This window comes from Schistocerca serialis, chromosome 2 (genome assembly GCF_023864345.2).
Source record: "Schistocerca serialis cubense isolate TAMUIC-IGC-003099 chromosome 2, iqSchSeri2.2, whole genome shotgun sequence".
In the NCBI taxonomy this organism is placed as follows: domain Eukaryota; kingdom Metazoa; phylum Arthropoda; class Insecta; order Orthoptera; family Acrididae; genus Schistocerca; species Schistocerca serialis.
The window spans coordinates 764723615-764795703 of record NC_064639.1 but is presented as its reverse complement, the minus strand read 5'-3'; the positions used below and the strand labels follow the sequence as shown (position 1 = coordinate 764795703).

The 72089-nt window shown below is 39.5% G+C and overlaps 1 protein-coding gene and 1 non-coding gene across 2 annotated transcripts; both read left to right on the top strand.

The window, feature by feature from the left end:
* The first annotated feature begins 4012 nt into the window (after positions 1-4012).
* On the top strand, positions 4013-4086 carry Trnat-ugu (transfer RNA threonine (anticodon UGU)). The gene has a single exon. It is a non-coding gene; the product is annotated as a tRNA-Thr (tRNA).
* A 13166-nt stretch (positions 4087-17252) lies between these two features.
* Positions 17253-44547, top strand: LOC126457985 (ER lumen protein-retaining receptor). Its single transcript, XM_050094750.1, has 5 exons — positions 17253-17426; positions 17741-17930; positions 21104-21173; positions 21627-21879; positions 41880-44547. Exons 1-5 carry the CDS (start codon positions 17336-17338, stop codon positions 41912-41914), a joined length of 639 nt encoding a protein of 212 aa, XP_049950707.1. The 5' UTR covers positions 17253-17335; the 3' UTR covers positions 41915-44547.
* Positions 44548-72089: the final 27542 nt, after the last annotated feature.

Here is a 72089-nt window from a genome sequence, read left to right as displayed (position 1 = left end):
ACACGCAAGTGCGTAAGTACGTATATTTCTGTCTCATGTTTCTTACCTTGAGGCTGGTGGGCGCAGTTCCATTCCTGTGCCGCTTCCAAGCACGCTCAACAGATCTGAATGCACGCGAGAGAAACACTGACAAGAAGTGCAAGCCCGCCACACAGTCTAGAGTCGCCAGTTCACGGCCACACGATAAACTTTGCATACCACGGTGCAGCTTTCCGTTTAATACGCCGAACAGTGCCCCATTTTCCCAGACTTGAGTGATTCAACAAATAATACTTTGATAATATAATTTAGCTACGAAGATCTGTTTTTAAATTATTCATCTTCGCTTGCATACTTATTAAGATCCAGACCATTCAGTTCAAATATCGACGTTCAACATCTTCGGTGTTATCAAACAAATACACTGTGTGTAAACAAGTTATAAAACTGCAAAACTTTTAACTGGGTCTGATGGAAGAGGCCGTTTGTAGAAGAGAAAGCCTTACAAGCATGAAGGACACGCTGATATTTACTTATTTTACTTTATTGTATTAATTGATGTCTCCTGCGCACACCATACAGACTGTAGCTTCTTACGTAGATTATACATCTGGGTAAAGGCCACTAATAGCTAGTAACGGTTCACACTGAAACATCACGGTAATGACAAATACAACTCTCTTATTATTGAGGAAAAAAATATAGAGACAATGCAAATAGACCAATTTGTTCTGAAGAGAAATATCTAATCCTCTGATTATACAACAAACTACATAAGGTAAACATTAAAGAATATCTAGAATATCGATACAGAGTCCAGAAGCTCCATATACTAATAGGCAATTATATGAATAGTAAGGCTGGGTGCATCCGAGCCCAGGCTGCATTCTCGCTTCCCACGCCCGGGTTCCCGGGTTCGATTCTCGGCGGGGTCAGGGATTTTCTCTGCCTCGTGATGACTGGGTGTTGTGTGATGACCTTAGGTTAGTTATGTTTAAGTAGTTCTAAGTTCTAGCGGACTGATGACCATAGATGTTAAGTCCCATAGTGCTCAGAGCCACTTGAACCAGGCTGCATTACTGCGAATTCTTCCTTTCCCCTATATCATACACTGTTGCCATATTTCCCCTTCCCAATCCTATGGCATAGTCCAATTATCGTAGGCCTACATATAAAATGGTTGGATATTCAGAATAGTCAATGTGCTAGTGTGAAATGGTGAGAGTTTGCTGCGCAAACACTGTCTCCACATACGCGTACACCATCTTTACTCAACCACGCAAACATTTGGGGTTACACTCGTCTAGTATGACACGTTCCTGGGCGAGGTGGGGGTCTCCGCTGGGGGCCGAACCGCACAATAACTCTGGGTTCGGCGTTGGGCGGCGGTGGGGTGGGTGGGCTACGGCGGGACGAAGCCTCTCCATCGTTTCTAGGTCCCGGCTCAATACACAACACACACAATCATCATCATCAGCAGCAGCAGCAGCAGCATAAACTGAAGAGTAGCATACTGGAACTAGCAAAGGCGTGAAAAGCGATGCACGTAAAATTTGTATCCCACACTTTAGTTCACCTGTATACGTCAACTGAAGAATGAGATATTATTACTAGCAGGGAGACGAAAAACAGTAACAAACGCTAAATCTGTAGTTTTTTAGTTGACCTATATAGGATACTAGTACTAGCTAAGGCGAAAAATGTGACAACAATTTTATCCTGTACTTCAATTGATCTACATAGGTCAACTAAAGAATAGGATACAACCTTCGTAGTTCAGCTGAGATATATTCCAGTGCTATGTATGTCTCTCTTTGCTTTCGCTAGCATGCTTGCCAGATTGTGTGTGTTCCAAGCATAGAAACCAAGCTGGCCACTTGCTTTTCCCCTGACGTCACATACCATGTCAAATCCAAGACATCAGTTTAAAATGACGGACAATTCTAATAGTCCAGCTACAATGATATCTAACAAGGTAACAAGGGAACCTCCCCATCGCACCCCCCCCCCCCCCCCCCCCAGATTTAGTTATAAGTTGCCACAGTGGATAGGCCTTGAAAAACTGAACACAGATCAATCGAGAAAACAGAAAGAAGTTGTGTGGGACTATGGAAAAAATAAGCAAAATATACAAACTCAGTAGTCCATGCGCATGATAGGTAACATCAAAGGTTGGAATGAGCTCAGGAGCGCCGTGGTCCCTTGGTTAGGGTGAGCAGCTGCGGAACGTGAGGTTCTTGGTTCAAGTCTCCCCTCGAGTGAAAAGTTTAATTTTTTATTTTCAGATAATTATTATCTGTCCGTCCGATGCGATCACTTTTCTAGGAGTCATTTGATGGTGAAATACTGTTAATGAAGGTGGATTTGATAGTAATTTAATTTAGTTAATTTAACTAGTACTACTACTGGAAATCAGAAATGAAAAGGTGCAGCTCCAATCTTTAATAATAATATAGATCTGATTATTATTGATGGAATGAATTCTGTTTCTCGTCCTATTGGATACTTTATTTGAATCAACAAAATTGAAAATAATAGTATATACGAAGACAGTAACTTGTTCTCGAAAGAACAGTTACTGTTGATGACCGTTCAGCTTTTCCCTGGAGAAAATGATAACTAACTGACAACCTCAGCTGCCGACAGGTGTTGTTGAAATACCTCGATGTGGGCAGCTGAAAATGTGTGTCCCGACCGGGACTCGAACCCTGGATCTCCTGCATTTTCAGCTGTCCACATCGAGGTATTTCAACAACACCTGTCGGCAGCTGAGGTTGTCAGTTAGTCATCATTTACTCCAGGGAAAAGCTGCACGGCCATCAACAGTAACTGTTCTTTCGAGAAGAAGTTACTGTCTTCGTATACAAGGTTATTACAAATGATTGAAGCGATTTCACAGCTCTACAATAACTTTATTATTTGAGATATTTTCACAATGCTTTGCACACACATACAAAAACTCAAAAAGTTTTTTTAGGCATTCACAAATGTTCGATATGTGCCTCTTTAGTGATTCGGCAGACATCAAGCCGATAACCAAGTTCCTCCCACACTCGGCGCAGCATGTCCCCATCAATGAGTTCGAAAGCATCGTTGATGCGAGCTCGAATGCGTGAGGATTCTCTACCGCCCAAATTCGCACATTGTGTCTGTTCACTTCACCATTAAGAAAAAATGTTGCTTCATCACTGAAAACAAGTTCCGCACTGAACGCATCCTCTTCCATGAGCTGTTGCAACCGCGCCGAAAATTCAAAGCGTTTGACTTTGTCATCGGGTGTCAGGGCTTGTAGCAATTGTAAACGGTAAGGCTTCTGCTTTAGGCTTTTCCGTAAGATTTTCCAAACCGTCGGCTGTGGTACGTTTAGCTCCCTGCTTGCTTTATTCGTTGACTTCCGTGGGCTACGCGTGAAACTTGCCCGCACGCGTTCAACCGTTTCTTCGCTCACTGCAGGCCGACCCGTTGATTTCCCCTTACAGAGGCATCCAGAAGCTTTAAACTGCGCATACCATCGCCGAATGGAGTTAGCAGTTGGTGGATATTTGTTGAACTTCGTCCTGAAGTGTCGTTGCACTGTTATGACTGACTGATGTGAGTGCATTTCAAGCACGACATACGCTTTCTCGGCTCCTGTCGCCATTTTGTCTCACTGCGCTCTCGAGAGCTCTGGCGGCAGAAACCTGAAGTGCGGCTTCAGCCGAACAAAACTTCATGAGTTTTTCTACGTATCTATAGTGTGTCGTGACCATATGTCAATGAATGGAGCTACAGTGAATTTGTGAAATCGCTCCAATCATTTGTAATAGCCCTGTATATAGTTAAAAAGGCTAACCAGCCATTGACCTTCGTCTGTGCGAATACGCACAGGTTGCCCAAACTCTTACGGGAATCGCCAAAGCGTGCGCGAGTAATAAGTGGGTGGGCAAATGTCTATAAGGTACATTACATATGTAGAATTGTGGACAGTTGGGAATGTGAGTCTCATGGGAGGCATGCAAGGGATAAGTCCCTGCAGTCGCGCTATTCATCTGTGTCCTCGGTGGCTCAGATGGATAGAGCGTCTGCCATGTAAGCAGGAGATCCCGGGTTCGAGTCCCGGTCGGGGCACACATTTTCAGCTGTCCACATTGAGGTATTTCAACAACACCTGTCGGCAGCTGAGGTTGTCAGTGAAAATAATAGTATTGTCGATGCTATTGCTTGGACAATAAAATATTTAATTGATGACTCATTTATTATTATATTTTTATTTCTTGTTAGGAGCGAAATAAATGAAAGTAAGTTGATCTCAAGTCCTATTCAAACTCCAAATCAGGAATTTGATGAAATGGACAGGATCGTTCCTATCATTAATGTTGATAGGAAGAGAAGTTTTGTAGAGTTGTTGGTCATTAAGAAGGAGAGGATTGATACCTCTATAAATGGGGTATGAAACCATTAGCTTGTTTAGCTTACCTTTTTACATTAAGGTGTATGATGCACGTTAGTTTTTGATACTAAAAGAGGTAGTTTAATTCTATCTTATGTAATTTGTTTAATGAAGGTAATTTTTATTCACTTAATTTACCCTATCAAGGTAACCCTTTAATCAGGCACTTCATTTATTTAATATACAAATTAAAAGTGTTTTTAAAATTTAGTTATGTATTATTTTGGTTATTCCGAATTAATTTATCTCGATTCCATTAATTTTTTTGTTTTTCTTTACAAATATATATAATAAATAATTTATATTAATATATTACATTTAATTTAATTTAAATACTTATACATTTATTTAATTATTATTAAGTGATTATTTTAATACATTTATTTACCGAGGGTTATAGCTACTTATGTTTTAGCTTAAAATAGGTTATTATATTATAATATATATAATAATATGTAAATTAATATTAAATATTATTATAATTGGATATAATAAATAAAATTACTAATTTTAATATAAAGTATTTTATTAATATAAATAATTATTTTAATTATAATAATATAATTATTTAATTATCTATAATTAGATTATTTAACTATTAAATATCTAAGTTAACTTAATATAAAGTTAATTTTATATTTGTAACATATTACATTAATTTACATAATTGTATAAAATATATTTATTATATTATTTAATCTTTCTTTATTATTAGTGAAAAGAAAGATTAAATAAGAAAGAATATAATACATTTATCGGTATACATGTTCCATATTAATCTTTATTTATATACAATAGAAAAGTTGTTGTGGCCATATGGGGATGCATTTCTTTTTTTTTTTTTTTGTTAGTATTTGTGATTTTTTCTTTTTTTTCTTTAAATATTTGAATCTCTTATATTTTCTTCATTTGATTAATTTTTAAATTTCTTAATTTTTGTTCTTAAAAGTTTTATTCTTGCTTGTTTATTCACTTCTTCTTTGTATTACATGTAAGTTTTGTTAAACTAAATGTTCTTTTTGCAGTAATTTGATTTAATTATCAAGTGATTTTGAATTTAGCAATTAATTTACTATCGGCATAATTCGTGCCAGCAGCCGCGGTTATACGATTGATACAAGTACACTACACTACTGACCATTAAATTTGCTACACCACGATGATGACGTGCTACAGACCCGAAATTTAACCGACAGGAAGAAGATTCTGTGATATGCAAATGATTAGATTTTTCAGAGCATTCACACAAGGTTGGCGCCGGTGGTAGCGTGCTGTCATGAGGAAAGTTTCCAACCGATTGCTCGTACACAAACAGCAGTTGACCGGCGTTGCCTGCTGAAACGATGTTGTGATGCCTCGTGTAAGGAGGAGAAATGCGTACCATCACGTTTCCGACTTTGATAAAGGTCGGATTGTAGCCTATCGCGATTGCGGTTTATCGTATCGCGACATTGCTGCTCGCGTTGATCGAGATCCAATGACTGTTAGCAGAATATGGAATTGGTGGGTTCAGGAGGGTAATATGGAACGCCATGCTGGATCCCAACGGCGTCGTATCACTAGCACTCGAGATGACAGGCATCTTATACGCATGGCTGTAACGGATCGTGCAGCCACGTCTCGATCCCTGAGTCAACAGATGGGGACGTTTGCAAGACAACAACCATCTGCACGAACAGTTCGACGTCGTTTGCAGCAGCATGGACTATCAGTTCTGAGGCCATGGCTGCGTTTACCCTTGACACTGCATCACAGACAGGAGCGCCTGCGATGGTGTACTCAACGACGAACCTGGGTGCACGAATGGCAAAACGTCATTTTTTCGGATGAATACAGGTTCTGTTTACAGCATCATCATGATCGCATCCGTGTTTGGCGACATCGCGGTGAACAGTGGACGTTACATTTCAGATGTGTTACGACCCGTGTCTCTACCCTTCATTCGATCCCTGTGAAACCCTACATTTCAGCAGGATAATGCAGGTCCTGTACTGGCCTTTCTGGATACAGAAAATGTTAGACTGCTGCCCTGGCCAGCACATTCTCCAGAACTCTCTCTGGTCAATGGTAGCCGAGCAACTGGCTCGTCACAATACACCAGTCACTACTCTTGATGAACTGTGGTATCGTGCTGAAGCTGCATTTGCAGCTGTGTCTGTACACGCCATCCAAGCTCTGTTTGACTCAATGCCCAGGCATATCAAGGCCGTTATTACGGCCAGAGGTGGCTGTTCTGGGTACTGATTTCTCAGGATCTATGCACCCAAATTGCGTGAAAATGTATCACCTGTCAGTTCTATTACAATATATTTGTCCAATGAATACCCGTTTATCATCTACATTTCTTCTTGGTGTAGCAATTTTAATGGCCAGTAGTGTAGTTTTAGCACATTTTTACCTCACTTTTCGCTTCATTGGCTCCTTCCGTTGTCATGAGGCAGACTTGGGCGGTGTGTATTCACGCTATTTAGCAGTCAAAGTTTGTATCTTTGCACATATGGTTCGTGGTCCAACCCACCGCCTCCGCTCACCACCTTACGTTGTACATCTTTTCATTAATTTTGTTCTACTTTATTAGTCTCAGTTTTTAGTTTCCACTTCTTCGTGTCCCTCTGAATTTTAAAATTATATTTCAGAAATTGGTCTGAAGATAATCATAATCGTGAAACTGGTTAGTAGTTTGACAATATGCTATGTCAACAAGACTGTTTAAAAAATGTATAGATTTACAGTTATTTAATTTTTAAGGATATACTACAAATGATACAAATAAATTTCTGTGGCTGAAGTTTTGGGTTGCCCATCATATCGATTAACTGCAAATGCAGTATGTTCACTTTTGGATTCAACTGTCCATTACTTAACTGTTAAAAGTGAAAGACACCATAAACTCTTTCACAACAGGTATTCCTCGTTTAGTAATCATTCCCAGCCAAGAGAAACGTAGTTCCATTTTGCCTCTTAGCACACGCAGCTATACATTTAGTAAAAATGGTTCAGTATGACACACATCAATGGCGCAGACCTTTGTGCTGTCAGAATAAAAGATAAGAGCTTAACGTCCCATAGAGATGACATTAGTGGCGAAGCGCTTGCTCTGATCTGGACAGGATGACGAAGAAAATAGGCCGTGCCCTTGTCAAAGGAAAAATCCCAGCATTTGCCTTAATCGATTTAGGGAAATCACAGAAAATCTAAATCTGGATGTCTGGATGGGGATTCGAACCTCACTGCAGAATGACTTTGTTCACGGTGCCACAATCTCACCTATGCTTGCACCGCTTCATCACCATCAAAATGAAGTTCTCTAAGGTGTTCTTTAAAGCTCTTTATCACGCACCGACATGGTTACGTTACACATCGCCGTATTATACGCTGCTATTCTGAGCCCTCTAGCAGCAGGGAGCTACAAAAATGTAGACATGAATAAAGATGTAGAACGTTAGTAACGTTTGTTTTATTTTAAAAGCTTTAAGAGTTTTCACATAAAAATTCGGAGGCATTACTTCTAAGCACGCTCGATATGCCAAAAACTGAGGGATGTATGAGAGATTTCTTTTAGCTATGACTTAGAAAAACGTCTAAAGCGTAAATACTCTGTCTCAAGCTTGTTTCAGATATCCATAAAACGTAACAGTGATATTATGCCCGTTCAGTTCAATCCAAAATTATGTAATCAGTAACTCCTATTATGGGAGACAACTAAGTCAAATTCCATCTTATTTACACAAGGGAGTGTTAAATTTCGTCAAAATTGCTAAGCTACATTATTTCAATTCTTTCCAGTGTACTGTAGTTTGAAATAGATGAGGCGTGCACATTATAAATAGGCAGCTATCTGAAGTGGAGGATAAAATAAAGGAAAATGAAATCTTGCTGATTCCAAAAACCTTGATTTGTATGTGTGCACAGCGGAACCGCACTGTATTAAGTCCTATGTGCGAACTACACTACTGGCCATTAAAATTGCTACACCAAGAAGAAACGCAGATGATAAACGGGTATTCATTGGACAAATATATTATACTAGAACTGACATGTGATTATATTTTCACGCAATTTGGGTGCATAGATCCTGAGAAATCAGTACCCAGAACAACCACCTCTGGCCGTAATAACGGTCTTGACACGCCTGGGCATTGAGTCAGACTGAGCTTGGATGGCGTGTACAGGTACAGCTGCCCATGCAGCTTCAACACGATACCACAGTTCATCAAGAGTAGTGACTGGCGTATTGTGACGAGCCAGTTGTTCGACCACCATTAACCAGACGTTTTCAATTGGTGAGAGATCTGGAGAATGTGCTGGCCAGGGCAGCAGTCGAACATTTTCCGTATCCAGAAAGGCTCGTACAGGACCTGCAACATGCGGCCGTGCATTATCCTGCTGGAATGTAGGGTTTCGCAGGGATCGAATGAAGGGTAGAGCCACGGGTCGTAACACATCTGAAATGTAACGTCCAGTGTTCAAAGTGCCGCCAATGCGAACAAGAGGTGACCGAGACGTGTAACCAATGGCACCCCATACCATCACGTCGGATGATACGCCAGTATGGCGATGACGAATACACATTTCCAATGTGCGGTCACCGCGATGTCGCCAAACACGGATGCGACCATGATGAAACTTTTAACAAAACCTGGATTCATCCGAAAAAATGACGTTTTGCCATTCGTGCACCCAGGTTCGTCGTTGAGTACACCATCGCAGGAGCTCCTGTCTGTGATGCAGCGTCCAGGATAAACGCAGCCATGGTCTCCGAGCTGTTAGTCCATGCTGCTGCAAACGTCGTCGAACTGTTCGTGCACATGGTTGTTGTCTTGCAAACGTCCCCATCTGTTGACTCAGGGATCGAGACGTGGCTGCACGATCCGTTACAGCCATGCGGATAAGATGCCTGTCATCTCGACTACTAGTGATACGAGGCCGTTGGGATTCAGCACAGCGTTCCGTATTACCCTCCTGAACCCACCAATTCCATATTCTGCTAACAGTCACTGGATCTCGACCAACGCGATTAGCAATGTCGCGATACGATAAACCGCAATCGCGATAGGCTACAATTCCACCTTTATCAAAGTCGGAAACGTGATGGTACGCAATTCTCCTCCTTACACGAGGCATCACAACGACGTTTCAACTGGCAACGCCGGTCAACTGCTGTTTGTGTATGAGAAATCGGTTGGAAACTTTGCTCATGTCAGCACGTTGTTTAGTGTCGCCACCGGCGCCAACCTTGTGTGAATGCTCTGAAAAGCTAATCATTTGCATATCACAGCATCTTCTTCCTGTCGGTTAAATTTCGCGTCTGTAGCACGTCATCTTCGTGGTGTAGCAATTTTAATGGCCAGTAGTGTACTTCTTACGAAACTTTGATCTTGAGACAAGACACATTTAGAGTGTTGCCCCTCCCGATAAAATTTCTGTGGATGCCCACGCACGTGATTGCAAAACGCGCACGTCGTGCCCGTCTGTAACAAGGGTCGCGAGAGCGCTGCGCTGAACTATAAAGCCTCACACTGACGCAGATTCTACACGATCCAGTCACAATGTGGCCAATGCCTACGTGTGACGTCAACAGACGGCATGTAGCAGCACTAACAGTGGAGGATCAAAGCGTGTCGGGAGAAACGGAAACCAGTGCAGATGTTGTCATATTGTGGAAATGGGGCGATTTATCTGACGTCCAAAACGGCAGGATAATTGGTTTTCTGATCAAGGGTAGTAGCATTTCCGATAAGTCTTTGTAAACTTGCGCATGCCACCGTGGTTAAAGTACACTTCTGGAAATTGAAATAAGAACACCGTGAATTCATTGTCCCAGGAAGGGGAAACTTTATTGACACATTCCTGGGGTCAGATACATCACATGATCACACTGACAGAACCACAGGCACATAGACACAGGCAACAGAGCATGCACAATGTCGGCACTAGTACAGAGTATATCCACCTTTCGCAGCAATGCAGGCTGCTATTCTCCCATGGAGACGATCGTAGAGATGCTGGATGTAGTCCTGTGGAACGGCTTGCCATGCCATTTCCACCTGGCGCCTCAGTTGGACCAGCGTTCGTGCGGGACGTGCAGACCGCGTGAGACGACGCTTCATCCAGTCCCAAACATGCTCAATGGGGGACAGATCCGGAGATCTTGCTGGCCAGGGTAGTTGACTTACACCTTCTAGAGCACGTTGGGTGGCACGGGATACATGCGGACGTGCATTGTCCTGTTGGAACAGCAAGTTCCCTTGCCGGTCTAGGAATGGTAGAACGATGGGTTCGATGACGCTTTGGATGTACCGTGCACTATTCAGTGTCCCCTCGACGATCACCAGTGGTGTACGGCCAGTGTAGGAGATCGCTCCCCACACCATGATGCCGGGTGTTGGCCCTGTGTGCCTCGGTCGTATGCAGTCCTGATTGTGGCGCTCACCTGCACGGCGCCAAACACGCATACGACCATCATTGGCACCAAGGCAGAAGCGACTCTCATCGCTGAAGACGACACGTCTCCATTCGTCCCTCCATTCACGCCTGTCGCGACACCACTGGAGGCGGGCTGCACGATGTTGGGGCGTGAGCGGAAGACGGCCTAACGGTGTGCGGGACCGTAGCCCAGCTTCATGGAGACGGTTGCGAATGGTCCTCGCCGATACCCCAGGAGCAACAGTGTCCCTAATTTGCTGGGAAGTGGCGGTGCGGTCCCCTACGGCACTGCGTAGGATCCGACGGTCTTGGCGTGCATCCGTGCGTCGCTGCGGTCCGGTCCCAGGTCGACGGGCACGTGCACCTTCCGCCGACCACTGGCGACAACATCGATGTACTGTGGAGACCTCACGCCCCACGTGTTGAGCAATTCGGCGGTACGTCCACCCGGCCTCCCGCATGCCCACTATACGCCCTCGCTCAAAGTCCGTCAACTGCACATACGGTTCACGTCCACGCTGTCGCGGCATGCTACCAGTGTTAAAGACTGCGATGGAGCTCCGTATGCCACGGCAAACTGGCTGACACTGACGGCGGCGGTGCACAAATGCTGCGCAGCTAGCGCCATTCGACGGCCAACACCGCGGTTCCTGGTGTGTCCGCTGTGCCGTGCGTGTGATCATTGCTTGTACAGCCCTCTCGCATTGTCCGGAGCAAGTATGGTGGGTCTGACACACCGGTGTCAATGTGTTCTTTTTTCCATTTCCAGGAGTGTATATCGTGCACGGCAAAATGGCGCTATACAAAACAGCCCCGAGGCAACTGTGGTGCACTACAGGCCATAAATGATAGGGATGGACGACGACTGTGTAGATGTGTGCGGGAGAATAGCAGTGCAGTCGTCGTGCAACTGACCGCCCAATTGGAACCACGAGTCTACCAACAGCGTGTCCTCAATGACCGTTCTGCGAACGTTGCTGCTTCATGGCCTCCTCCACAGAAGACGTCTGCTTCATGCACCGACGGTGACTGCTGTTCGTCGACGACGAAGGCTGGAAATTGCACGCCAGTACCGAAACTGGCTGTGGTGACAGATGGCCTATTCACATAAATCACTTTATGCTCCATCCGACAGATAGCTGTTGGCGTCTACAGCGTGAGACATCTCAAAGCAAATGCCCTACAACAACTGTAGGAAGAATCCTGGCCGGAGGGCACTCCCTGGCAGATTTCATCATTCTGGAAGGCAAAATGGATTAACACACGTATGTATCTATCCCTGGAGACCATGACGACACTTACATGCAGTTTGTTTTTATCCTCGGCATTTTGGTATCTACCAGCAGAACAATGCAACGTGTCACACAGCTTTCAGTGAACGTGTATGGCTCGAAGAGCACCAGTATGAGTTTACCGTACTTCACTGGTCACCAAATTCCCAGAATTCAAACCCCACCAAGAATCTGTGGGACCCCCTCGATCGGACTGTTCGCTGCATAGATGATCATCCGAGAAACCTAGCTCACCTGGTCACAGCACTGGAGTCTGCTTAGGTCCACATCCCTGTCGGTACTTTCCAGAATCTCGCTGACGCTTGCTGCTTGTCTTGCAGCAGTCCGCAGATGGTTATTCGTGGTTCTGACAGGTGGCCACAATGTGACTAGACAGTGTAGTAGAAGTAATAAAGATATGTCGCACTAGTGTACTCTGGCTTCTCGTAGCATCGAAGAACTATGTACGAATCCACACGGTTTCCAGAACTACCTATGTTCGATGACGAGATCCAGAAGTCAACAGACTGCTGTGCTCAGCGTGACTGTTTCATAAAACGTTCATTACAGTTTCGCACTGCCAACTAGTAATTGTGTACATTATGAATGGTGTAATGAATATCCCGCTGGATTAAGACTTCTAAAAACATCACTCAATATCCTTAGTGGAGACGCATTTGTGACATATGTAGTTTATCTCTTTAGTCAACGTAGTACAGGGGAACATACTCATTTGTATAATAACTTGTGTAAAAAGTACTGGGATGGCGGGGGATGGCAGCCAGCATTGTTTACCAGCATCGCTTCTATTCGAAACCTCATGTGAAGTCCCAGATACCATTCCCTGCCGGCACGCTTTAGTTTTTAATGTTAGACTCACTCTGTAGCAAGCTCTCTGAACATTCGCAGATTAGTTGTACTGCCATTAAGCAGTTACTTAATGGCACGTGGTATGGAACTGTGTAGCGAAAAGGATTCGGGTGGTTATGATTAAACTACAGCTACTCACTGAGGGCCAGTGAGTGCTGTAATTATCGTGTAGCAGCGAAACTTTAAAAGTGTGCCGATGTGCTAACGCGGAACCGAATTACGATGAAAAAAATAGTTCCAATTTTGGTCACCAGGTGCAAATCTGGCGCTGCGCACTGTATAACGCTATGACATTTGACAATCCACGACGTGAGTAAACAGTATGGCTGTCGAGGAGAGAGGCTGTGCGCTGTTAGTGAAACTGTTTTATGTGAACGGCAGCAATTGCAGCGCTGCACTGAGACAGTATCGCTGGCTGAAAAGTCTGAGGAGAGGCCCGATGTAATTAAGTGGTTTAAATAAGATAATGCAGTTGGAAAACATGGATGAGGTTGATGTGGCACCTGGACGGGGAAGGCGCCCTATTCCAGTGGAAGTTATTGACGAGGTGGTTGTTGCTGAACTGACCGTGCCAGTGCTCGTGCCGTGTCACAAGAATTGTCCATCCCATGGCTAACAGTACAGAAAGCTTTGTCGTGCATTTTAAACTGGTACACATAGTATCCAGACAGTGCAGCAACTGAAACTTGAACTGGCTCTTCTGTTTCTGGCACGGTTTGAAGTTAATTATATCTGACCATACATTCTGTGAAATGACAAGGCACATTCTACACTACAGGGTGCAGTGAATACACAGAACTGCCGAATTGCGGTGCCGCTAAACAGTGTGATGTGTGTGAATAACCGTTGCACTCGCTGTATGTGACTGTGGTGAGGATTCACAAGCACCTGCATTCCCGGCCCCTTCTGCTTGGAAGAGAATACACCCATAGGGGCTGTCAGGATTTCCGTGACGTCTGCACATTACAGATACCTTGTACAGTATGTGATTTCTTATTTGGACGGGCGAAACTCTGTAGAAAGCACTGTCTTCGTGCAAGATGGGGCAACACGTCAGGTCGCCCGCCCAGTTAAAGGTCTACTTAATGCAACCTTCCACGAACGTGTTATCTTCAAAGGTTTTCCAGATGCATAGTCTCCAAGATCAAGTGATCTGAATCCATGTGACTTCTGGCTCTGGGTATACCTAAAAGTGTTTACTGGGGACATCTTCTGTCTCCACCTGATCTTAAGGCCACCAAAGATGAACATGCTCAGGTTCCACAGAAATTGCTGCGAGCAACTGTTGATCACGTCGTTTTTCGGATACAGCATATCGTCGACGTCTCCAGAGCTCATATTGAAGAAACTGTGTAAGTGACAGTTAATAATAAAATCAACATTATGCCTTTCTTACTTGTTTGACCTTTCCTGGCCGTTACTAATCCACTACATATGGAAACATTTCTATACGTCTTTCTTGCATTCGCTGTGCCAGATTTGCACCTGGTAGCCAAAATTGGAACTATTTTTTTCCATCGTAAATCGGTTCCACATTAACGCATCAGAATATCTATAAAGCTTCGTTGCCATAGGATAATTACAGCCCACAGTGGACATCTCTAAGTAGCTGCACTTCAATTACAGCCACCTGGTAGTACACTGCTCAAAAAAAGTTTGGAATACTTTCGTAAAATGAGGTCTACGATACTAGAGGTCTCATTGACCTAGGCGCTTCATGCATTAGCCAGTTAGAGCCCATACTGGCCGGTGTTCACTACTAGCATGTTTTGTGACCGTTTCCCAGTCGTGTAAACATACCGCTGCCGCAGCGGCACATCTCTAGCAGTCCAGTACCAACAACAGCTTCATTCTGTTTGTGTTCAGCACTGCAGTAACATGCCACGTAGAGGCACACAACACTGACAGAGTCAGGATAGTGACTTCACTGTCAGCAGGCTATACACACCAAGATGTTGCCGATTTTAAAAGAAAAATATAAACGGCGCGCCGGAAGGGGTAGGGGTGGGAAAAAGGGGGGGGGGGGGCGAGCAAATGATATGTCGCTTGTGCGAAAAAATGTTCTAGAATCAGCCATATCTGGTGCAAGGAGTGCTAGCTGTCTCAAAACATAAATAAATGTAACGTAATGTACCGGAGTAGACCAAAAGATCCTATATTAAGCATGATGTGCCACAAGATTCAGTTTTGGAACCTTTGTTATTTATTCTAATGATAATTTACATTTTGTACACGTTCTCAATCCACTTTCTACGCTGGTGATACCACTTTTTTCTGCGTCAGTTCAGACTTTGATACTCTTCAAACTATGACTTAAGTCACCCCATCACAAGTATCAATCTGGTTTGGAGGTAATGAATTTTTGCTCAATGATACTTTTTAAATGACGAAGTAATTGTCTGCGTGGCTAAGTATTCTGTAAAGTTTTAATACACATTTTTCTGGCGATGTTAAATATGGATATTCGTTGGACCAAAAGCCTTTTGACAAAGTCAATATACTTGCCAAATTACCCCTTCAACATTACACTATTTACCCAAATGTTTCATTGTTGTTAACAGGTTAGCAAACTTACGTTAAAAAAGTGTAAGCTGCTCTTTTTTTCTTTAGTGGCACCAGGGTAACAGTGCTAACTAAGGGACGGACGTCCACGTCGTAAAATACAGTCGCTGCTATAATGCAAAGAGAATTTACACAAATAAACTGTCCACTATTCGCTTTCAATTCTATTAAAGAAGGACTTCACCCCTGTATCCGTGACTGGAAACAGTCTTTCCCAATAGCGCGCGAAACCTAAGTGAATCTTTGAGGCTGAAGTGACCATAGGCAATAGCGTTCTTCGTTCGAACATTTTCATACACTACGTAACTGATTTTTGTTTTCTATCAATTTAGCAAGTTTTTATGGGAAATATGTCTAACACTCCAAGAGGCGCTAAGCGTCCCAGTTCGGTTCTTATGCAATTCACGGAAAGTTTATTTTCTCCAATCCAGGAGAAATCACAGCCCAATTATGTGGGCTTAATACCCAATAACAGTCTGAGAAAGACTCTACGGCAAGACAGGCGCAATGATGAACCGTAGAGTAGAAAAAAGGCGAAGTCCATTAAGTACCTACACGGACAAAAGCAAGAGAGTTGCAACACAGATTTCGCAGTGTACCAGAGAAGTGATGCGCAGTCAGTTAAGTAGTAATTAACTGAAAGGAAATATTCTTCGTGATTAGTTCCGAGAATCGGAATCAATTTTTCGTACCACTTTCTTATTTTTAGGCAACTCATAAAACAGAAATTAGTAATTACTTAAGTGTCACGCGTAATTCTCAATATATTTATGAGAACCATTTCCTAAACAAAATACGAACCAGTTATAAAGGCACACTAATCTAAAATTCGTGAATAGACTTATTAACCGTTTCATCGGTCAGCTGTCTCGCGAATAATCAAAAATAATGCGGAGCTGTGAATGTCCAGAATATTTAAACAAAATCCTACAACTCATGTCAATTTGATGCGTGAAGGAAACTAATTTTTCTACAGACCTAACATAGTAAAAGGATGTTTCCGTTCCTCCCGCGGAACTGGTGGCAAGACTCTTAAACACGCGCACAGATGAAATTCGACAACAAAATGAACTGACAACAAGCAAAAAAAGCACACTACAAGCAGAAATATGTAAGGGTGTATGTAGAGAACAAAGCGACTAAAAATTCCTACTAAAACACGATACGGCAATTCAGATACAACTACGGCATTACTTTACCGTAAACGTCACTCCCAGACAAAGTTCCCAGCACGGAGGAAACCGCATGAACTGTTGTTGAACGTTTGCTAAAACTATTAAGTCCACGAAATCGTCTGGACGGACGCGCTTATAATGCGACCAACCACCTCAGCCCAAGTATCGCAACTGTGTGCTACTGGTCCCTCGCACGTTCATGTTTTGTTGACGTATGAGTTCCCGCGATCTGTCTGCGCAAGCTTGTTGTCGTAGACATCAAAGCACTTCCACGGAAAGACGTACCACGATTAGATATCCTTTGAATACAGCATGGTCTGTGTGGAGAAACCTAGATAGATATTATTTTTTCACTGTCATTTCACGATAAATTATTTCCTGCTTTATTTCTGTATCGAACAGGTTCTAATATTTGGTTTAAAACATTTTTTTTCTACAATATCAAGAGTTTTAGCTCGTGTCACCCATCATTCGTTTAGCATGTTGCCAACCTAATAACCATGTACACAATGCTATCATATAAACAACGTAGTAAAGAAGGCTACGAGTTTCCACGGTGGTGCCATCTGCGGCTAAGCCACGTCATATTTTGAGTCTCAAACTCTTCAGTTTATTTTACCAAAATGAATATATTTCGACTAGTGGGAGATTTATCGCATCTATTAGCAATAATAATCTTACTGCTGAAAATATGGAAGACTCGTTCTTGTGCAGGTATGTTTTGTAACGTGTATCATACAGACATTGTTAGTTGGCTGGTAGCCGGTTCGTCTACCGATAACCACCATAATAATGCAAATTAGAACGATAAATTTTGAAACTTTCTGCATCGAACTTCTAAATTACTTCTCTATTGTTATAATAAGCCATTGGATGTTACTACACGTGCTTTTGTGTGCATTATGTGTGAGGTCAGAGTAACTGTCACACAATGGGATATTGACTAGTGTACACGTTAGATTTTTCGTTTGCCAATAAAGACTCTTAATGTGCATAACGTTGTAATCGAAAACATGAATATGTTTCAGGGATCTCTGGAAAATCCCAAATACTCTTCGCGTTGGTGTACACAACGCGATACTTGGATCTCCTGACGTCTTATATATCAGCATACAACACTGCCATGAAGATATTTTTCATCGCTGCTTCCTACGCAACAGTGTACTTGATGTATGTCAAATTCAAGGCAACATATGACCACAATCACGACACTTTTCGGTGAGTTTGTTTGTATCCTGCAAGTGGATGCTGTGCCTGTTATTTTCAACAGTGGACCTTTGTTTTGTGATCTGGCTAACTGCATAGCTTTTGCAATTGATATTCATTTATATTGTATTTATGTCCGGAAAATATTTCCTTTTGGATCATGTGAGGTCAAGTTTTTACACTTTCAATCTGGCATTAATCTTGGCAAGTGATCTGTGGCAGTCTATGTCTTTCATACAGCATTAAATATAAATACACTAAAAGTAACCTCCAAGTAAAGCCTGTAATATATGTGGAAATTCAGTTGCAGCTTTGTACAGAAATTCTTTCCCACCCTGAAACAGCATTGTATCTGTTGTACAGATCCCATGTTTGTATAGGAAGCCCTAATTTTCCCACTGGTGAGTGATATCTTGGAGTTTGAACCCAGTACTTTGATTTGTTAAAACACTCATATTTGTGTTATTTCGTAGTCACCTTAGTAGATACTTTGTGCTGGCAAATAATTAATTTTTTTATAGAGATGCTGTTCAACGTTGGTGGCTTGTATCATGTTCTAGACTCTTTCTGGGTCAGTTGAATCAACTGATACCAGAAATCAACTTCATCCCATAATATGATGATATGTGATAGTGCATGATGTCATATATGTGTGAATAGAACACTGATGATATTTCTTTTGTGTCTGTATTAGTTTTTGGAATGTAAATGGGGGTGGCCTATTGATCTTGTAGCATTGCCAGAGATCTATGTTTGATTGGAACATGACAGTTCGGGTGTGAATTGACAAAGCAGTAATGAACGTTACAGTTAATCCCAACTTCTGATACCAACTGCTTGTTTAGTGTCTGATAGTCTCCTCCCACTCCCCTCTCCCTCTCGATATCTTAGTTGCGGCGATAGACTTTAATGTAGCATAGCCAAAGGCCTAGGTCTGATTGTTAGGTGACATTGTGGTTGTGAGATGAATTAAGAAAATTTGTGTTACATATAATACAAATTGTGGTTGTGAGATGAATTAAGAAAATTTGTGTTACATATAATACAAATATCTAACACAAAGAAAAAGGCAAGGGAGAGATTATATAACTCCTACCTAATTCTGTATTGTATATTGTTTCCTCCATGGATATGTAATTTACAGGCATCTAAAGCATGACTTCACTGCAGTAACATGGGCAAATATAAATCAGTCTAAATTTTGGATGCTGAAACATCACAAAACTGTTCTGATATGTCTGTATTAAGTAAGTTTATAAATGGCACTTAAGTAATGTAGACATACTATTTTCCCCAAATCACACTTGCTCACTAAATGGAATAAGATTTTTATTTCCAGCTGTTTAAAGTTAAATACCGTAAATCAACTGTTTAAGCTAATCTGAAATTGGGTGATGTCAGTTGCCACACACCTAAACTGTATATTCTCACTGCTCATATATTTTTCAATCCATTGTACATTGCTGATCGTGTGCTTTCAAACTTGGATAAGCAAGACTGTACTAAATCATGGTTCATATAGTTGTAAAGTTGTTTGTGGTCGGATGTATAGTTAATTGTTTTATTTATTTATTTGTTCAGTCAAGCGAATGGCTGAAAACTTGCCATGACGCAGTGTCTTCTGCAAATCAGTACATATATTCATTTTTCACATTTTGTCACCCGTAAATGTAAAATGGCATTCTTAATAGACCAGTTAACTAGTCACTCAGTAAATGTCAAAACAACTCGTGCTATATGAGGATATTTTTCTCGTTGCCTCTCTTCTATTTTTTTTCTTCTCTCCAAAGTGGTAGATACAAGTAATCCAGAATGAGATTTTCACTCTGCAGCGGAGTGTGCGCTGATATGAAACTTCCTGGCAGATTAAAACTGTGTGCCCGACCGAGACTCGAACTCGGGACCTTTGCCTTTCGCGGGCAAGTGCTCTACCATCTGAGCTACCGCAGCACGACTCACGCCCGGTCCTCACAGCTTTACTTCTGCTTCTATAAGGTTCGGAAGGTAGGAGACGAGATACTGGCAGAAGTAAAGCTGTGAGGACCGGGCGTGAGTCGTGCTTCGGTAGCTCAGATGGTAGAGCACTTGCCCGCAAAAGCAAAGGTCCCGAGTTCGAGTCTCGGTCAGGCACACAGTTTTCATCTGCCAGGAAGTTTCAGATACAAGTAATGTCAATTTTGATGCAGTTTCTGGATATGACCATTGCCGATGCTTGCACAAATATGGGAAGTTGCTGAAAATGCAAAGTGCACATAATCAATACAGTTATAAGATCAGTACTAATGTTCAAAACATGATTAATTTCCTACAGCTGACTTTGTTCTCATTGTTTTATATTTTTAATATTGCACCATGAATAACATGTGGAAAGGAAAAGATTCTTGATAATACATTCTTCCAGAGATGACTGCTTCAGTATCTCCAATGGACTGAGCGTCAATGCTGTCACGACCAGTATCACAGCTATATAATAAGGAAGATGGCAGCAACCAAGAAACAGTCAGTTACTTCGTGACAATGGCCGAGGAGATGTGGCCAAGAGCTCATGATGTATAACTGCTTGAAATGGCTGCAAACCCAAGAAAATTTCCCTTAGTCACGTTGTCGTGAGACCTTGCTTTCATACATTACACCTAGATGATAAATTGATGTGACTGAGGCAGGCACCATACCATTAATACTTTATTTCAACATTGCAGAAATGTTTGTTCTACCCATCCTCATTAACACACGTTCGGAATCCACTCTCAGGTATACATTTGTGGGATGGTTTAGTGCCATGTTGGTCTTTTTTAGCACGAAAATATATTTTTATTATACTGTTTCATTACTTGATTTGAATTTTCCTCATTTTTGAAATATTTTCTTGGAAGTTAACTTCAGTTCACTCATTATTTTGAACAGCTGCAGTGTGGATGACCATTCATCTTCTAGAGGGAACGTTAAACAGTAGAACTGCATATAAATAAGGGTACTTGCACGCATTCTTCCGAAACTCCACCAGGAGAATAGTATACATTCCCACTCCCTCCCCATCCCCTTCCATCTTTCATTTGTGTGTTTTGGGGTGGGGAGGGATCCATTATGAGAAATGGGTGTCTTTGTTCGTACTATTGTTTGTATTCTTCACATGGTATTCCATGACTGCATTGCTGTTGTCACTCATTATCTTTTCATTTTTACAGAATTGAATTTCTGCTAATTCCGGCTGTAGCACTGGCACTCCTGATCAACCATGAATTTACAGTGTTGGAGGTAAGAATTAGCATTCAGCTATTAACCCCATAGTTACAACTATGCAAACAAATATTGCATTTCAGATTAATGAAATTAGAAATCAATAAATCAGTAAGTTGGGATAATGTAGATCTGCGAGAAATAACTCAAAGAGCTCCAGTACGACTTGCAGATAACTACTCAGCTGAAATTTATTTATTCACTAAATTGTGTGTATATAATCCCTACATTTGGAGACTATTGTAATTGTGCTGTCCTACAGACTTATGTCGACACTTTGTTTCGAACAAATAGATGTTATGTTTACAATCAAGTTTGTGGAGAATCCATTAGCAGGCAAAGGAAAATTTTATAGATCATATGCAGCCTGTGAATGTGTCACTCATATTGTTACATTTATTTCATCTTTTATGACAGAGTTCAAATTTTCCCTTACATGCAGCAGTGTGCAATTGTTTTGTGCCATTACAGGTACTGTGGACTTTTAGCATCTACCTTGAATCAGTGGCAATCCTACCTCAACTGTTTCTGGTCTCAAAGACTGGTGAGGCAGAAAGCATAACATCACATTACCTGTTTGCTCTGGGAGCTTACAGGGCACTTTACCTACTGAACTGGATATACCGTTACTACACCGAAGAACATTACGATCTCATTGCCATTGTAGCTGGTATTGTCCAGACAGTACTATATTGTGACTTTTTCTACCTGTATATTACCAAAGGTAAGTGGTAACTAAACAAAATATTATATATAGAGAGTATTTAAGTCTTTCTCAAGTTAAGTTTCCTGTTATATTCCTTTACGGTGACCATTACTCATAATAATTTAGATCATTGAACAACACTCATGTGAGATTGACCGTCTTTGATGGGTCCTTTTTGTAAGTAAATTTCAGATACTTAGGTAAAATGTAGTTTACTTGCTTAAAGAATATGTTGTGTTTTTTACAGAAATAAATTTAAGAAAGAAAACTTTTGAAATTCATACATTATGCACTTTGTGTACAGTCTGGACTGGGAGGAAATCCTTTAAGTGACTTAGATTGCCCTGCAACATTGAGGATATGTAAATTTATATAACTCATGTTGGAGCAATCCTTGATTCAAGCTCTGGAATGTGGAAATACAGAAGCGTCCGATCTTACCCGTCGGCTTTGACCCATGACGTCACAAATATGGCGGAAACGACCATAAACGACAATTCCAATATGGCGGATATAAAAACATCGCATACGTACCATAAACACTGAAATACACAGGTTTCACAAAAAGCCTAATGACTCTAACGGGACAAGCGTGGGAAATTGGGGGTTTTTGGGTGGGGAGAAACTAAATATACACAAATGTAGCCACCGACCGCCATACAAAACCACGCAAAACGACGAAAAAAATCAACATCACGAAACTGACCAAATACCAAAAAACACATTCTTATCCAGAATCAGACACTTCCCTTGACCTACATAGATCTACAGTAACTCCCGATCCCATAAATTAGGATCGAACACTTCCCTTGACCTATATAGCTCAACAGCAACTCCCGATCCCATCTCCAATTACAAAAATCTACATACTCCACCAAACATTGAGATTAACACTTCCCTCCAGCTATATAGTTCAACACCAGTTACCAATCCCATATCGACCACTACCCATGACCTATGATCTCAAACACATCTTCCAATACAAATACCAATACCAACCTTCACAGCCACAAATCTCAATGAAACACTTCCCTATACCCAATACACAACACATACACCAAAAACAAAAACAAAAATGAAACTTACCACAAAAAAGTTCCAGCCCCACAACCTAGATTGGCCACCACAATCACACACAAATGCACACACGCGCGCGCGCGCGCACACACACACACACACACACACACACACACACACACACACACACACACCAACGAAAAAATACTAAACTAAAATAAAAACCCAACCCACCCAAACGTCAACCCCCTCCCCCACAACCCCAAAATAAAAAATAAAAAACCCACAAACATAAACCAAATACAACATAAAAAACATCTCAATCACACACTACAACTCAACAAAAACTTCAACAAAATAGATCCTCCACAACAAAAAGAAAACACACACACACTCCCCCTCCCCCCCACCTTAACAAACACTATACAACAAAATAAACCACCCACCCCACCCTGAACCACAGCCACCCACCCACCTACCCAGCCCACCCTAACTAACCACTTTCGGCCTATACATTTTACCCACAACCCTTAAAAAAACCCGAACAATGCAATAGCCCTCTGGGACACTCTTCCGCCAACAGTACTCATCTAAATGAGACTGAAGGTTGGAAGAGCGCCTCTTCCCCCTCCCAAGAACTGACTTAACCGCCCCCCACATCCCCTCAATTGTGTTAGTGCAAGCCCCTGTATCATAATTCTTAAACTCTAAACTGTGGTTCACTACTAAATGATTAAATCCCCTCTCACCCAACCCCCTATAAGAAGAAAAAGCATCGGAAACTACTGTGGACCCCGGCTCTACATACTCCTCAATTAACCCCACTAATTCAGCCTTCGACCTCCCCTCCACAACCCTAAAAACACATTCGGAACTCCCACCCCCCGGAACAACAGCCCCCCACACCCAAAGACCAGCCACAGACTTCCCCCTCCCATACTTCCTTATCCCAAACTGCGACTCGTCCACCTCCACAACCACCCCATGCCCCCCCAACTTACCCCTGTACTTAATAAATTCCGAACACACTTCACGACAAAAGGAATACCAGTCTAAAACAGTCCTCTCACTCACACCAGTCTCAAACGCGCAAAAACTCTGGGGATCTATAACAAAAATAATACATAACAAGCACAATCTCACGCATGCCCAATCTAGACTTCTCGAACCAGGTACCGCGCCTTATGGAACGCCATACGCCATCTTTCCTGCAGCACCACATGTACCCGTCCCTGGTCCGAGAGGCCGGAACTTTAACCAATTTCATCGCCTCACGGCAAAGAGAGCACTTTACAACTTCGGCAATTAATCCGAATTGCTGTAGAAACTTGATCAGGTCAAACGGTGTCTCGCCCATCATCGCCCTCAACCGAACACTATTCATGCGGTCTTTCATATCCATTCCTGAACAAGAAACCACAACCGAATACACTCAATAACAAACTCACCCAACGTACAGCAATTACCATTACATTAACCATCACACAAAACCGTTAACTCACTAATACAAATTCCGCTTCAAAACCACGAACACAGCACTCACCACTGAGCAACAGCAAACTGACCCCAACAAACCAAACAAACGTAAACCATGAACACACCACCAGAGGGCACGACAAACACCCCCACGACATCTACAAACACGCCACAATCACAAACCAAACTCCGCGCCGTAATGACGTCACACACCACAACACGCTTACGTCACGGGTCAAAGCCGACGAGTAAGATCGGAGGTTTCTGTTGACCCTGGAATGTTTACAGCATCTTCTTTGGTGAAAGAATTTTGGAATACCATGTTCAGTAATTCCGCATCAGAGGAATTACCATCAGGAACTTTACCATTGCATTCCCATAGTATCTAGTTGCTGGTAAACTTTACATAAGACCAGAACCTCTTTGGATTTTCTGCCAGGTTTTGAGACAAAGTTTTGTTGTGGATACTATTAGAGGTATCCCACATTGAAGTATACAACAGATTTCAGGCATCTGTAAACCTCATAATTTTGCATTCCTTTAAATCTGGAATATTTCTTCTGTTGTTTCTTTAGCAATATTCTCACCTGTTTTGTGTACCATTGTACTTCTTTTCAATCTCATATTCATTTACTAGGTAAGGAGAGTTTCCCTCTCAATGGGAGGAAGGTATTACTGTTGTCCTGAAACCAGGGAAGGACCCACATATTTTAACTAACTAATGACCAACATCTCCATGAAATGGGCTGTGTAACCTATTTAAATAAATGGTCAATCACCATCTTTGTTGGTGCCTTGAAGCCGGAGGTCGTATATCGTGATTCCAAAGTTGCTTTCGGGCTTTCTGATCCAGTACAGATCACCTGGTTCATCTGGAATCTGCAGTGTTCAGTGCTTTCTCTCATCACCAACATCTGATTGCTGTGACTGCCTGGTGACATCTCATCCTATCTACATTTCATGAGTGGCATTTCTGGGGCAGTTTAATTTCCTATCTCTGACTTTTTCGGGTCCAGGTAGGTTTTTTTCTCTGCAACCAATATATACAGGAAACTGAAGTACCTCAGGGATTGGTTCCGAGTGTAATGCTGTTTGCTATCACCATCAATGGCACTGCAAATGCAGTAGGCCCCGCAGTCTCTCCATCACTTTATGTGGATGATCTTTGCCTGTACTATGCCTTTGCATCACTGCACTCCACTGAGCACCAGCTTCAGCGGGTTGTGTGGAGAGTGCATGATTGGGCTTCAAGTCACAGCTATCAATTTTCTCCTGCAAAATCATGAGTTGTGCATTTTTTCTGACTCCAGACTATGCATGTGCACCCAGAAATTTATGTTGGTGACCATTTACTTGGGCAGAAGTCGGTGTCTCACTGCTGCGGTTTAGATGACAGCAGCTTCTGGCTAATTACACAGTCATTATCTGTCAGATGCCTACTCTCTCAGGTCACCCAACTGTGTTCGACAATTGACTGCGCACTACCCAAAACTGGGTAGACCAGCTGGGATTTGATTCAGTACTCTAGTGAAGGACCTCCAGCAGCCTCCTTTAGTCTGTGTTCCAAGGGCTTCCTCCCACGGTCTGTACCCTGTCTTGTGATATGGATGGGCCTCTTTTGTGGCCCCAAGAAGGTTGCTTATTCTACCCTTGTCAGACACCTGTTTTGTTTGATCCTCCATGTTTATTCTAATTCAGTATACATCTACACAGACAGACTGGAAGTCAACGACAGGGTTGTTTACCATTTTGCACAGGCCAGGGTACACGCAAAGCACTCCCTGTTAAGTGCCTGCAGTGTATACACTGCAGAGTTCCCTGCCATATATCAGGCTAATCGGGACGTCAAATCCCTTGCCATGACAAACTGTCTGATTTTTGTCTCTCCATAAGTTGCTTATAAGGCATACCCCTGTGCTACCCCAAAAATCTTTTGCTCACCAACAGCCAGAACCTACTGGTTGACCTTTACAGCTCTGGAAAGACAGTGATATTCATCTGAACACTGAATCACAGAGGCATTCCAGAAAATGATCTTGCCAGCCATCTAGCTAAAGACACAACTACACGGGATCAACTTGACGTCGGAATACTGTGCCCAGACTTACAATTACAACTTTGACATAATATTTTGAGGCTCTGGGAATAGGAGTGGCAGGCTACTATTACCCTAAACAAGTCAAAAGTCATTAAGGGATCCACTAAAGTGTGGCATATATACTTCCAGGCCTCTCGGAAAGATGCCAGTGTGTTATGCCGATTACGCATTGTCCACACGAGACTCGCCCATGACTTCCTTCTGCGTCGGGAGGATCCTCCTCACTGCAGCTGTGGTCATCTGCTGATGATAGCACTTATTCTTGTTCAGTGTGCTCTGCTCTCTGATCTGTGGCACACTCTCTGCTTGTGTGCCCCACTACCTGAGATGCTTGTGAATGACGACAGCCACTGCAAAAGTGTTGAAATTCCTGAGGGAAAGTGGATTTTATGCAAATCTAAAATGCTACCCCATTTTCAGTGTGTGTCTTATGCGTCATCAGAATTATTTCATCTCATCTTCAACACAGACATCCAGTACTCTCTAACGAATAAAATCTCCGAACTGGCTTGGAATCGAATTCGGGACCCCACAACTTAGATGCTAACCACTAGACCACGAGCTGCAGATTCGTCAGGTCGTGGCGCACACCTGCAATCGAGGGTGCTCTGAGATCGAGATGTGGGAGAGGTCTGTAGACTAATTGCAGATTCTGTCGTTCGTGAACTCGCGAACATGCGCGCTACCTTCATCATGGTGTGAAGCTACTGAAACGGCAGTGCGAAAAATTTCGGCCGAGTGGCGCTCTCGGAGTTACGACAAGCTGAAATAAAAAAATCCTCAGCAAACCGAAACAACGGATATAAGATTCCGGGAAAACCACAGCAGTTAACAAATCACCTGCAGTGTTCCCATTTCAAACAGTGTGAAACAGGACGCCCTCTAAAACCACTTAAACAGAGAATACATCTATATTGTGTTTGTACCTTCACAATGGTCCACATAACACTTCTTAACGGATGGCCTCCCTCTCAGACATCTCGTCTCCAGCAGAGGCAACTGACGCCCCACTCATTAAAATAGTAACATGTGACTGCAGGTTATCTCAGTTTTCTTTTACCTATTATGTTAAAACTCTGTGACTTCCTTATATAGTTAGAGAACGCCACTCCCCATTTCTTTTTTCACTTTTTTACCTGTTTCTCTTATGAAATGGAAGGACTAATGACCCAGTAATTTAGTCCCTTTAAACACACAATAATCATCATCATCATCATCATCATCATTAATTTACTCTGTATAAAACTTAATGCTGTCAACACTATTTCTTTCAACTTGAGCCATATTTGGTGGACACTAACAAGGTGTGGGTGGACTGGAGACACTTGAAGGTGTCAAGCTAAATTTTTATCTGCTTTTTTAAATAGATGCCGTTTTCATTGCTTTTGGTGTATTTGGATGTTACAGTGTGCAATCGCATGACTGTGACTTTGCATGATACTGTTTGCTCAGGATTTTTTGGCACATAAGAAGTACATATTATCATAACTACTTACACTTAGTGGGCTCCAAACTAATTGCTCAAAGTAATTTTTGTAGAAAGTGTCTTGTAGAGTTTCATATGATGATTTATGCATGCCATGATTTTAAACATGTATTTTTGGCAGTATATCAAAGGCAGATTGAAGTCCCTGTCAACTAAAATAGTATGTACTTATTTGAAATGAATCTCAAATTTTCCAAGAACCTTTCAATAGTTTTAACATCTAAGATGAGGGTCAGTAAAAAGAAAAAGTTATTAATTCATTGTGGTAGCCGAGTATAGCTTCTACCCATATTAACTTACAGCAGCTATCAACTTCAGTTTGTCTATAACATAAACTACTTCCAACAGCTGTGAACACACCACCACCATTTGAGTTTATCCTTTTTGTACACCATTAGGTTCCTGATAAAAACTTGGCTGAATTTCTCTCTAACATCAGCCAACTTACAGTACCTATAATGCTTTCTAGGAGCACGTAGAGCTCTGGTCCTTTCCCGGAACAGCTATGACAATCCACTGGAATAATACTGTTCTGTTTTGTTTTTTCTCCAATACTCTCTCCTTATGTTCGACCGGCTCCGTGTGAGACTGTTTCTGACCATGTAAAGCACATTTTGACAGCATTTGAACCAGTCATAAATAGGATTTCTGCCCATAGCTTTTGTTTCACACTCTATTTTTTTGTATATTGTAGCAGCATTTGAATCAAGTGCATTTGCACCAGTACACTATGAGAAAGTCTTCAGTCCTATTTTATTTGAGTGACCGCAGCTCACAAATCCACTTCACCGTAATGGAGTGATTCCCAACCTGGGGATAATTACCACCAGTAGGGAACGGAGATGGAATTTGTTTGGATAATAAAAATAAAAGGGCTCAATTATGTTTTGGTCAGGTCACAAAACAAAATTAGTTTTCAAATATTGTTAGTGTTATGTCTACTACATAAGATTTACAATACTGATTACGTGAGTTTCCAGTAATTACTTTTTCTTTTCAAATACTAACAGTAATGTGTAAAACAATGTCAGGGATGTTACAGCTTGTGAAAGAAATGTATGAACATCCTCTTCCTCACACATTTCACTCACTACGCACATTCTTTGTACCATGCATCTATGTCAGTAAAATCAAGACATACTTCGTATATATCATAAATATATCCATAAATGCATTCTTAAAGTTATAGGTAGCTCCTACAGTGGACCAAAAATTGCTTCATCGTATATTTCACAACAGATAAATGAACTAATTGATAGCACAGCACACCAGTAACTATGTAAAGGCCACTGTGCTTCTGTTGGGCTTAGCTATTGTTATTATTGTTATTATTATTATTTATTATTGGCAGTGGTCAGTTACAACTTATTGGCAGCATGATGTCTCTTAATTTCTTCCTGTTCTGAAGTAAGTAGTAATAAAGTGTCATACAAACAGTGAGCGTAGTGCACACATAATAACTTGGTTGCTTTTAAGTGGGAGTGTGCAATGTGGATGAGGTTTCACTAGAGAAAGGAATGGTGCAGCGGAAGCATGTTTAGTAACGGGTGTCCGGTCCCAAAGTAGATACATAACTCTCTTTTTCTGAGAAGGAGCTGTAGGTAACACTCTTGATGACTCAGAATTGTTTCATCATTCTATAAGAAAATGTTCCAGTTGTGTCACTGACTCAGTAGTTCATTGTTCAATAAAACACCTACAAAAGCTAAATAACGATTTATCTTTTGTTGTTTTTAAAATGGTGTTCAAAGAGGGAACTTTTTCATTCTAAAGTTTAGTAAGGCACATCTGTTGGTGTGATCACACTTAGGGGTAATTGTCTCAGAAAGATTGGAAACCATTACCCTAATGTGTTGAACAGTATGCAGTGTTCCTTCATTGCTTTTTACACATGCCAAACAATGTGTTTTCACTTGTAATTGCCTTGAAAGTTTTTCTATTGAGTGAACTACTTAGACACATTTGTTTTTGTATATCTGCAGGGTCCTCCAGAATTATTTGGTCAAAATTAAATGAGAGCTGGAGAGAACCAAAGTGTACAGTGATTGCTGTAACAAATGGGTCCACTCAGCATACGCATCGAGAATGTTTCCGAATCAGTTAACAGCTGAATCAGAAAACATCCAAACCTGTGTACCTGACAGTTGTGGTACTTGATCCTTCAGTGATGTTGCGCACAAACCTCCAGTCACAACAAGTTAATATACCTGTGGTTGAGAAACATTTGTCCACAAAATATAATCCCAGTTGGGTGCAGGCATTGACAGTATATGATTGTCAAGTTTGAGTTCTTTTCACGTGTATTGTTCATGTTTGAAAACACATTAATATGGAAGATCCCATTTAACAGTTGGATGTTGATGGGCCACTTGATGAGTACACCAGTTGTCCCTTGTATCTTCCTTTTAGGAGTAATTGGCTACCTAGCTAGTGCACACACCTCTTCAAACCATGAATATTTGTCACATAAATTTTTATGTTTCGCTGCTGTGGATTTATCGTGTCAGATTTATATGTGGCACTCACGCTCTTTTAGCTGTTTCTTGACCGGTCAACCTGTCCCACCAATGTAAACTTACATTCTTAGAAGTGACATAATAAACTCAAGGTGTGTGCAATATATTGGTAGCACATCTGGTGGTCACAACAGGTTTATTATTTGTTTCTCTGATAGATAAATGTAATGCTCATTTGATGAAAAAAATTTCTCCGTATGCTTGGTGACTTCCTGCACATGTGGTAGTTCCACCTCTTCATCTGACTTTCGTGTTCTTAGTAGAGATGATTTTAGTGATCAGTCCAATTAGTGATCAATAAGCTCTGGTGATAGAACACAAGTGTACCATCTGGTGAGCTGTAAAATTGCACATCATGAAATGGCAACACAGACTTCTTTTCTATTTCTGAAGGAATTCATAGAGCACAATTTTCCCACGGAGGCCATATGACAAAGGTATTGTCAAAATAGCAGTGGTGCAGAATTAAAGTGTCAGTTCCTTGAAGGCTGCCATAAAGGGGTCTACTATCAGTGATCAGTGGTGAAACTCATTGCTAGGTAATCCATTTGCACGTTGTGATCGTCAAGTAGCATCGCTTGAGCTTACATTATGTCTGGAGCTATTTGCGTATTTAAACTGTTCACTGTCTCTTCCAGTGGTACATTTGTGAAGAGCAACATTGTCAGAATCAACCATGTGCACTGTGGGCAAGGTGGAGTGTTCGTTTAGAAATGTGCAGAAACCGCCTGACTCCAGTGAATATGATGACATATTTGTCCATGATGCTATTTCCCTGTTTATCTCAACCATCCAAAATAATTTGTGTCCAAAAGTAAAATAAAAGAATGTTTCGAGCAACATGATTGCCTTTCTTGAACTCCGTTCTTTGTGAAGATATGATCAGTAGTACATCTTTTTTGAATAGCACTGTATATTTTGTTATTTGATAATCCAACTCCTCTCCTCAAGACCAGTCCAAAACAAACTTCCTGGCAGATTAAAACTGTGTGCCCGACTGAGACTCGAACTCGGGACCTTTGCCTTTCGCGGGCAAGTGCTCTACCAACTGAGCTACCGAAGCACGACTCACGCCTGGTACTCACAGCTTTACTTCTGCCAGTACCTCGTCTCCTACCTTCCAAACTTTACAGAAGCTCTCCTGCGACGCATGAGTCGTGCGTCGGTAGCTCAGTTGGTAGAGCACTTGCCCGCGAAAGGCAAAGGTCCCCCATTCGAGTCTCGGTCAGGCACACAGTTTTAATCTGCCAGGAAGTTTCATATCAGCGTACACTCTGCTGCAGAGTGAAAATCTCATTCCAGTCCAAAACACATTATAGTGTACTATTCACATAGAAATGACATTAAGAGAAATGTAACACAAAATTTTGCTTGTCATCCTGTTCTAGCACATCATCATATGACCTGGCCAAAAATCTGACCAAAAATGCTTTGTCACTGATGGAAAATATTCCATCATATTCAGTACACTTCATCAGACTTGTAGAACACGAGTCCATCTTGCCAATGGAATCGCCCATTTGACATAAAGTTGCTATTCATAAATGTAGTATTGGAAAAGGCAGCGAAAATACTAAAAGAGCAAATTACCCACAATGTATGTAACCTCATGTGACACTGCTTGATGAGCACTTTTAAAGTTGAAAGGAAAATCTTATGAGCAGATGGATGGTGTAGCAGTGACATTGCCTATTCCATCATTAACAGGTGACATCTTTAGGGAAACATTAACGAATTTGCATTTAATTTGTCATTTCTGCAACAAAAATGTTGGCTTCCTTAAATTGAAAGTAGATTTCTCATTTGATCTCGTAGAGAAATTGGTCCACAAACTCTACCAGTAACTCAATGTACAGCACCAAAACATACGGTTTATGTTGGAAACAGGGTGTGGATGATAACACTTGGGCACACTATCTCTAGCAAGCCCACGAACAGTAATAGCTTTTTGCATTCTATATCCCACTATTAGCACCCACATGAATGAACTCAGTGTCACGCGACGCTGGTTGACAGTGAAATGTTTTACGATAACATAGGGATTTTTGTGGTGTATATTTGGCTGCTGTTTTCAGGTAAAATACTTAAAAGATTTAATCACATGCAGTTTTGACAGAAATTTAGAATTTTTGTAAGGTATGGAAAATATAGGTATTTAATTGTTAAAATACCAACAGTATTTTGTGTTAAGGTTTGCAGTGTAATGTGCTACAGAAAAAATGTTTATTGCAATAGAAGGGTGCATGCATCCAGTGACAACCAGGCAATCCAGGAAAAAATCTGGAATTTTTCATCTGGGGTAAAACCCAGGATTTTTTTATAATTCTGGGGAATTTTTTCATTGGTTCAGTTTTCAGTTAAATTTTTTCAAATTTGACTGGTAAGAAATAACAAAGAACTTTACTTTAGCCCGCTAATGCAAATACTTTTAAAAAATTTTGGGCCCAGAAGACCAGTCATTCATTCTACTATTTAAAATTTTGTTGGCACATTTGTGTTTGATATATCATAAACGTAAACACATGCTAGAACAGACCAAGCTTCATGGTTAGTTTTTTGTATTTATTTTAGTTCTTCCATAGATTATAAATTATGCAATAACTATGGCAAAAAGTATAATTATCCTTCAATAAACAAAGTGTGAAGTGAGTTTCTGAGCAATTTCTCATGGAACTGGCTTTTCTAAGGAAAAGTCAAAGTGCTAGGTGGAAAATGTACTCAGCCAGGTAACCCACAAAATATTCAGCTGCTGCAATTTAAGTTGTGCGCTTAGGGTCCACCTAACCACACCTTCTGGAAAAAAAACCAACCAAGAATTTTTGATGACTAAAATTAATTATATGTGTGAAGGCTTAGCTTTTCATGTAGCTGTGCTGTATCTATATTAATTTAAACCATTACCTTCTCCTATTTGTGTGTTTGTGCTACTTAACAATGATGCTGCTAGTTGCTGGCAAGATCATATGACATGAGCTATGATTGACTGACAGAAGAGCATGGCAATCTCAATTTCCGTGCTTCAGAAGCTGTTGTGCCGTATTTGGTGGAATACTTTCATAATATGAAAATATACAGTGTAAATGTTGCCAGTCATGAAAGATAAACATGTTGTTTTGCACTGGGTTTAATTCACTACAGTAGTACAAGTTTATATGCCAACTAGCTCTGCAGATGCCGAAGAGATCGATGAAATGTATGATGGGATAAAAGAAATTATTCAGATAGTGAAGGGAGATGAAAATTTAATAGTCATGGGTGACTGCAATGCGATAGTAGGAAAAGAAAGGGAAGGAAACGTACTTGGTGAATATGGATTGGGGGTAAGAAAGGAAAAGGGAAGCCGCCTGGTAGAATTTTGCACAGAGCATAACTTAATCATAGCTAACACTTTGTTTAAGAATCATGAAAGAAGGTTGTATACATACAAGAAAGCTGGAAATACTAGAAGGTATCAGATAGATGATATAATGCTAAGACAGAGATTTAGGAACCACGTTTTAAATTGTAAAACATTTCCAGGGGCAGATGTGGTCTCTGACCACAATCTGTTGGTTATGAACTGTAGATTAAAACTGAAGAAACTGCAAAAAGGTGGGGATTTAAGGAATGGGACCTGGATAAACTGACTAAACCAGAGGTTGTACAGAGTTTTAGGGAGAGCATAAGGGAACAATTGGCAGGAATGGGGGGAAAAATACAGTAGAAGAAGAATGGGTAGCTTTGTGGGACGAAGTAGTGAAGGCAGCAGAGGATCAACTAGGTAAAAAGATGAGGGCTAGTGGAAATCCTTGGGTAACAGAAGAAATATTGAATTTAATTGATGAAAGGAGAAAATATAAAAATGCAGTAAATGAAGCAGGCAAACAGGAATACAAACATGTCAAAAATGAGATCGACAGAAAGTGCAGAATGGCTAAGCAAGGATGGCTAGAGGACAAATGTAAGGATGTAGAGGCTTATCTCACTAGGGGTAAGATAGATACTGCCTACAGGAAAATTAGAGAGACCTTTGGAGAAAAGAGAATCACTTGTATGAATATCAAGAGCTCAGATGGAAACCCAGTTGTTTGCAAGAAGGGAAAGCAGAAAGGTGGAAGGGGTATATAGAGGGTCTGTACAAGGGCGATGTACTTGAGGACAATATTATGGAAATGGAAGAGGATGTAGATGAAGATGAACTGGGAGATATGATACTGCGCAAGAGTTTGACAGAGGACCGAAAGACCTAGTCAAAACAAGGCCCCAGGAGTAGACAACATTCCATTAGAACTACTGACTGCCTTGGGAGAGCCAGTCCTGACTAAACTGTACTATCTGTTGAGCAAGATGTATGAGACAGGCCAAATACTCTCAGACTTCAAGAATTATTATGGAAATGGAATAGGATGTAGATGAAGATGAACTGGGAGATACGATACTGCATAAGAGTTTGACAGAGGACCGAAAGACCTAGTCAAAACAAGGCCCCCGGAGTAGACAACATTCCATTAGAACTACTGACTGCCTTGGGAGAGCCAGTCCTGACTAAACTGTACTATCTGTTGAGCAAGATGTATGAGACAGGCCAAATACTCTCAGACTTCAAGAAAAATATAACAATTTCAATCCCAAAGAAAGCAGGTGTTGACAGATGTGAAAATAGCCGAACTATCAGTTTAATAAGCGACAGCTGACTTGATCAGGCGTGATATTGTTCTAGTGAAACAGAGGTCCTTGGGGCAGCTGGGGACCAAGCAGATCCCTTGCAGATGTGTCTGTGGCCTTAATTTTGTCTCAGAGTTCTCTGACTGACGTGACAAAGTAGTCATTCAGTTCTCTTGGATCAAGCAAGAGTTTGACATACTTGGCTGGAAGAATTATCTTGTCTAATAACCCCCCGTTGTATACATGGAAGAATCCTGGAGATACTAAAAGGTATCAGATAGATTATATAATGGTAAGTCAGAGATTTAGGAACCACGTTTTAAATTGTAGGACATTTCCAGGGGAAGATGTGGACTCTGACCACAATCTATTGGTTATGAACTGTAGATTGAAACTGAAGAAGTTGCGAAAAGGTGGGAATTTAAGGAGATGGGACCTAGATAAACTGACTAAACCAGAGGTTGTACAGAGTTTCAGGGACAGCATAAGGGAACAATTGGTAGGAATGGGGGAAAGAAATACAGTAGAAGAAGAGTGGGTAGCTTTGAGGGACGAAGTAGTGAAGGCAGCAGAGGATCAAGTAGGTAAAAAGACGAGGGCTAGTAGAAATCTTTGGGTAACAGAAGAAATATTGAATTTAATTGATGAAAGGAGAAAATACAAAAATGCAGTAAATGAAGCAAGCAAAAAGGAATACAAACGTCTCAAAAATGAGATCGACAGGAAGTGCAAAACGGCTAAGCAGGCATGGCTAGAGGACAAATGTAAGGTTGTAGAGGCTTAACTCACTAGGGGTAAGATAGATACAGCCTACAGGAAAATTAAAGAGACCTTTGGAGAGAAGAGAACCACTTGTATGAATATCAAGAGCTCAGATAGCAACCCAGTTCTAAGCAAAGAAGGGAAGGCAGAAAGGTGGAAGGAGTATATAGAGGGTTGATACAAGGGCGATGTACTTGAGGACAATATTATGGAAATGGAAGAGGATGTAGATGGGAGATAGGATACTGCGTGAAGAGTTTGACAGAGCACTGAAAGACCTGAGTCGTAACAAGGCCACGGGAGTAGACAACATTCCATTAGAACTACTGACTGCCTTGGGAGAGCCAGTCCTGACAAAACTCTACCATCTGGTGAGCAAGATGTACGAGACAGGTGAAATACCCTCAGACTTCAAGAAGAATATAATAATTCCAATCCCAAAGAAAGCAGGTGTTGACAGATGTGAAAATTACCGAACTATCAGTTTAATAAGTCACAGCTGCAAAATACTAATGCAAATTATTTACAGACGAATGGAAAAACTGCTAGAAGCTGACCTCGGGGAAGATCAGTTTGGATTCCGTAGAAATGTTGGAACACGTGAGGCAATACTGACCTTACGACTTATCTTAGAAGAAAGATTAAGGAAAGGCAAACCTACGTTTCTAGCATTTGTGGACTTAGAGAAAGCTTTTAACTGTGTTTACTGGAATACTCTTTCAAATTCTAAAGGTGGCAGGGGTAAAATACGGGGTGCGAAAGCCTATTTACAATTTGTACAGAAACCAGATGGCAGTTACAAGAGTCGAAGGACATGAAAGGGAAGCGTGGTTGGGAAGGGAGTGAGACAGGATTGTAGCCTCTCCCCAATGTTATTCAATCTGTATATTGAGCAAGCAGTAAAGGAAACATAAGAAAAGTTCGGATTAGGCATTAAAATCCATGTAGAAGAAATAAAGACTTTGAGGTTCGCCGATTACATTGTAATTCTGTCAGAGACAGCAAAGGACTTGGAAGAGCAGTTGAACGGAATGGACAGTGTCTTGAAAGGAGGATATAAGATGAACATCAACAAAAGCAAAACGAGGATAATGGAATGTAGTCAAATTAAATTGGGTGATGCTGAGGGAATTAGATTAGGAAATGAGACACTTGAAGTAGTAAAAGAGTTTTGCTATTTGGGGAGCAAAATAACTGACGATGGTTAAAGTAGAGAGGATATAAAATGTAGACTGGCAATGGCAAGGAAAGCGTTTCTGAAAAAGAGAAATTTGTTAACATCGAGTATAGATTTAAGTGTCAGAAAGTCTTTTCTGAAAGTATTTGTTTGGAGTGTAGCCATGTATGGAAGTGAAACATGGACAATAAATAGTTTGGACAAGAAGAGAATAGAAGCTTTCGAAATGTGGTGCTACAGAAGAATGTTGAAGATTAGGTGGGTAGGTCACGTAACTAATGAGGAGGTATTGAATAGGATTGGGGAGAAGAGAAGTTTGTGGCACAACTTGACTAGAAGAAGGGATCTGTTCGTAGGACATGTCTTGAGGCATCAAGGGATCACAAATTTAGCATTGGAGGGCAGCATGGAGGGTAAAAATCGTAGAGGGAGACCAAGAGATGAATACACTAAGCAGATTCAGAAGGATGTAGGTTGCAGTAGGTACTGAGAGATGAAGGAGCTTGCACAGGATAGATTAACATGGAGAGCTGCATCAAACCAGTCTCAGGACTGAAGACCACAACAACAAAGGTAAACATCGTAGACCATATCCCTCTGTTCAGACAATTGATTGTCCTTGCTTTTATATGTTCGATAGAGTATGAGCATATTTTGTGTAATTTCTGCCAGTTCTTTTGTATATCAGTTTATTTTTGTATTTTTATGTTCAACTGAGGACCTAACTTTTATTAATGGGGAACAGGAGCACCTTATATGTCTATATTTTTTAAAGAAAGCTTCAAAACCATTTTCAGCTCCTGGGTGACACTCATAAACAGAGTTCCAGTTTGTGTCCTTTAACTTTTTAATAAATGACATAATGTGCACCTCTCTCTGACCTCTTACCCATTGGTATAAGATGGCTTATTATGATAAAGTGTTAAAAGCAGTGGATCATAATCTGCAAAAGCACAATCAGCCAAGCTAACCACATATTCCTCTCTATGCAAATTAACAATAATATTGTCCAGGCAGGCATCATTATGAGTAGGACACTTGTTTGTGCAGTGCAAATTTAAAGATCTTAATATATTAAAAATGTTCTGGAATCTTGCTGCCTTGAATTTCCCATTTTAATATTAAAATCACCACAAATAACAGTCTTTGTTTTAAACTTAAAAAGTTTCATGACCACTAGTTCAACATTTGTGTCTCCATTTGGAGACCTATACAGGCTAACAATTACCATGTTTTCTTCAGTCAGTCTTACACAGCTAAACTCAGCATTTACATCTGAACAATATGGCGTTATATCTACTTTTGAAAATTGTTGGACATGCTTGATATAAATTCCAGCACACCCATTTTTTCTGTTTTTCCTTCACATTATGTCAGCTAAAACATATCCTTGAGGAACAAAACTGTCAGCTTATTTTCTGTTAGCCGGTGTTCTGACACACACACATCGCACATCTACATCCTTAATGTTACAAAAATGTTTCAATTCCAACACTTTATTTCTTAGACAACAAATATTGACTTGCAGTAACCTTAATATTTTGTCATTGTTTTCATTTTCAAGTGAGCACTGATCTGCATGTGGCAAATCCGAGTTGCACATCTTGTTTCTGAGTTGGAATTGCTGGAATATTTACTTCTGCTAAAAAAGCATTTTCATCAGTGCTCTTGGTACAAGTCACTGTTTCATTATGTTGCATGTTAAATTCTAAAGATACATCAGTTTTGTCTTTCAAATGAATAACATGCTTTATACCTCACTGCATGTTTGATTTTGCATGAACTATATCCAAGATCTTGCAACTAACAAATGCTTTTCCCAGTCTGTTGATGTGCAAACCATTTGATGTGTGAAATCATTTCCCTAGTGTGCTTATATCAATGTGTGTTGTATTTTTGAATTCCCTGCATATATCTTGCACATCTTTATTTGTTTGTTTTGTTTTTACACAGGACCAGTTATGTAAGTCTTCACGATGTGGTACAGAAAAAACAATCACATTCATGTTCCGGAGTCCGTGCAAGGAAGAGCACGAAATCTTTTGCTTTGTTTTTAGCTACATTGTTTGTCCCCGCAAGAAAGACAGAAAAATCGCTACTGTTCAGACCTAAGATTATTTCGTGGCTGATTGCAGTTGCTGCTTTGAAATTTGCATCTGGTTTCAGTATGCTGTTGACTTTGTCTGCGTATACTTTGCAGTTCAGACAGTATTCCTCACCCCTGACTATCAGTGTAAATGTCCATTTTACTTGTGGGCCTATTTGTTGCCGGAAGATCACCATTATTTGGTCTATAATCACAAGTACCTGTTGCGTCTTGATTCACATTTTCTATGTCTTCTTTTTTGTCAATGTGAGATGGTGATAACACACGAGAATTACTACCGGTTGGTAAATGAATATTGTTCACATTCATGTTATACAGGTTGTTTTTCCGCGACGAAATTCTTCCTTCTCTTGTCTTGTTTCTGCCGTCTTCGATGCTGCCATGTGGTTTCACATTGTTCAGTTTTTTCACAGTCCATATTAGAAAGTAATTGATAGCGATTGTCATTCACTAAATTTCCGTTTACTACAGTGTCTTCAATGGTTTTTACTTTACGTGTGCTGTTTTTAAATGACATTTTTGTCTACTTTCGTGCATTGTTATAACTACATTGTGGAAGATTTGATTGCGATTGCGACTCACTTTTTTCTTTTTGAAGTTTAGAGGTATCCGTTTTTAATTCACTAATAACAAGTGGCAAACTCAGTTTCGTAATTTCATCTTTACACTTTGCACACACTTGCTTTTTCACTGCCCAGTTCACAATTTTTCATGGCGATACTTTATGAACTTTACCCTGGCAGCCATCTTAACTCACAAGAGGCAATAGTCAGGTCACCTCTCAATGCAAATTGCAATGAAGGTTACAAGCTTTCATCTCCTTGACTGCCAGTAGTAACCAGCTTACAGTTTGCAGACATAAACACTTCCATGGAAAGCACAAAATATACTGATCTGTCCTAACAGTATATAAGAAGTAAGTTGTGTTGTCCTGTTGGTTTAACATTGTATATTATGATGCAAACCTCAATGCAGGAAAATTTTATTGAATTGCTGCTGCAAGTATTTTATCAGTAAATTGTTGTTATTGATTATACTCTTCATTACAAACATGGGTGACCTCCCTCTGCATATCCATTCAGTTGTCTGAATACCTCATGCTTGTTTCAAAAATGAGTAATAGATAATGTTAATTTAACTTCACTATAGAGAAGTTTGTCAGAAAAATTGGTGTCATAAATACAGGTGCATAATTGGTATGGAAAACACAGATTTACATATTTCGGTAAGTGTGTTGAAATTTGAAATACATTTGTATTGAGAAAGTCTTTAATTTTATGCTTGTTGTAGATTGGTTGACAGTAGTGGGGGGGGGGGGAAGAGAAAGAGAGAGAGAGAGAGAGAGATATTTATTCTATGTTTTTTATGTCTTAGTTGCCATAACTTGCTGGTTTACACCATGATGTTCCAACACATCATCATCATCATAATATGCAGTTCTTCAGTATCCTCCAACAATAACTTTACATACTGCTAGTTAATCAGTGTAATAATACTACTTTCACCACTGGCTACTTGTGAGAGAATACATTCCAACATGTGAAGATTTTTCTTGTGTGAAACTTATTACGGTCTGAACTCAACCTGCACTTATTGTATAATGTGAAGCAAAACTGAAGAAGATGTCGTTTGATGATAGATAAAACATTTTGTTTCAGTAAGGTCTTCTCGATTTACAAACTGTGGCTTTTCAAATAAATCACTCGAGCTTTCAATAGCCATCTGCGTGATCGTCATCGGGAGTTAAAATCGCTGACTGCTCAGGCTGGCACAGAGTCCTGTTTATATAAGTGTGATGGCAAGGACTGAAATCTTCCGTGGGTGGCCAAAGTGATGTATGCATGGAAGACAAGTTGGGCAATTCATAGAAGCTGCAGCCCACCTTGGGACAGAGGGATGTCAGTTGGCGCAAAGGGCAGGTGCCACATTTGAAACTTGTTCATGCCTCTATGCAAGTGTCTTTTCTTTGCTTTCGCTTGCAATTTAAGGCCTGACCCAGTCAAGTTCTCTTTGTTTAATATATTATGAGTACTGTTCACAACACTTATCAACAGTGCAAATAGTTTGTCCTATTTAAATGCTACAACATTTGCTGCATTACATCATACGCACCAGGAACTCAGACCTACTTTGTCATTTATGGGGCGTAACATATCGCACATCTTAAAGACGAGCTGGAACAACAGTCTCAGTCTGCATCTCTGCAACACATGTCCTGTCTCGGTAATCATTTTCCCTCAGTATGGAAGCAATGCAGCCAGCTTGGCCTCTTCCGCTGATTCATGAGATGTCTTTCATCGGTGCTGCCAGAGAGCTTTTGCAGTCTCTCCTTTGCTGTAACCATTTACCCTGGCCATATGTCTCAAATGTTGAAATTCCAACAGTAAATGATTTTAGTCAAATGTAATTTTTGCTGAAGAACGCGTATTGCTGTCTTGAAAATTGAAGTACTGGATTTGCAGTAAATTTTCACAACGAATATTGTCAAAAACGTATACGTGTTTTACAAAATAAAATTGTACTTAGAGCTTAGTGATGTGGTTGTCTTTAGACAAAAGCAGTTTAATGGCAGTGTGGCCCATAGGGGTTAAATTGAGAAATACACACTGTCAGAAAGCAGTGCTAAACTTTCCTTGATATGACAGACAACAATAAATTAGATATTTGTCATAAAAATATTAAATCATACTTAATAACTACATCATATTCTCACAGTGTAAACATTTCTGTTTCAGTTTTAAAGGGAAAGAAACTACAACTTCCAGCTTAAGGTGCAAAGAACGTAAAGACCTCTGTTTAAATTGAGGTTGAGCTTGTTTTATGCCAAATGTTAGTCATCTGTGTGGGATTAGCTGAAAAGAGATGACGACTTATGAAGAATATGATTGTGAAACACTAGTGTTAAGTGCACAGAAACATTTCATTAGTGTCATGCTGTTTGCATGAAACTGAAACTGTAAACTTAAATTCACTTACATATATGCACATCGTTGGACTCAAGGATGAAGTTTCATTAACATGTAGTTTTGTAACAGATGTTTGATAATTTAATATACTTTCATTTTAGTAGTCTTATTATTCTCAAGACTGCATGTGAATATGTGTGAACTTCATGTTACGATTGTGTATGAATATAAAGCAGTTTCAGAAAAAATACTTCATGAAATTATTTGTATCTAAGAAGTTACCATATGGAATTCTATTTCTGTTTGTTAGAAATATTACAGTATAGGAGCCAGTGTGTACAAACATGTTTTGCTAAACTCAGTGGGGTGAAAACATTCCTGGTAAAGGTATCTTAAATGTGAAGTAATTCAGAATAATTGTCACATTGGCTGCTATTTTTTAATTTATTTTCTTGTTTACAAAGAAGCTAATTAAAGAAGCACATTACAGACATAGTTTCTAACTTGGTGCATTTACTGTTCAGTATTTTTAAGTAGTATGTATGCTACTTACTTATGCCATATACCACTTCTAAGAAAAAATGAATTGCATGATTGAGATTTGCTGTATGACTGTGGCTGTTTATTTCAAAGCTGTAAAAAGTTTTAATGTGTGGTTTAAGTTGTGATGACTGTTTTTGTACCTCATGCTGTAAAAATTGCTGTATTTTCTAAAATACAATTTGACATCAAACAAGTCCTGTTCAGTGGTTAAGACAATAGTAAGAGAATATTTACAGAGATAGTAGAATTCCACTATAGTGTTCTACTAATTAATTTCAAACAGCGGTGCATATTCGTATGAGCATTTGTCATCATATGGGAAGAGGAACTAAAACAAGTTTTATGGGTATTCAAGGGGGTTTTCGGGAATAGTTTACTTAATTCAGTGAGAGAATAATGGCACTTGGAGAAAAAACTATAGTACTTATCAGATAAATGGAATGACTGTGTCACTAGTAGCAATTATATTTTGTTACTTTTAATGTTTTTTCATAGATGAATATCAGGCATGAATGGCCAGTTTAAAAAAATACCATAAATGAATAGACAGTATGAAAAAGACATAAAATGTGTATAAGTTGCTCCCACAACAGTGAGCACCTGTTTCACTTGCTTCATAATTCTTCCACTAGAATAATGTGTTATGTGGAGATCTCAGTGATTAACCATCCTCCTTACTGAATATCTGCATTCAGTTTCTTTTGCCTGTATTAAATCTCCAGAAATGTTTTGGTTCTTTAGTTTTATTCCTACTGTCTGTGTCATTACACTAGCATCGGGTATTCTTTTCTCTATTCTTATACTTGAGAAATGTGTTTGATATTGTGCTTCCTATAGTGTAAGATAGTCAGCATATATTGCTATGTTTTTTCCTTGGATATGAACATTATCATACATATCACTGTAATGCAGTTACTGACAAGGGTGTTCCTTCTTGCCATCTTTCCATAATGGTCAGTGTGAACCATCAGGTTCTGCATTATTTCCAGTATCTTTTGTGTGTTGAATGTAAGGTTTTTGTAACCAAATGCCTTTATCACCAGTAGCGTACTTCCAGGTATTCTGCCAAGTTGTTGGCTGCATTTTGTGCACAAAATGCAAATAATAGCTCAGTAGAGCACCAGAAGCACATTATTAATCAGTCATGCGGAGAACACCAGAGAGATCACCGTCTATATTTGCATTTGCTGGTTCTTTCTCCCTCCTTATTTGGAAAATATATTTCACCAATTGAGTATCCTCTGCATATACTTGCAGCCAGAGAAACAAAAAAAAAGCTTTCTTTTTAATTTAATTTTTTTCCTTAATAATCTTACTATTGTGAGAACCGGATTCATCTTCACTTTTAGCAACATAACTTTATCACACACAGTTACTTTAAAAAGTTCGCAAATTTGAGTAGCTGGGACCAGACAAAGGACAATTTTTGTGTTACGTAAGTTACAAAAAATATGCCTTGAACTAAGCACCTGCAAAATAATGGAAATAGTAAGCAAGCACTGGCTACAAACCCCAAAGGAAATGCATATTGTCATTGTGTCTTCACAACTTGGAAATATTGGTGGCATGTGGAGCCACTTTCTTTGGTTATCCAAATACAGATACTTTTGTTATTTGTAAAACTGGTGGTACTGTTTGCATCTATTGCTCTGTAAGCTGTTGTGTGTGAAATTAAGCTCATTTGTATTAATGAGTCATTTTACCAGAAGCTACTCAGAGAAAATGTGTGTACTTAAATGCTTCATGAACTTTGTCATGCGACATATGTTTTGGAATTAAAACTTTATATCAAGATGGAAACAGGTACATGTACCATTTTGAATTATCAGGAAACTACAGTGTGAGAGACACACACAAATAACTGTTTGTACTAATCAAAGATTGTGTTATATAGCATAATTTCATCACATTCAAACCTGACATTTTTAAAAATTATAGACATTCTTGGATCTGAGTGTCATAGTACATTTATTCAGAAACACTTCCCACATTTTATATTGTTTTGTATTAATTCTACCAACTTATTTCACAATCATTCATCAGTTGGAGATTGATGCTGTACATGGCAGTAATGGCTGCACATTAGATACCTGTATTCAAAGCGTATGGGTTTAACAATACAAATATTATCTGCCTCCAAGAATGTTAGTTTTAGGTATAATATAGATTCTTTTAACTATTTATTGGCTAGTACAGCAGTTTTCTACAAAATATTGTCTGGTGCTGCAATCACTTTTTAAGTTTATGAGATGTGTTATTTTAATATAATGTAATGAAAATGATTTTGTTTTGTTATACAACATTATTCAAAACTATTTCCTAATTTGTTATAGTAATTAAATGTTTATTATGTAATAAATGCTGCAGATTGCATTCAAAATTTCTTTTCAGTGGAAGGAAATCATTGTGGTCTGTACAGTTTCAGGCAGTTTTATTTCATAACACATTAGCTGAGTAACAGAACTTAACCTCGTTCAAAATTGGCTACATTATATAGAGGTCCTATAGCAACCAGTGATGGTCATAAGGAACTGTTACATAATTTTTTAGTTTTGTTACTCCAACTTCAGAAGTAAAAAAATATGGACCTACCTATACCAGGCAAGGGCTTTAACCTATGGTGTGATGTGTGATGCCTTACACGCACACACAGAAATAGAATGAAACATTGACTTTTACCATGTTTTGGAATGTAGGTTGTGGTAACAGTCTGCTCTGCACCATAATGAAGGTTTAGGGTAGTTTGAAGGTGACAGTTTGGTTGTAATTTGGCAAAGACATGAATGTGAATATGAAATCTTTAAGTTTATTAACTTCAATGAAGTTTAGTGAAAGTAGTAAGTTACTTAAAACTGAAACGCAGTTGATGTTAATTTAAAAATCAGCCATGAGAAATATCAATTAGCATATCAGATAGTAGCTGAGCATCAAATACTTTGTTGAGCATCTGTGAACACTATACGAGCAAATGGGATACAGAAATTAAAAACTAATACCTGTGATTATTGTAATATTGTATTGAAGCATGGAGCTAAAAATAATAATACATCTTAAAAATAACCATTGACTGCCAGACATTTGAAACAGTGTCTTATTTTTATGGAGCCAAGAGAAAAAAGGAAAACTTCAGATGGTGTGAAGATTTGTCTTGGGAAAACATAGGAAAGTCACTTGCCATAAGAGCCACAAGAAGAGAAACAAAGAAAATGTATCCATATTTTGCAGCTTCAAATGTGACTGTACTCAGTACACTCTGGGTATGAATTAAAAACAGAACTGGAGATATACCTCCACAAAATCAAATACCAGAATCGATGTTAAATGAACAAACAGATTTCGCAAGCCACAGCTATTTCAGTAATTTTAAAGATCTGTTCTAAAGTTAGTTCCTGCATATGCCAATTGTTTAATACTTATATATTTAGCACTATGAGAAATTCATCTTTGACCAACTCATGTACAAAAACATATGTGAAGTTTTAACAAACATGTTTGCGAATGTGCCTTTTGAATGAAGTTATATGTTTGAAAATGATGGAGGAAAATACTTATGCTGTTGCTAAAACTTTAAAACACTCGTCTTGGATTATCTGGTAAGTTTACACTGTTCATCTTTTCCACTATTTCGCACATATTTTCCGCGTCTCATTTACGAAATTCGTAACCTAATATCAAACCTTTTCGTGACAGGAATATGCATTTCATCTCATTCAGGAGAAAAAATAAAACATATACTAAGATGAATTACATCTGAAGACGGACCCACAGGGTCCGAAATGCATCGTGTACTGCATAAAACATGGAAAATTGTGACTGAAGGTGTTTCTTAATTCATACCTTGAGTGTAAAGAAAATGTACTTGGGATATTCTTGGATTGAAAATCTTTGATTACGTAGTCACACTTAAAGCAAGACCACGAAGAATTTATGAGTTTACATAAGAAAAGCAAAAATAAAATGTGAATCTATGCTTTCCCGGCGTATACAGCTGGCGAAGAGTTCTCGGGCTCCCAGCCGGGTGGCGGTGTCTTCAAACTGCGACGTTTCGACGAGTGACATACTCATCATCTTCTGGCGAAGTGCCGAGACTTTGTGGATGCCGGTCCCTTTATACCTGCGGTGTGCCCCCACCACCACCTGGCTGTGGGAGGCTGGGTCCAGAGGAGCCGGCGGGCGGGGTGGAGGGGGGAAGCGGGTGCGCCGTTCGTGTCTCCGTCAGAGCATTCTGATCGCGTCTCGTGAGCTGGACGGTTCTTGTTGCGTTCCTGGCATATTGCGGCTAATGCTGGATTCCAGGCCGCGCTCAGCTGATAGCCTTCGTCCCTGTTCACAAGATTCTCGTGGACCCGTATTTCTATTGATTCTTTAATGACGCTATCCCAATAGCTCCCGGCTCGGCACAGCACCCTGGTGTTTTCGAAATCAAAGGTGTGGTTTTCTTTGATGCTATGTTCAGCTATAGCAGATTTCTCTATCTTTCCAAGTCGAACATGCCTGATGTGTTCCTCGCACCTTTTTAGAGATGCAGCGCTGCATTTGACCGATGTACTGCACACCACATTCGCAGGCAATGTTGTATATACCAGGTGTGTTTAGTTTGAGTGGGTCTTTAGCTGTGCGCACACAGACCTGTACCTCCATGCAACCAGCTGCCACCATCCGGCGCAACACCAGTCAGTACTGACCACCTTGGTACATAGGGCGCATGTCATTTGTGACAAAGAAAGCCTCTCAGACGAATTACACCACCTAAGAGAGGTATTTCGGAAAAACGGGTACAGTGAAACACAGATTGGCAGGGCTTTCAAGAGGAGACAGGCTGACAAATTTCAGGAAGAGGAAGTTAACAAGAGACTCGCCTTTCTTCCATATTTGGGGCCCACATCAGCCAAAATCGGGGGGCTATTAAGAAAAGCAAGCATAAATACCGTCTTCCGACCACCGCCGAAGACGAAAGAGCTGCTGGGCTCAGCTAAAGATCCACTCAAACTAAACACACCTGGTATATACAACATTGCCTGCGAATGTGGTGTGCAGTACATCGGTCAAATGCAGCGCTGCATCTCTAAAAGGTGCGAGGAACACATCAGGCATGTTCGACTTGGACAGATAGAGAAATCTGCTATAGCTGAACATAGCATCAAAGAAAACCACACCTTTGATTTCGAAAACATCAGGGTGCTGTGCCGAGCCGGGAGCTATTGGGACAGCGTCATTAAAGAATCAATAGAAATACGGGTCCACGAGAATCTTGTGAACAGGGACGAAGGCTATCAACTGAGCGCGGCCTGGAATCCAGCATTAGCCGCAATACGCCAGGAACGCAACAAGAACCATCCAGCTCACGAGACGCGATCAGAATGCTCTGACGGAGACACGAACGGCGCACCCGCTTCCCCCTCCATCCCGCCCGCCGGCTCCTCTGGACCCAGCCTCCCGCGGCCAGGTGGTGGGGGGCACACCGCAGGTATAAAGGGACCGGCATCCGCAAAGTCTCGGCACTTCGCCAGAAGATGATGAGTATGTCACTCGTCGAAACGTCGCAGTTTGAAGACACCGCCACCCGGCTGGAAGCCCGAGAACTCTTCGCCAAAAATAAAATGATTAATGCAGTGCGAACACAGCTGTAGCATGCAAAGTATTAGTCATAACAACAACAACTTGAGCTCACCTAATTGTGAAAGATGGATAGAATGTAGAGGAAGGTACTATTTTCTGAGTTGAGTCCAGCTGTGTAGAGGGAGAATGGATAGCCTATTTTGCTCTGTGGCACTGCAGAGTGGTGGATGAGATCATGCAGCATGCTTTGTGTGGTGTTTTTATATCTGAGAAAAGTCGTACACATGACAGTGCTGGTAATTGAGTCTGAACCTTGTATCTTGTAAACTGAAGCTGGACAGAAACCTCCTTGTATTCAGATTTATGAATAAGACTGATAATACTCCAACTGTTGATGGATTTTCAGAGAGCTGCAGCAGTATAACTATGAGGTGGTTTGATCAAGTGAGTGTTTTCTCCCCCATATTATTTTCTATCCGTTTCATGTTTAATCATCTTTGTTATATCACATTAATGTTTCAATGTCCATGGTCTGGCAGAACAATTAATATTTTTGTATCCATCGGTATGCTGGCTCAACTGTCGATGAAAACGTATTTTAATTTGAAGTGAAATGCTGTTCCCAGTGGGAATGTCTTATTGTTTTGCTCAAATAACTTCGGAGAACATCATCTGCTTTAGAAATTAAACTAACTGGAAGAAAATGAATGTGAAAATGTCAGAAACGTTGATGTTTGAAGGTTATTGGTGACTCAATCTCACGGTATTCTGCATGAGACATGCTGCCAAATTAGGCTTTTCTGATCAGAGTAGAAGTACAGTTCTTCATGACGACTTTAATTTCCACTCATATAAATGTTTTTTCTAGGAACTTTGTAGTGAGTGAATAAGCATACCAAAATAGAATGAGAGTTTGTTCCCAACAAGGTGCCATTATGCTTTCAAGTGACAGAACATTTTCATCTTTCAGCAAGTAGAATTATTGATAAAGGGCCACCATTAATTCATGAGAAGTTCGCTAGTGACCACACACAACTTTGATTTGAGTGAAATTTGGTTTCAACAGTACAGCTAGGTTTTTCATGGATGTTTCCTGGAAAACTCTAGTGGACATTAGGTTTTACAACCTTATGATATTCCCCAGACAGCGTATTCACCTGATACAGTGGTTTGAGATGTCCCTCCTTTTAGAGCTATATTGAAGACAGGAAACTTTGTTTGACCATATTCAGTTGCAGAATCAAAGACTGATGTCCACCGACAAATTACAGCAGTTCCACCAGTGATTACTGAGAAAGCCGTTAGTGTGTGAAGAAAAATGGGGAAAACTTTGTGCTCTGTTGGCACTATACACTCTTTATTGTATTGTACTTTGGTACACAAAATTTCAAGGTGCAAACAGTTGAATAGTGCGAGTTAACAACTGATGCTCGGGCTAAATAGTTTGTAATTTAGGCATGGTGCTGCTCCAGTGGATACTTTTGAAGTGACCATGGTGAGCCAACAAGATCACTAGCTGGGACAGATCACCTTGGCATGCTGCCCTTTGGGGAGTGTGGCTGCTTCTTGCAGTAATCGCTGGCAGCCACCAAACCTTAGGTGACATAAATTACATGTGATTTTTTTTTTATTATTGAAATATTGTAAGAAAACTGCAAAAGTTTAATTTGATCCAATAAACTATGGATACATTTTTAATCCACCCTCCAAAATCATCAGATTAGCGTACTGGGCCCTTCATCACAAAACAGGAAAAGATGTATATTTACCAGGCAGCAAAGACCAATTCATGTACAGATGGCTGCGAAAATAACTTTAGACATTTGGTTAACTTGGTGTCTGATCACCTTGAGACATACAAATTGCTGTGTTTTGTCATATGGATCCCTGTGATTCTTAAATTGTTTTAAGACTAAGTGCCTTTGATTACTTTGAGGCTTAAATTTTTGAGATCCTTTGCTCCATAGTAGACCACTTTTGCAAACATTGCATGTGCCCTCAACAGACATTACTTTCAAAACTACAACCTCCAAAGAAATTACAAAATACATCACATCAGTAAAAAGTATTGATTCTACTAGGCATGGTGGTGTTTCTAGCAGGTGGGGGACACTCATCCGTGGGTCTGAGTGACCTGTCCTCCTTTTTAACCTTTCCAACTCTTTTTCCTCTCTCCTCCCTGAGGATCGAACTATTAGTCCCAAAAGCTAGGGTACTGTATGTACTTTAATATGTTTGTCAGAGGTAATGTCATTTCTGCAGGAGGTAAGTACTGCCCAGCAGTTCAGTCACATAATTTTATAGTATTTTCAAGAGAATTTTCCTTTTGATCGATTACTAAAATCTTATGCTGAATCAAACTGGAGGTAAGCAAACCCATAATTACAGACCTTTTTCACTCATTGATAGAACGTTGACTCATTCTTTGGAGTGGAAGTTATTAACTGCATCTTAATTTGGGTTTCCTGAGCGATTATCCAGAAAGAAGACAATACAAAAAATCACAAAAGAAGTCTTGACAGAGCTAAACAAACAAAAAATTATAATGCTGGTACATTCTGTGACTTTGTCAGAGGCTTAGAAAGCATGAACCACAAAATTATACTTGTGCAAGTTAAAATGCTACAGCATTGGTGACATGCCTTTTAGCACAGGTGATGTTTTGCCTCCATAATAGAAAACAGAATGTTACCTTACAAAAGTAAAATCATATGGCATGAGTGGATGGGAGACCCCAAAGGCCTGGTTCAGCCACCTAATTGGGTTGTCCCTCTTCTTCACACCACAGGCACTTTCTTTCCTTGAAGAATGAGAGCAGTGTGCGTGAGTCAATCTGTTACGTGGAGGTGACTGTAATGGGTGTGTGTACATAGCATAGTGTTATGTTTGTATTTGAGAGAAAGGAAAGGATGAAAACTGGTGCTGACACATAATTTACTTCTCTCAGACAGCACCTAGGCATAACATTCCCTTCTGACAGACGGATCACTATAAACTTGTCCTCATTTGGAGAGAGACTGTGGAGAGGTTATTCCAGGACATTGGCGCAGAGACTTTTGATCAGGGGCTTTATGCCATCATCCCTCCCACCCCTTCTGCTGTAAAGACAAAGCGAAAATTGTCAGCAGCGCACCTCAACGGTCGCCCACATAAGAATTAGCCATCTCTGACAGTGCTTAACTTCAGTGGTCTGATGAACACTGATGTACCCACCACAGCATGACTGTTGACGCTGTTGCATTGATAGACTGGGTGACAAGAGAAACTAACGTTAGAATGAGGGCACATGATGATGGGTCCCACAAGTATTAGTACTGGATCCAGTCTTTTTTTAATCTCAATGAAATAATTTAAACATGGTTACAAAACAGCAATGTTCATTAATGGTAAAAGCAAGCTAACAAACTCAACCTAATCAGACAATACCTGAGCATGTGTACAACTGGTTTACAGCAAACATTTCATGTTTTAATCTCACAAAGAGTCATTATGTTGCTTTATATTATTTTAATGTACACAATTCATGCTGACAGCCTCTGGTTGAAACTAGAGATACTCAAAAATTGGCAGGAAAATTAAGTTCATCCAGTTGTAATTCAGCCAGTGCAAAAAATCAGTTATTGTTATTGCATCAGAATATCCGAGGACTAAGGGGGCAAGCTTATTGAGTTGCTTATTTGTGTTGAAGAATTAATTGAGCAAACCAGTTGATATAATCTGCCTCTGTGAACATCACGTGACCACTGGTTTAGGTATGTAAAATGTTACAGGATTCAAGTTGGCTTCTTAGTTCTGTAGAGAAAATATGGAGAAAAGAGGAGTTGCCACGTTTGTCAGAAACTGTTTTGATTCCAAGAATATTGATATTAATAAATTTTGCTCAGAGCAGCACTTAGAAGCTTGTGCAACAGAAGTAGTATTTCATAATAAGTCCTTTATATTAGTAGGCATATACAGATCACCTTCAGGAAATTTTAACCTCTTCATAAAAAATCTGGATGCTCTGCTGTCCCACCTCATGGTAAAAAAAAAAAAAAAAATATATATATATATATATATCTAAAAAGAAAGATGATGAAACTTACCAAACAAAAGCGCTGGCAGGCCGATAGACACACAAACAAACACAAACATACACACAAAATTCTAGCTTTCGCAACCAATGGTTGCCTCGTCAGGAAAGAGGGAAGGAGAAGGAAAGACAAAAGGATATATATATATATATATATATATATATATATATATATATATATATATATATATATATATATATATATATATATAATGGTGGTTGCTGGTATTTTAATGTGGATTTATTGAAAAGCTCTGTCCGTTATTGCAGTCAGTAACACTATCATTCAATTTAGTTAGTACTGTGAACTTTACTACTAGGATATGTAAATGCTCTGAGACTGCTATTGATAATATGTTTGTAGACAAATCTAGGAAAAAACCAATAGTAAATGGGCTGTCTGATCATGACAGGCAGAGCATCTCGTGTTAAATGTTGAAACTTGTTAGGATAAAAGGTCTATTAAATCTGTGAGCAAAGGAGAGTAATAAATAAGTCAAAAATTGAGAAATTCAGGAAATTGCTCAAAGACATGAACTGGATAGATGTTTACAATACTTCAGACTCAAATGGAAAATACAAAGCATTCATTAATAAAGTTACCTCCACTTTTGAAAATTGTTTTCCCCTGAAGGTAACTCAAATCTCACACAAGTCAAAAAATAAACTGTGGATTACACAAGGAATAAAGATATCATACGGGACAAAACGGAGACTGTATCTACTATCTAGGAACAGCTCTGATGATAGAATTGTTACGCATTACAGAGAATACAGCAAAATATTGAAGCAAGTAATCCAGAAATCGAAGCAGCTTTATTATGAGAAATTACATCAGGCAAAAAAATAAAAACTGTATAGGATATAGTGAAGACAGAGACAGGTGGGGTCAAAAAGGAAGATGAACAGATAACTCTAAAAATAAAGGAGACTTTGGTAACAAGTGCATGTAGTATTGCAAACCTATTAAACAAGTGCTTCATTTCTGCTACTAGCAACTTGGGGTTATCACGTTCGATGAACAGTGCAGTGGAGTATCTGAGATCAGTCTTTAAAAATAACTTCAGAAATATGGAAATGACACTCACATCTCCCAAATCATAAAATCTAAGTATTACAGTGGGTTTGATAACATATCAATGAAGTTAATCAAAGAGTGCTCATGCGAGTTGAGCTGTGTCTTTAAGTTATTTGTGTAACCAATCTCTTATCAGTGGAACATTTCCAGACTGGCTAAAATGTGCTGAAGTTAAGCCTCTTTACAAGAAGGGGGATAAAGAGATACCATCAAACTACTGATCAGTTTCACTTTTGCCGGCTTTCTCAAAAATATTTGAAAAGGTTGTGTTCAAGCATCTCGTTAAGCATCTGACTGCAGATAATATATAGTCCAAGTCACAGTTTGGATTTCTTAATGGTTCTGATGTAGAGAAAGTTATTTACACTTGTAGTGAGAATATATTTAATTCGTTACATAATAAATTAGAGCCTACTGGCATTTTCTGTGACCTGTCATAAGCCTTTGATCGCGTGAACCACCACATTCTCTTGAGTACATTAGAATGTTATGGTGTCACCAGCAGTGCTGCAAAATGGTTTGAGTCTTATCTAACTAACAGAAAACAAAAGTGTCATTGTGAAATACCTGTGCAGTAAGCAGTCAGTCTTCATCTGACTGGGAATTAATTACATGTGGTGTTCCTCAAGATTCCATCTTGGGTCCATTGCTTTTACTTGTGTACCTTAATGACCTCTCATCTGTTACATTGCCAGATGCTAAGTTTTTTTTGTTTGCAGATGATACAAGCATTGCAATAAGTAGCAAGTCAGGTTTAGAAATAGTTGTTAATCAAAATTTTTACTGGCATTAATAAGTGCTTTAAAGCTAACTCACTGTCATTAAACTTTGAGAAGACCCACTATATGCAGTTCAGATCCTGTAAGAGATTTCCTTCCAGCATGCGTATAACATATGAAGGCATGCAGATCGAAAAGGTTGACAGTGTTAAATTTCTGGGATTACAACTCGATAATAAATCCAGTTGGGAATGGCATACCACAGAATTGCTTAAGCTCCTAAGCAAGTCTGTATTTGCAGTGAGAATGATGTCAGATGCAGGAGTTATAAATATAAACAAACTTGCATACTTTGCTTACTTTATTCTATTATGTCATAAGGGATCATATTCTGGGGCAACTCATCAAACCAAGCAAAAGTTTTTAGGGTGTAAAAGCGTGTGATAAGAATCATTTGTGATGTAAATTCAAGAACATCATGAAGATACCTGTTCAAGGAATTCTGTATTATAATCACTGCTTCTCAGTAAATTTATTCCTTAATGAAATTTGTTGCAAGTAATACATCTCTATTTATGACCAATAGCTCAGTATGTAATACTATGAATAAGAACAATCTACATAAAGACCTAAAACCACTTACCTTGGTCCAAAAAGGGGTCCAATATTCAGGGACAGACATTTTCAATAAATTGCCAGCAACCATTAAAAACTTGGTTTTGGATAATGCATGTTTTAAACAGAGTTTGAAAGGCTTTTTGGTAGGCAACTCCTTCTACTGTATAGATGAATACCTTAACAGAGACTATTACGCCAGTTTAAGTAAAAATGTCCATTAGATTTCAGTTTCGACAGCACTAGGTCACAACAGTCAAGATTAGGTATTTTGTGTGTGATAAATGTATTAATAGTGCATAACAATGTTTCATTCTGACAGTGTGTTAATTCTGTAAATATCAGCTGTTCCAGTTTACCACATTGTATTCACCTGTTTTGATAATCTCTTGACAAATGATCATGGTAGTAATTATTATATTCAAATGTTCTATGTTATACTTTCTGTTCCACATCCACGAGAATCATCTCATTTTTTGGGTCTATGGAACAAAAACTGAATCTAATTTAACCTAAAGACAAGAATGTTGCCATATTTTGAATACTTTCATTCCTTGTCATCTTGTGGAATTATTTACTGATGCAGCACAACCAAAGTAAATAAAATATCTTTTCAACAGAAATAAACAGTAAGAATATTATGCTGAGTAAATAACTATACATCTTCCTGAGACCGAGCGAGGTGGCGCAGTGGTTTGCACACTGGACTCGCATTCGGGAGGACGACGGTTCAATCCCGTCTCCAGCCATCCTGATTTAGGTTTTCCGTGATTTCCCTAAATCGTTTCAGGCAAATGCCGGGATGGTTCCTTTGAAAGGGCACGGCCGATTTCCTTCCCCATCCTTCACTAACCCGAGCTTGCGCTCCGTCTCTAATGACCTCGTTGTTGACGGGACGTTAAAACAACACTAACCTAACCTAACCCATCTTCCTGAGTCCCTTTTTAAGGACTTTGAATTCTCACTCTCAATCATTCACTCCGTAATGGATTTTGTTGTCAACATTAAAAATCAGTTTCATAATAACATCACGAAACACAAAAATGATTTCCATGTAGACTATTCCTTCCTGTCTAATGTTCATAATGGTGTTAGTACTCTCGTGCAAAGTTATTCAACAAGCTCCCATCCAACCAAAAAACTGGGAATCTCTACCAATTCAAAAGGGAATTAGAAACTTACCTCATTATCCGCCTGCACAAGTTTTTTGACTTCCTAGATTGAAGGCTTAAACTGTCCTGTTAACAGTATGGCTAGTAGCAGTGGTCATTGAAAACCTATGTGGCAAGTATTTGTGTGTTTTAAAGAGACCCGTGTTTTTACAGATGTATGTAACTATTTTCGTTGAAAAATATTAATGTATTCTAGTAAATCTTAAGCTATCAATAAAAGATAAAAAGCAGTTGTTTAATATAACAGAGACAGCAGCAGCTTTCCTTCTAAATTGTTAGGTTACTTTTAGTTGACGTAAGTATTGATAATATTGGGCAGTACAGTAATAGTTTGTGTTAATACAGTGTACGGATGAAGGTCATGTGATTTCCTCATCTTTTGTTAATGTATGCTTTGAGTCATGTGTTAATGTCATCTATAGAACAAAATGAATGAATAAATCCACGGAATTTATGGTGAGTTTGAAAATCATCCACTGCAAGTGGTGGATTGCCAGAGTGTTGAGTTGGAAAAGCAGTATCTCCACTTGGTAGAGGTGCGCTAGGTGGTGTGTAAATAGGTATGTTCATGTTGGATTTTGCACATCAATAAGATATAGCTGCAGCTTTTATGTCAGCATTGTAGAAGTTCAGTTCAAGAATACTACAAGAAACATCCTCTTTCACAATAACAGCAGTTCTGTAATTGCCATTCCTGTTGATGTAAGCACATTGTATGGGAAAATGAAAGTTCTTAGCAGGCTTGATGTAAGTTACATAAATAGCACAAATTGAAGATGTGTTTTAGCTTAGTGTGAGAGACAGTTATTAAATTTCAGTGACCTAGCATTCCATTATAGAATTTTCTTAAGCATTTTTTTGCCATCATTTAATCCCTTAAACCTGAATAAATTTCTAAAATAGTGGCACTTTCGAGGTAGCCAAAACACCCAGGAGAATGCAACACTTGTCAAAAGCATTGGTAGCTCCATGCAGAATTAGCACCAACCGACACTGGCACTCAAAAACAGTTAAACTTACAATTATTAGCGCAGTGTTGGTATTCTGGGAATTCGCGACACTCAGCATTAAGGAGTTAACGAATTGGTGCAATGAGGCTGATAATATTAAGTCAGATACTCTACTACCAAGTAAATGCTCCCGGTTGTGGATGTAGTAGTGGTTGTTGTAAAAACTACATGACAAATAGTAGTGTATTGTTGGAGAGTGGTGAGTATGAAGGTATTGATGTAATTGATTAGGATGTCTATAGATAATGGAGTACAAGTAACAACTCACCATATAATTGAGCTGTTATAGCTATGTGAACGAGACAAAAAATGTTGTAGGTCTTTCGGGCAATGCCATTCTTAATTGTTACAGGGCTAGCTAGTACAGAGTACATATGGAAAGATAGAGAGAGCACCTAGCTTTGAGAAAGATAATTTCCTCAAAACTTAGCTATGTTTTCAGTCTTGTCAATGTGCATTTTGACTACTCAACACCTCAGCTATACAGTGAGTTGTTATTTTTAATGCATCCATTATTTACATATTCCACCCAGGACTTGCCATAATCATGATCAGGAGGTTTTTCAATTGTCTTCATGTCAATTGTAACTGTGGGGCATAAGAATTCCAGGACAGTAATGCCTTGGCTACTCCTTCGCCTGCAAAAGAAACTGCTGTATTTCTTTATATTTGTCGACAATAAATACTGGAATGTTGTAGTTCCCATTATGTATTTATAGGCCTCAGTTGTGGCTTCAATTGATACAGTAGCATACTGGTCCACAAAACTACTGTGTAATGCCTTTCTCATCCATTTTTTACAGAATCTTAGAAAATATTTTGAGCCCAGGTGTAATGAGGTACCTCTAACTGAGAGAGAGAGAAAGAGAGAGAGAGAGAGAGAGAGAGCGCTTTCACACCAACCGGCATGGATTCCAAAAAACTCATCTTCTGCTTTCCTCGCATTACATTCTGAAAGTAATGGATTAAGGCAATCAAATGTAAGGAGGATTCATTTACTCCCAAAAAGCATTTGAATCAACACCACACAAAGGTACGATATTAATAGGTGTCAAATAAATGTTTTGAGTAGATTGAGGGTTCAGAGTGTTATCTCAGATGGAGAGTCTTCAACAGATGTACAAGTAGTTTCAGGTGTGCCCCAGGGAAGTGTGTTGGCACCCTTGGTGTTCTTGCACAACAAGGCAGACAATATAAATAGTAACCACAGGCATTTTGCAGATGATGCATTTATCTATAATGAAGTTCTCTTTGAAAGAAGCTGCACATTATTCAGTCAGATCTTGATAAGGTTTCCAAGTGCTGCAAAGATTTTCAACTTACATTAAATGATTTAAAATTGTGATTTTCACAAAGTGCAGAAAAGTAGTAACCTTTTACTACTTACTGTGTCCCGTATCAGGGGTTGGTGGCAAACACAAAAGGGTAAGGATTTATTAATTGTCAGCTGTTGAAACATACAGTGAATAAGGTATGCCTTGGCAAAATGGCAGCGATGCACTGGAAGGAACACTGTGAACTCAGTGTGTATGCCCAGGGGCCTCATTCAACATGTTGAAGAGGCTGTTCTGGTAGGCACTGGGGAAACAAACTTTAACCAGCTGCAGATTGTGGCACATGTTGGAACAAATGATGCCTGTCACCTGGGCTCTGAGGTCATTCTTGGATAATTCCAGCAACTGGCAGAAAAGGTTGAGAATACCAGCCTCGCTAATGGAGTTTTAGTGAAGCTCATAATCTGCAGCATTGTTCCCAGAACAGGCTGTGACTGCCTGATTCCGAATCAAGTGAAAGGCTTAAACCAGAGACTGTGAAGTTTCTTGGACAAGCTAGGCTGTGACTTTGTGATTTATCTTATTTAGATCGCAGTTCCATCTGTTATTGAGATCATGTACGTTGTGTTATCTTTATCTTGGATCATTTGCATAATAATCCAGAGGCACTATATGTACAAACTTTCTGAAAGTCTCTCATGCTATTCTGCTTGCAGAAATAAGGCTTAATGAAAAGGATTGTCATCCATTACAGAATCCCATTTTGTTTAATATTCTTGGGCTGCTCATTATTAAAGAAGAGATACGGATGTTATGTTGTATATTATGAAATAATTAACTTAAATACTGTAAGTTGACTCAGTTATAAAATTTAAACCAAACTCAGTCATTGATATTTAAATGAAATAATTAAGTAAATAATCTTCAGAGCTCACAGCATAAAACAAATGAGAGCAGTATAATGTGTGATGCATTTTGGTTTCAGTCTGGTCGATCTTAGGGTTGAACTGGCGTATGATCTTTTTTATCACTGTGAAATTAAGTATCTGCAACTTTAGGATAGTTTTCATAGATTCAGTATTTTCCGTATACCATGAAGGTCAATTTACTTTACACTGCATACCATCAGACAGGACACACAAAGTCACAAACATACTACCATATACTTTGCCTGAAGATGTATGACACATTGTAACTGTCATCCATTGACATGATTTATTTTAATTATATGCACATTGATGTACTAAAGTATATGCAGTATTTTCTGTTCCATGACATTTATACTGTCAATGTGGTGAAAGGAACGAGAACAAACCAATATAAAAAATAAAACCAGCAACATAATGAGAGGGGCAGATGGTCATGACTGGCATAATATTATGATTAATACATTTTCATAATAGCTTGCTTTCATTAAGTACCAGATCAGAGTTGCTCAGAATTAAACATAGCAGGTTAATAGCAGTTTTATCCAAAATTCAGGAATTTGGTGCAGTGAAATCTTGTTCAACAATTACATTAGGTACTGTTGGATTGATTTTTTGTACTGTAACACTACCACCAGTACTACAAGTGAACGCATAGTGCAGTTGGTACCATGATTAAGTATTTTAATTCAAGAAAGAGCTATTATTTTTTTAAAAAGTTATTAAATGCAGGTTGTGGTAAACACAAAAACCCAGCCAAAGATAATGTAGTTGAATTGAGTTCTGAAGCAGAAGTAGGAGCAGGAAAACCAATTGATAGATCCATCAGCACACTATTTCAGAAATTAGAACTGATGTCTTCCATTATGTGCGATACAAAGAACTGTGTAGGTGAAATTTCAGAGCAGTCATGCCAGCGGTGCAGAGTGATATTTCATGCTCTGTAAAGGAGGAGATAATTTGTAAACAGGACAAAATCACAGTAGAAATGGGAACACTTTCAACAAAGCATAATATTTTTGCGAAAGAATTATCAGACAAAATAATAGCTTTAAAATTAGCACGCACCTGAATACTTCAGACTGTGCAGAAACTAAAGGGTTATTGCAGATGATTGAAGCGATTTCACAGCTCTACAATAACTTTATTATTTGAGATATTTTCACAATGCTTTTCACACACATACAAAAACTCAAAAAGTTTTTTTAGGCATTCACGAATGTTCGATATGTGCCCCTTTAGTGATTCGGCAGACATCAAGCCGATAATCAAGTTCCTCCCACACTCGGCGCAGCATGTCCCCATCAATGAGTTCGAAAGCATCCTTGATGCGAGCTCGCAGTTCTGGCACGTTTCTTGGTAGAGGAGGTTTAAACATTGAATCTTTCACATAATCCCACAGAAAGAAATAGCATGGGGTTAAGTCGGGAGAGCATGGAGGCCATGACATGGATTGCTGATCATGATCTCCACCACGACCGATCCATAGGTTTTCCAATCTCCTGTTTAAGAAATGCCGAACATCATGATGGAAGCGCGGTGGAGCACCATCCTGTTGACAGATGAAGTTGGCTCTGTCGGTCTCCAGTTGTGGCATGAGCCAATTTTCCAGCATGTCCAGATACAAGTGTCCTGTAACGTTTTTTTCGCAGAAGAAAAAGGGGCCGTAAACTTTAAACCGTGGGATTGCACAAAACACGTTAACTTTTGGTGAATTGCGAATTTGCTGCACAAATGCGTGAGGATTCTCTACCACCCAGATTCGCACATTGTGTCTGTTCACTTCACCATTAAGAAAAAATGTTGCTTCATCACTGAAAACAAGTTTCGCACTGAACGCATCCTCTTCCATGAGCTGTTGCAACCGCGCCGAAAATTCAAAGCCTTTGACTTTGTCATCGGGTGTCAGGGCTTGTAGCAGTTGTAAATGGTAAGGCTTCTGCTTTAGCCTTTTCCGTAAGATTTTCCAAACCGTCGGCTGTGGTACGTTTAGCTCCCTGCTTGCTTTATTCGTTGACTTCCGTGGGCTACGCGTGAAACTTGCCCGCACGCATTCAACCGTTTCTTTGCTCACTGCAGGCCGACCCATTGATTTCCCCTTACAGAGGCATCCAGAAGCTTTAAACTGCGCATACCATCGCTGAATGGAGTTAGCAGTTGGTGGATCTTTGTTGAACTTCGTCCTGAAGTGTCGTTGCACTGTTATGACTGACTGATGTGAGTGCATATCAAGCACGACATACGCTTTCTCGGCTCCTGTCGCCATTTTGTCTCATTGCGCTCTCGAGCGCTCTGGCGGCAGAAACCTGAAGTGCGGCTTCAGCCGAACAAAGCTTTATGAGTTTTTCTACATATCTGTAGTGTGTCGTGACCATATGTCAATGAATGGAGCTACAGTGAATTTATGAAATCGCTTCAATCATTTGTAATAGCCCTGTATATAATGACGTAAATGAAATTTAAAAAATGCAAACCGATCAATCTGAAAGTTTTCAGCAGTTGTCTCATAAAGAAAATGATATTGTTGCTGAATAAGACAAATCGTTAAATGATAAATCTGAATCGCGAAAATGGCAGATGGTAACAGATGGATGTCTGAAAAGTATGCACAAATCCATCAGTTAGCCAGTGCCAAAATCCAAGAAGCTATTGGTAAAATTTCTAACAAGACCATGCCGGAAGCGCATCATTCTGGTGGTCGAACTTGGGTTGAGTTGTATTAAGCAACAGAAAAACTCAGCCAAGATACATCACAATGGCAACAGGCTGTTAGTGAGCAAGAAAGAACTAGCAGAAACAATAGTGATAGTACATGACGATAAATTAGTTGTAAGGACATTTTGTTCACAAACCTATGCTGCACAATATGTAGTGTGTGCAGGCGGAACAGTCAACTCCAGCATCGCACAATTCAGCACGTTATATGAGAGCTGTGCCATACTTGGCTTATTTAATATGGCACAGACAGTTTCAAGTGTACTTGCCAGACAAGAAAAATGCCCACCCAGTCATGTTTATAAAAGCATTTTGTGGAGGAATGCTGCAATCCTGATCAGATTCAGAAAGAAGAGTATCCATCTGCAGTTTTATCCAGGTTGATGCCACTTTATGGGCAATAGATGTAACAGAATACTGCAGGACATTCAAAACATTTGAAAGTTCTTTTCTAGTCAAATATTCGTCAGCTGGAGTGCAGGAATGGCCACAAAAAGAAGTTTTTAATCCAGAATCGTACCAAGGGAACCCTAGGAAATATTTTGAAAAATAAACAAGAGTAGGTATGGGAATAGTCCTATGTTGGACTGAGATTTGGTGAGAATACTTAAGGCAAAATTGCCCATACACTGCAGGGAAACATTGATAAATATGTCCAATTCGAACATGGAGGAATTCATGCCAATTCTAGATTCTATTGACTTAAATACACAAGAATGCAAAAGTCATGTCACAAATGTGAGATGTGACAGAGAAGACCATTGCACAAATCATACTGGTCAGCATAGTGTGTCAGGAGATCAGTGCATTAATAAATAGAATAGCAACAACACTCAGAGCCATAACCATGTTGATAGGAGTAAATAGAAAGATCATAACACAATAATCAGGGTTACGTGAATCACAATAATAGTAATCAGCTGCAGTGTTAGGAGTACTGACCAAACCAAAATTGGTGTGGTACAAGTCCAGAAGAAATGTGGTGGGCAATGTTAATTGGCCATTGACTTCAACTAAAGAAAACTAAATGCAACCACATTAGGCCTCAGAATGGTGGTTGAGATATGGAATAGGGACAGTAGCAATCAATTCAACTAATTGGGTATCATCACATTTCAGAAAAGCTATATTCCACCACCGCTGGCTTTGGTATGACACATGACCATGTCACAATCTGCCTTAAAGGAATGCATTGGGAATATTCCAGCCATGGTTGCACTGGATAAAGGTGCTGCAATCAGTGTGATCTTGACCAACTTATACAAAAGAGTTGTGAAGATGTAGATGTTGGTATCCTTTCCACTGATAACTATCAGATTCTGGGAGCAGTAGGCACCAGATCATGAAATGTGATGTGGCAAGTACGCAAACAAATTAAAATAGAAAATGTAGGGACTTAAGGCACATTCCTAGAAATAGATTCTCTAGTTGTGGACTGCATTATAGAGATGGAGTTCCTTCATGAGGGAAAGGCAAATATTAACTTCTCCACAGGGAAATGTAAATTAGTAACTGACAGATTGGAGGTACAACTAGATATAGTGAAAACAGACATTGGTCATGGTAAATATCACCCAGGCCTGAAGGTGGAACTTATAAGCAGCAACCTATGGCAACTGCTGCTACCACTGTAAAGGGCAAGTAGTAATAAAGTAAAGGAATCCACTTATTTAAGTGATGATCAACATTCAAACTTAATATCTATTTTGTTAAGTTATTCCAAGATGTCTGAGTAGAGAGATGTCACAATACAGGGCATCATTGTCAGTCCACACGAGATATTCTGCCACACATCTTATTCCATCCCCTGGGCCAAAAGGCTAGCTGTCACAAAGGAGATTAGAAAAATGCTTGAGTGGGATATCATAATGCCTTCTATGAGTGTGTATTGTAGCCCACTAATAGCTGTGGCAAAACCTGGAAGAAGCAACAAACGTGATTTCATTGCAATAGCTATAAATAAGATTATTGTACCTGTTTGGACAATGCCCAAGAATACTAAAGAGCAGATACAAGAGTTTGACAGAGTCAAATACTTAACCACTATTGAGAGTTAATGCTCATCTTATTGAAAAGTGCATTAGATGAGGAGTCATCGAAAGTACACAGCATTTCTTTATGGTGGACATAACTATAAATTTACAGTATTATCCTTCAGTCTTAATGTCAGTGCCAGTGTGTTTATTGCCACACTGGATTCTGTGCTCAGCCCAGAGATACTTGAGATAGTGACGCTATTTGTCAGTGACCTCTTGATCATGATGCAAATGTGGGAGGACCACAACTGTATAATTCAGAAAGTACTGAATAAATTTCAGGAGGCCAGCAGAACTACCAATCTCCAGGAATTTAAATTTGGACATGAGAGACGAAAATTTGTATAATCACACTTCAAGGAATCCTTTTGGGCAACAGTAAAATAAGAGCAATTAAGAACTTTGCAAACCCCAAGATGATAATTAAAAAAATGAAGACTTTTGTAGGATTAACATCATTTCATCTTCAGTCTGTACTAGACCAGCTGCTAAAGTGCAAAACCATGTTGAATCTGCAAAGAAAGCAAGTCACATGATATTTGTCAAAGGAATATCAGATAGCATTCGAGAAAATTAGGGTGCATGCCATGTAATTTGGCAGGCGAGGTCTGGATGTGCAGAAGCATGGACACATCACGTGACCCGCTGACCAATAGCAGTCAGCAGCACCCAAGTTCACTTTGTACAGTGTGGAGTGAGTTTACAACTGGTTTTAGATTCTCTGTAGTATTCTTTCAAAACTTATTTGGAGGCCATCTGAGTAATAAGAGTGGCAAAAGCAAACCTAACCCAGTATTGCACTAGCAGTGAAAGAAATAGTGTTTTGCATGTATCAGTTCTTTACATGGGAGTTGGAAGCAGCACTGACATCTGATCGCAGAGCGTCTCCCTGTGTTGCCAAGTGCCAAGAACGAACAGCTGAGGCATGCAGTATCGGTTGAGAACTTTTCAATGGATCATGAATGAAGCCAACACATCTGTTCAAAAGAACGGTTCACCTATTTTTAAGTCACCTCCTGTTGATATGTCAGTCGCCTCACATTCCATTGGCAACCTAACAGCAGAATGGAGATCTTTAGGGGTACCTTTGCGTAATTTTCCTCATGTATCCAATGGTATTCTTCTTAGGAATGTGTCCAGCACTCTGCTCAGCTGTCTGCAGCAAAATTTTATGTGGTTTATGATTCTCTCCCAACTCATATGTGTTTATTTTCACCTTCCTTATTCTATCAGCAAGATCTTCCAAGAGTTCTCCGTGCCTCTTTGTAGCACTACTCACTCGTTCCTGAAAGTACCGTGCACTGTTCTACTTCTTGTACCCCTGCAGAAGACCTTGATTCAACTGCTTGAACATTTCTGCACTCCTCAATGCTTCTGTACAGCTTGCAAAGGTTTCTACTTCTCCCACTAAACGTAATTTTGCCACCCATAAATGTTGATGTCATCAGGTCCTCCATAAATGACAACACACGTACAACATTCCAGAAAAGGAAAGTATTAGACTAACAGCAGCTGCATCTATCTCATGGTCCAGTGACTGAAGCAATACTATTTGCTCATCATTAACTGGGCTTTGCCCCTGCAGTCTATGTTATCTGCTGACAACTGTGCTATCTTTTCTGTCAACAAACACACTGCCTTTGATTCCGAAACATCCCGCGACTCTGACCCAGCCATTCAACACCCTTCCCCCTCACTCACACACTGTATAAATGTGCAATAATTCACAAATTGAAAAAATTAACAACAAATTACATTTTATGTGTTATAATTAACTATATAGACTCCCCACATTGCCTTGCGACACAAACATAATAGTGGCAAACAAAACAAATTACAGCTACTGACTCAGCATATGGCATGGAATGCTCAAGCAGATGCACTGTGAATACCTAATAGGCTCCAAGTAGCAAGGTGGTGGTGACACAGAAAGACGTGGATGTCCAAATAAATATTTTATTTTCTGCTTATATATTAACACATCGGTGTGGGGCAGCTACCACATCTGTACTCCATGGAGAAAAGGGCTGTGTGGCCAACGAGAAATCAGCTAGTGTCCGACCAGCTGGCTGGTATATATGCATGCCCAGTTTTGATAAAGTCTGTGCACAGTGCATGGCATGTGATTTTGTTGCATGAGTCGTGCCACAAACACATATCTGTAAAAATGAAGTACTAACAAAATGTCAGTTTGGTTTCTAGAAAGGTTTTTCAACAGAAAATGCCATATATGCTTTCACCAGTCAAATTTTGAATGATCTGAATAACCGAACATCACCCATTGGGATTTTTTGTGATCTCTCAAAGGCTTTTGATTGTGTAAATCATGAAATTCTGCTAGACAAGCTCAAGTATTGTGGCATGAGTGGGACAGTGCACAAATGGTTTAATTCGTACCTAACTGGAAGAGTGCAGAAAGTTGAAATAAGTAGTTCTCGTAACATGCAAACATCAGCACATTCCTCAAACTGGGGAACTATCAAGAATGGGGTTCCACAAGGGTCAGTCTTGGGTCCTTTGTTGTTCTTACTATATATTAATGACTTGCCATTCTATATTCATGAAGAGGCAAAGTTAGTTCTCTTTGCTGATGATACAAGTATAGTAATCACACCTGACAAACAAGAATTAACTGATGAAATTGTCAATACTGTCTTTCAGAAAATTACTAAGTGGTTCCTTGTAAACGGACTCTCACTGAATTTTGATAAGACACAGTACATACAGTTCCATACAGGGAATGGTATGACGCCATTAATAAATATAGACCTTAATCAGAAGCATATAGCTAAGGTAGAATATTCCAAATTTTTAGGTGTGTCCATTGATGAGAGATTAAATTGGAAGAAACACATTGATGATCTGCTGAAACGTTTGAGTTCAGCTACTTATGCAATAAGGGTCATTGCAAATTTTGGTGATAAACATCTTAGTAAATTAGCTTACTATGCCTATTTTCACTCATTGCTTTCATATGGCATCATATTTTGGGGGAATTCATCACTGAGGAATAAAGTATTTATTGCACAAAAGCGTGTAATCAGAATAATAGCTGGAGTCCACCCAAGATCATCCTGCAGACATTTATTTAAGGATCTAGGGATATTCACAGTAGCTTCTCAGTATATATACTCTCTTATGAAATTTGTTATTAACAACCAAACCCAATTCAAAAGTAATAGCAGTGTGCATAACTACAATACTAGGAGAAAGGATGATCTTCACTATTCAAGATTAAATCTAACTTTGGCACAGAAAGGGGTGAATTATACTGGCACTAAAGTCTTTGGTCACTTACCAAATAGTATCAAAAGTCTGACAGATAACCAACAAGTATTTAAGAAGAAATTAAAAGAATTTCTGAATGACAACTCCTTCTACTCCATAGAGGAATTTTTAGATATAAATTAAGAAAAAAAAAGAAAAAATTATTTAAAAAATAAAAAAAGAAATAAAATTAAAAAAACACAAAAAAAATAAAGTTGTTATATTAACTTAAGTATGTTGTTAAATTAACCTAATTATGTCATGTATTAGAAAATTCGACTCGTTCCACATCATTACGAAATATCGTATTCATGATCCATGGAACTAGTATTAATCTAATCTAATCTAATCTAATCAGCAGCACACCAAGATGGCCGGCAGTCTTGCTGTGGTAGCCAGCTCTGTGATGGATGACTATCTGTTGGTGCACAGTATGGGGGCACACCCACTACAGTGGCAGAAGACATCTGCCATCCACAGGATGCGACACACTGCCCCCTGGGCAGCCGTTCAGCTCACTGCTGGAGTGAACCTGGGAGGCCTGCTGCACTGTGGCACTAAGTCTGGTGGGTAGAGTTGGTGCTGGGAACTGGTACTGCAATTGAGACTCAAACTCTTGACTGCTGCTGGCAGCTTCATATTGCCCCCTCATCTGACATAGCCTCCATGTCCTGGTAGAACTGCTGGGCTGTGAGTGAAACTGCTACAAAAATAACAGATAGCAGCACACCTGTTATGTCAATGCACTGCTTCTAATCACGTACTCGGCAACATCACTGAAACTCCCCCCCCCCCCCTCCCCCCTCTGATGGACTCATCCTCTTGTTGGTGCTGTGTATTACTGTTGTATAAGCAGGTTTCATTGACTGAGCCTGGCACATCTTGCAGTAATTCAAAAGTTCGGGTGCTACAACTGAAATGAGAACGTACACCTGTCGCCTACCAGCAGTTGCTCCAGTATTCCTCCACAAATTCTCACTAATTTTCCCATGAAATGGTAGCAGCCCTAAACGACTAAATCTGTATATTATGACTACTTGGAATTTATGTGAAATTGTTACTTAAAAAAAAATTCCTTTTTTGATGGAACTCTGTAAATGTATCACGACACTGTGTGCCTTTTTTTTTACAGGTTCCTCCTGGTTTCCCATGAAACTAGATCAGATGGTGAGGCATAATTATAAATTCAAAAAAAAAAAAAAAAAAAATCCAACCTCACAAGCAGAAATGTAACAATGACAATCCTGATTTCGTGTTACATCAGAAAAATAACACAGTAATAGTGTGAAAAATGGAATACTGATCTGAATGTAATATATAAAAATCAAACTTTATTCAGTATTTAAATGAGAAAAACATGACGACAACAAGCAATGTTCACATATACAGAATGTAGCATAACAAAATAAAAATCTGTAACTAAAGATAATCTTATCCTAATCTCCTCAAGTCAAACCAAAGGCAAGATCCAAACCCAATCTGAAAGAAAATAATTTATAAAACCAAAAATAGAAAAAATATATATATAATAGCAAAAGCATGTAGAATTAGACTGCCATTAGGACTGTTTACTATGTAAATAAAGGGTGTAATGTATCTTATTTAGATCATGGTTGTATCTTATTTAAAGTACGTACTTTGTAATACCTTTTGTTAAAGTTTTGTGTTGTAAACAGTTTTGTTTAACAGAATGATATTTAACTATTACTGTCTTATCAGACACGTATTGTTTTGTGCTCTTTGGTGCAATGTAAATGTTGTTTATCATTGTTAAGTGTTAAAGTGTAGACTTTTAATAAACCAATGTTTTTGAATGAAGAAAAATGTGTAATTCCTAAATAATCAAACAGGTTATGGGCCCAGGTGTGCTACTGCGTAATTTAAAGTTAATTGAAGAAACATGAGTTGTAAGTTTCATTATGTAAATGAAGTAAATTTTGAAATTCGTTTATTGCAATTCTTGTATTTCGGCACAATGTTTGGAGCCAGTTTGTGAATTCAACAAGACTGATAAACACTGATTTGCTAAAATGACAATCAAACTGCAATAAACAGTAATACAAAGCATATGTCTGTGTATGTGATATTCCTGGAGTGTTTGGTGTTATTGAAGGTAGGCAGTACCTGCAGAAGATGCTACTGGTCAAGTAAAAGAGACATAAGCACACATTGAATAATTATCTTAAGGCAAACCGCAATGCTTTAAATGTATTGACTATGAATATGACAGAGGAAACATTGCAGGAAATAATGGGTCCTAATACATCTTGAGAAGTATGGCCAGAATTGCGTAAATTATTTAATGGTGTTTCTTAAGATAAAGTTCATGACCTTTGTGTCTTTTTGAATTTGTGAAACATTCTAACGATGTAACAACTCATATATCACACCTGAAAAATATGTGGAATGATTTGGAGCAAGAAATGGCCAAAGATGTAGATAATAATCCATAATTACCAGATTTATTTTTAGTTTGTAAAATTTTAAGCACACTACTGGTTGAGTATTTTTCATTCAAATCCAGATCGATGATTATGTCAAAAAGTGGTAGGACTGCTGGTAACTTGACAGTTCTAAAAAGAAAATTATTTTTTATGATTGTAAGAAGCTAAATCATGATCAAGATATGCTGAAAGTTGATTGCAGATGGTAGTTCACAAAAGCATTAGAAAAATGATGTATTGGAAGCTGGTGATACTCCAAATATGAACATGGTTCTCTTTGCTGAATCTTGTGTTGTTCCATTATCTGAGAGTGATACTGTTAGCTGGTTTTTAAAAAATGGTGCAACAAGTCATACCACCTATACTGACGAATTTTTCAAGACACTTTAACCATTTACTGCAACGCATACAGCTATATCAGCAAATGGTGATACTGTTGAGGCTTTTTGCAAAGGTGCCATAGAAATGGAAGCAGCAGTAAATGAAAATCACTTTAAGTGATTTATGGTATGTACTAAAAAATTAAAAAGTAAGTATTTTTTGGCTTATTAACACAAGATAAAAAAATCAAGAAATTACATTTTTATCCACAACAGAAAAGTGTTATTTTAAAATTGGTGAAACCATAAAACTAGTTGGCAATAGTGATCATTATGGAGGACTGTTTAAATTAATGACAAGAAACATTAGAGAACGCCTCCCTTGGGATCAAAGACTATTTGCCTGTTAAATTAACCACAGCGACCTCACAGATCAGAGATAGAAAAGATTAATATGATTTTAGTAAAGTGCAGGAGCATCCAAGGAAAGGTCCCAGAATTAGTATAGTGAAGGTTACAATGCACAGATAGTATTGGGAACAGAAAGCTGGTTGAAACCAGATGTCAATGACAACAAAATCCTAAGTTCAGATTGAAATGTTTGTCGTAAGGATGGGTTAGTCGCCAATGGTGGTGGCTTATTTATTATAGTAAAAAATTCAACAAAATGTAGCAAGGTTATCACGGATTCCAAATGTGAGTTAATCTGTGTGAAAATGAGCATCAAAGAATGGTTAAAAATGGTGATCGGATTCTTTTATAGACCACCTGGGTCAGGATCTGCAGTTGTAGAATGCTTCAAACAGAACTTGCAGAATATCATTAGTAATTTTCCTGATTATGCCATTGTAATAGGGGATCACTTCAATTTGCCAGGTATAGATTGGGAGTGTTATGTCATCAAAACTGGTGTCAGAGACAGGGAATCGTGTGGCATTGTTCTGGACGTATTGTCCAAAAATTACCTTGAGCTGATAGTTAGAGAACGAACTCCTGAGGGTAACATCTTAGACCTCCTGGCAACAAAAAAATGGTTCAAATGGCTCTGAGCACTATGGGACTCAACTGCGTGGTCATCAGTCCCCTAGAACTTAGAACTACTTAAACCTAACTAACCTAAGGATATCACACACACCCATGCCCGAGGCAGGATTCGAACCTGCGACCGTAGCAGCAGAGCGGCTCCGGACTGGAGCGCCGAGAACCGCACGGCCACCGCGGCCGGCCCTTCTGGCAACAAACAGACCTGAACTTATCGAATCAGTTAACGTAGAGGAAGGTATCAGTGATCATAAGACTGAGACAGCATCTATGATGATGGGTCCTACAAGGATGTTAAGAAAGGTAAGAAGATATATTTGCTCAGCAAGGGTGACATGATACAAATTTCAGAATATCTCAGCAGTCAGCAGCAAATATTCGGTGATGAGGACGAAAATGTGGAGAACAAATGGAAAAAATTCAAAGGCATAATTCAATATGCCCTAGATAAGTATGTTCCGAGTAAGATTTTAAGGGATGGGGAAGATCCACCATGGTTTAATAGGCATGTTAGAAAAGCACTATGTAAACAAAGAGGACTTCATCTCAGATTTAAGAGGAGTAAAAACCTAGCCAACAAACAAAAGCTGAATGAAGCAAAAATGAGTGGAAGAAGAGCAATGAGAGAAGCGTTCAATGATTTTGAAAATAAGACGTTGTCAACCGACCTGAGTAAAAACCCTAAGAGATTTTGGTCGTATGTAAAATCAGGAAGTGGGTCAAAATCATATATTCATTCTCAACGGCCACACCAGCACCGAAATGGAAGATAACAGAGAGAAGGCCAAAATACTGAATTCGGTCTTCCAAAGTTGTTTCACCGTGGAAGATCGTAACAATATACCTCCTTTCAGTTGTCATGCAAACATCGAAATGGCAGATATTGAGATAGTCAATTATGGAATAGAAAAGCAGCTAAAATCATTTGGTAGTGGAAAGGCTTCAGGACCAGATGAGATACCTATAAGATTCTATAAAGATTACGCGAAAGAATTTGCTCCCCTTCTAGCAGTAATTTATCATAGATTGCTTGAGCAACCAAAGGTACCTAATGACTGGAGAAAAGCACAAGTCATTCCAGTTTTTAAGAAAGGCTGTAAGGCAGATCCACACAATTATAAATCTATATCATTGACGTCAATCTGTTGTAGAATTATGGAACATGTTTTATGCTCAAGAATTATGACGTTTTTGGAAAATGAACATCTCCTCTATAAAAAATCAACATGGATTACAAAACAGAGATCC

What these genes read in the sequence shown, in the direction of transcription:
- LOC126457985 (XM_050094750.1), top strand. Translation starts at nt 17,336, where the DNA reads ATGAATATATTTCGACTAGTGGGAGATTTATCGCATCTATTAGCAATA. An exon ending in GAAGACTCGTTCTTGTGCAG is followed by an intron (nt 17,427 to 17,740) that starts GTATGTTTTGTA and finishes AATATGTTTCAG; the next exon opens with GGATCTCTGGAAAATCCCAA. An exon ending in ATGAATTTACAGTGTTGGAG is followed by an intron (nt 21,174 to 21,626) that starts GTAAGAATTAGC and finishes GTGCCATTACAG; the next exon opens with GTACTGTGGACTTTTAGCAT.